The sequence below is a fragment of the Biomphalaria glabrata genome, chromosome 4, assembly GCF_947242115.1.
Source record: "Biomphalaria glabrata chromosome 4, xgBioGlab47.1, whole genome shotgun sequence".
In the NCBI taxonomy this organism is placed as follows: Eukaryota; Metazoa; Mollusca; class Gastropoda; family Planorbidae; genus Biomphalaria; species Biomphalaria glabrata.
Window position 1 is genome coordinate 15,426,575 of NC_074714.1, and position 69,943 is coordinate 15,496,517.

At 34.0% G+C, this 69,943-nt stretch overlaps 3 protein-coding genes and 1 long non-coding RNA gene across 7 annotated transcripts in view; 2 read left to right on the plus strand and 2 right to left on the minus strand.

Annotated features, from left to right (window-relative positions):
• Positions 1–13,110: 13,110 nt before the first annotated feature.
• Positions 13,111–23,168, plus strand: LOC106058857 (uncharacterized). 2 transcript variants are annotated; one of them, XM_013216368.2, is made up of 6 exons: positions 13,111–13,262; positions 15,875–15,969; positions 17,418–17,493; positions 19,307–19,425; positions 21,196–21,222; positions 22,745–23,168. In XM_013216368.2, the coding sequence occupies exons 2-6, from the start codon at positions 15,915–15,917 to the stop codon at positions 22,837–22,839; spliced, it is 372 nt and encodes a 123-aa protein (XP_013071822.2). In that variant the 5' UTR covers positions 13,111–13,262; positions 15,875–15,914; the 3' UTR covers positions 22,840–23,168. The 2 variants fall into 2 exon arrangements, with proteins under 2 accessions (XP_013071822.2, XP_055882798.1); XM_056026823.1 differs by lacking the exon at positions 13,111–13,262 and adding an exon at positions 15,509–15,649.
• Positions 23,169–36,854: 13,686 nt separating this feature from the next.
• Positions 36,855–45,865, minus strand: LOC106062394 (solute carrier family 35 member E3-like). The gene is made up of 6 exons (XM_056026812.1): positions 45,246–45,865; positions 41,518–41,628; positions 41,167–41,325; positions 40,971–41,053; positions 40,726–40,838; positions 36,855–38,660 (listed from the first exon to the last, which is right to left on the minus strand). Exons 1-6 carry the CDS (start codon positions 45,639–45,641, stop codon positions 38,572–38,574), a joined length of 951 nt encoding a protein of 316 aa, XP_055882787.1. The 5' UTR covers positions 45,642–45,865; the 3' UTR covers positions 36,855–38,571.
• A 907-nt stretch (positions 45,866–46,772) lies between these two features.
• LOC106075361 (solute carrier family 2, facilitated glucose transporter member 1-like) lies at positions 46,773–57,287 on the plus strand. 3 transcript variants are annotated; one of them, XM_056026820.1, is made up of 10 exons: positions 46,774–47,688; positions 48,588–48,748; positions 50,651–50,775; positions 51,840–52,010; positions 53,233–53,340; positions 53,534–53,627; positions 54,791–54,889; positions 55,562–55,752; positions 56,184–56,259; positions 57,071–57,287. In XM_056026820.1, exons 2-6 carry the CDS (start codon positions 48,591–48,593, stop codon positions 53,551–53,553), a joined length of 582 nt encoding a protein of 193 aa, XP_055882795.1. In that variant the 5' UTR covers positions 46,774–47,688; positions 48,588–48,590; the 3' UTR covers positions 53,554–53,627; positions 54,791–54,889; positions 55,562–55,752; positions 56,184–56,259; positions 57,071–57,287. The 3 variants fall into 3 exon arrangements, with proteins under 3 accessions (XP_055882797.1, XP_055882795.1, XP_055882796.1); XM_056026821.1 differs by lacking the exons at positions 54,791–54,889; positions 55,562–55,752; positions 56,184–56,259; positions 57,071–57,287 and adding an exon at positions 54,208–54,771; XM_056026822.1 differs by lacking the exons at positions 53,534–53,627; positions 54,791–54,889; positions 55,562–55,752; positions 56,184–56,259; positions 57,071–57,287 and adding an exon at positions 52,544–52,649 and having other exon boundaries at positions 46,773–47,688; positions 53,233–53,335.
• A 7,764-nt stretch (positions 57,288–65,051) lies between these two features.
• LOC129925841 (uncharacterized) overlaps positions 65,052–69,943 on the minus strand; it is a 7,989-nt gene continuing 3,097 nt past the window's right edge. The window contains exon 2 of the long non-coding RNA XR_008777560.1: positions 65,052–65,534. This is a non-coding gene — a long non-coding RNA (uncharacterized LOC129925841). The remainder of the gene's footprint in view (positions 65,535–69,943) is intronic.

Consider the following 69,943-nt stretch of genomic DNA (forward strand, 5'->3'; position numbering starts at 1 on the left):
TTGTTAAAATTATAATTTTTGTTTATAATAACATCTTTAAAACATGAATGACTTGGATGAGGTTGAAGAGATGAGTGTAGTTATGCCAGGCCATACAAGCACAAATGGACCTCATTCACCACAATGGTTCTCTAGATCTTCTATACAAATTACGCAATCCATAAACGCTGTCTCGTGATACGTAATTTTCATTGTTTTATCAATACGATCGGCTCAACTGGCTTTTAATTGAATATATTTTTTAGCAATCTGAGGAACCCGTCTGTAATCTCGAGGACCCGTAGGGGTCCTCAAACCACAGTTTGAGAACCACTTAACTAACGAGCTGTAGTGTGTACTAGTCCTGCCTCGCATTGTGGCCCGCTGTTTTACAACACAAAAGGTGACTAAAAAAGAGCAAACGTCAGGCTTGCCAGTGTAGTTATTGTGACATGTCGATGTGACATTTTGATACAGAGTTTGAACGAAAGAATCATTTAATCATTTTTTTTTACAAGCTCATATCAACTCACTCTACCTGTTTGTCTGGTGAAAAGTTCTTCTTGCATCCTATCTCGGATCAAGCTAAACTTTTGCACAATTATATCTTTTACCTGACAACACAAGAGTCAATAAACTGAATTGAATAGGTCGCCTCTCTAAATGTAAACAAACAGTATATAACTATACAATCTACCTAATCATAAATGTCTCACTAGCTGAGTTGTCAGCACATTGGCTTGAGAAGGTTTGAGCCACCACATCGAATTCAAGTCGTACCATTTTTATTTTTTTTAGTAAACGCTTTTAAAATTCCCCCAGATATCCCTTTCTCTCTCTCCCCCCGCCCCTCCAACTTCCATACTAGTTCAAATAAGTGATAGTATCATAGCGTATTGACAAATATAAAGGCATGAAATAGCGCTAAAGAAAAAACAATTTGTAAAAATATTATTAATCGCACAGATTTATTGTTGTTCGTCTAGATTCTAGATCTATTGTAAATGTCATTACATGGTTTATCCAGAATAATTAACCAAGGTAAACTTCGTATAAGCTTTTTTTTTCCCACTATTTTTTATGATTTTTTTTTTTTGTTTTTAAATCTATTTTGTATTAAGTTTTTTTTTCTTTAAAAGTTTCTTAATTTTAATGGGGCGTAAAGGAATGACAGTGAATACAAATCTTTTATATTGAGATTGTAGTTATACAAGTCTTTAAACAAAAGTATAACATTAAGGGACGTCGTTTCATCTTATTAGTTTCAATCTCCATCTGGTCTGCTATATTTATTAGTAGTTGTTCCATAAAATATTTTAGGAAAATTGTTAGAGCCATTTTTGAGATCCGTTTCCATGTTTTGCGTACCCAAAAGATTCCAGGTTAAGCTTCGACGAAGTTACAAGTTGAATAGAGGCATTGTAGTAATAATAACAGAACTTGAACTTTGAACAAATGTGAAGCGTACGTTGTCTAACTGAGCATTCAAATAAACAATCTCATTTACGTCCATGTCCCACGCAATTCTTTGGCTGCTATCTTAGTGGAATAGATTGACACGTCACGGTACAGTCTACTGATGCGGCTTTGAGGTTTTTGTTTTTTTTTATTTATCAAGTTTGAAGATAGAAAATAGGTTGCTTGTTTTAAAACAAAAATATATATCATAAGCCGTATTTCTTGAATAGAAGGTCGTGATTCTTGAAATCATAATAAATAGCTGCTACACTAGTTTTGGATAAAGGTTTGAATGATATCTATAAAGTGTTTTATAAACTTTGAGGCGTCGTTCATAAAAAGTAGGGAGATAGGCAACTTCTTGAGATCTTTATTTTCTATGTTGGCGCAATCTCTTGTTTTGGATGACTTGGTAAAAAAATACAATGTTTTAACTTGAAATGTTAAAGACTTGCACTCGTTCAGCTCTATTATTCTGTACACTAAAAAAAAGTGAAATAAAAAAAATAAAACAAAAGTTAAATCAAAGCGCAGAATACATAAATACCAAAATCAAGAAAAACATTAAAACATACATTTTACAAAAAGACAATACATCCATTATACAACTTATAATACAATTCTTTCAAAATAAATTTTAAATAATGATTGGTTCAAACCGGTTATGGATTATGGAAACCCTGAATTTAAACGAAGGATGCTAAAGTCAGTAAATGCATCTGATAAATTCAATACTAATCAACTCGCCCCTCACTACTGTTTAATTTGTATATTACTTACTATTCTGTGAGTCAGTGCCGCGACCTTTAAGAAAATGATGATTTTTAAACTATTTAAACTATACACAATGCATTTATGCAGCTTTTTCTTTTCAGAGTCTGTGGGCAAGTTTTGATTATATAAAGGATTCCGTAGGTCAGAAAAGTTTGAGAACCACTGACCAAGCCTATCTGTAACTGTTTGCGTTGTACGTTAGATCACGTAGAAGTGTCACTAACTGTTGGATATATATATAAAAACAACAACTTTTAATGACTGTGTTACATCCTGAAAGAAGTGCACAAACAAGTCATTGTTTTCCTGTCCGACTGTAGAACAGTGGTTGGTAAACTACGAAACGTTGGTCGTAAATATCGTGTAAGAGTTTATCATGCAGCCCGACGTATCATTAGATTAGATTCGATGTTAATTGTGTTTGATTTGTCCAAGTCCGAAGATTAATGGGGAATGCAGCGACCTACATATTTTGCCACAAGCAGCGCGAGAATAATCATTGTCCGCCGGGAGGTCGTTTTAGATTTTCCTTTCTTTGTAGACCTCTACAGGATTGGAGTCAGCTCCCGGGGTCAGCTCCTTGGGTCAGCTCCTAGGGTCAGCTCCTTGAGTCAGCTCCGGGGGCTTTTTCAATCTCTCATTTGTTTCAACAGAAACTAAGTAGTGCGACATAACATTGTCACACTACTTATATCTTTTTGCGTGCCTCTTGCAAGAGAAACACAGGTGTAAAGCAGCATTTAACACCAAGCCAGCTACTGTTCGTTTTATCAAAGCCCAAAGATAGGGAATTCAACTAATAACATGTTAGATCTTAAGACGTGGATAACAAAAATGATTCAACCACGCTCACCTTCTACAAGATGACATGGGATGGCAGCAGGTTTGCAGCGAAACCATCAATACATTAATCCAAAGAAAACATGTCCAGACAGAAAACAAAAGGTCCTAATTAAAAAAAAATGAAATGAACATGCTACAGCAGTGGTTCACAAATTGTTGTCCACGGACCCCAAAAATGTCCGCGAGACGATCGAAGGGGGTCAGAATAAAGATGAAAATTGGAGAAAATAAAACCTTTTCTCTAAACGTCATTTACCCGATTGGATAATTTTAATAAGTAATCAACTCGGCACAGTTTTCTTTATCTATTACGTACTTTTCTATGTTGACCCGAACCAAAGTTTTGAGACATTTTTTATTTGGATATTTCAGACTGTGTGCTGAACCCTTTAGATCGTAAAATAAATTAGATCCCAATCACACAGTGATACATAAATACATACTAATACAGGAGCAGCGTGTTGAAATATCCGCAAACCAATGATGAGCAAGGACACCATAAGTACTGGTTACAAAAACAGATTTCTATTTTTATATCCTACATTATGGGGCAATTTACACAAGTTGTTGACTGCTCTACTGTCTTGGTATTTGGTGCAACGTGGATTCATGAACTTCATTAAAAAAGCAGGCTAGAAATTTGTGCTCGTGAATTTAGCGGTAGCTACTTACAAACATTAATCCGGGCATAAATACTTTCATGACTTTTTACAAACATCATCCAAGTCGTTTAATTTGAAAAAGAAAATTACATTTAATATTAAACAAAATTATAAACTAAATAAACACTACTTAAATATATATATATATATATATATATATATATATATATATATATATATATATATTAAACATTTGTATCTTATATACTATTCCTTTATGTATCCATTTCACATAGTGGTCTGTGGGCAAGTTGTTTTCAAAAGAAAGGGTCCGCGGGTCAAAAACCTCTCTTCAATGATTCCAAGCTCCTTTGTGAAGCCGCATTAGTTTTATGGTAGTAGACCATGTTCTAGATGATGCGTGAGCCGATTTTGTTGGATACGTGCGAGGATTTTCCCAGCAATAGGAGGAAGAGATATTCCTCTGTGGTTGTCGCAGATTTGTCGGTTTCCTTTTCGCTTGTATAAATGGACGATTGTGGCATCTTTAAAGTTGTGTGGTATTGACTCTTGTTCCCACATATATAAGAACCGATCATGAAGTCTTTAAAACAGGGCTAATCCACCTTTTTGTAAACCTTTGCAGGAATGGAGTCAGCTCCTGGGGGATTTTCCACTTGCAAGCTGCTGAATACCATGATCGGTTTCCTTTATCTTTTCAGTAGACTGTCTATGGCCGAAACATTTATAATGGAAGGTGTATTAAGAACCTTTTTAAAGTGCTCGGTCCAGCGTTTCATGATTTCTTCCTTATCTGTTAATAGTTTTGACCCATCAGCATTTTGTAGAGAGTACGAGTCTTACTTTGTGGGTCCTTGACTTTGTTTATGGCTTAGAAGAAGTACTTCATGTCGTGCTTGTCAGCGATTTCCTGTATTGTTTGCACTTTCTTGGTCAGGCCCAGGTATCTTGCACTAGTAACTGTTTTTGTACATATTACGAGTGTTATTAATTGTATTTTTAAAAGAACGGGAGGTTTAGATTGTTCTAATACAATTTTACAATTTACAATACAATTCGTGCTATTCTTGAAATAGTTTTTTGATCTCAGTACTGTTATCATCAAACCAGTCCTTATGTTTTCTCTTCATATGTTCTAATAAGCATAATCAAGAATTATGATTTACTCTTTTATTAAATAAAAAATATAATAATAATAATAGTAACAGATTACAAAAGGAGTTTGTGTTTCATACAAACTCAAAGGCGACACCAATGTCAGCCCATGGATCCGGGCTTATGAGACAGTGATTCCAAAAAAAAACCAACAACAAAAAAATACTCTTGCTCGTTTTAAAGCATATAATAGCGAGTTCTCCTTGTATTGTAATAACACCACGACATGCCACATATCTTCTTTTGTTATTTCCTAATAAAAATGAAGTAGTTTTTTTCTTCTTTGGAGATCTAGCTTAGAATACAAAGAATATTCCTGAATGGTGGCTGTCTGTATATACATACATCTAGAATAAATATAATTTATATCTAGAAATATAACAAAATTGAGATCTAGAACTTCAAATTGCTCTGTAAGTGCCAATCTCCCTTCTAAGCCTCAATAAAGAAGCCTCTTCTATTGATTAAGTGTCTGAATGAACAATTTAATTATAAATATTTGTTACGTATCTGTCTTCTTCTGGCTAAATGTACTAGTAGACAAACACATAAAAAACGCTGCAAAGAACTTGACAACTCAACTTCCTGCTTCTTATAACTTTATTGACTATAACCTAACTTCCTGCTTCTTATAACTTTATTGACTATAACCTAACTTCCAGCTTCATATAACTTTATTGACTATAACCTAACTTCCAGATTCATATAACTTTATTGACTATAACCTAACTTCCAGATTCATATAACTTTATTGACTATAACCTAACTTCCAGATTCATATAACTTTATTGACTATACGCTCATCTTCCGCCGCTGACCGGTACTTGAACGCCCGTAAGGACTTAAAAGGTAAAGCAACCGCGACAGACCAGCAAACAGACAAACCCACTTCTCCTGCTCAATCCAACCTTGCTCCTAAAACCCCCCAGCACAACCAGGCACCAGGCCGGCAATCAACCCCTCATAACTACAATAACCGCCCCAACCATCAGTCTCGCTATAACCAGCCCAACTACTCTCAGCGTGACTTACGTCATAGCGCGCGTGACAGTAGACCCTCTCCACAACGGCAGCAGCAGGCCCCACGGACCCTATCTACGGTGACGCCAGTCTTTCAACCCTCCGCGATCGATCCTTCTGACCAACCGGAGGAGGACACATACTTCGTCTCCACGATGGCCGTGGTTCCTCAACCCACTGCCATTGATCTCGGCCAACCAGAACTCCCACCAATGCTACCTCACCCCATCTCTTCTCCTCCGGGAGTAGAGAACATTCTGGCCAACGGTGTCGAAGTTTTGGGCCTATACGACTCAGGCTGTTCGTTCGGCGCGGTTATCAATAAGACGCTGATTGACCCATCGGATCTCACTGGTGAAACAGTGACAATCCAGTCCATAGACCGTGGCACTCCCCCGCAGGTTCTACCTGTCGCGAGGGTGCACGTGGAGTGCAGATACGTACATGGCACCATTGACGCCGCCGTCATGGACACGCCAGTGTATGATTTCATTCTAGGCTCCAAATATGTCCCTCTTGGAGTAGTCCATAAGCCATACTTCTCTCTGCCCGTCGGTAGATCGACGAAGCAGAAACGTGGCAGCAACCAGCTGGTTGGAAGCCCTGGTCGCCACGCTAACACGCCTAGTCCCGACTCATCAGCGAAGCTCAAACCACTCCGCCCTGGCATTGATACTGCTAGGAAGTCACGGGTTAAGTCGTATACCCGCGCTCGTGAGGGTCTACGTGACCCAGGCTACTCAGCCAAAATAAGGCAACATTCCTCTGACATTGATAGTGTCAGAATGCCCCGAGATAAGATGAACCCTTGCTCTCGTGGACTCGATCCTCTCCATGGCTCCTCAGCCATCATTCAAAATCAACCTTCCCCTGGCATTGATAGTGTCAGGAAGTCACGAGGTAAGCCGAACCCTCGCGCTCGTGAAAACATTTCTCTTCGTGGCTCCTCAGCCACCATTCAATATCAATCTTCCCCTGGCATTGACCGTGTCAGGAAGCCACGATGTAAGCCAGATTATCGCACTCGTGGGGACGTTCTCCGGCAGAACTCCACATTCTTTATCAGGCCATTCTTCCCTGACATTGACCGTGTCAGACGATACCGAGGTAAGCTGACTACTTACTCTCGGGGAGAAGCGCCTCACAGCGGCTTCGGAGATAAGCTCCAACGAGCACACGTGCCTTGGGCACCCCGCCTAAGCCCCAATCACGCTCACCAATCCGCCCCAGGAAGAAGAAGCTACTCATCCAATCGCCCAATCTACTCTCCCAAGCAACCCCAAAGGTTTCACCCAGGTGACTCCGTACTCAGGGACGGGAAGTAAGAGCGCGGAAAAACTTGGACGGACTCTCCTCCTGGCATGGCTACCCCTTTATTTTTCCAGATTTTTTTTCTAATGCTGTGATAACAACTGATCTTAAAGTTAGAGTGACATCAGTCTGCTCGCACTTTATGGATCTTTCTGCGATAGATCCATCTTGGCGGCGGCGTATGTGACAAGTCAAAAACTCGCTGTCAGAGTCACTCAAATTTATCACAGCATTAATTATTATTTTTCACTATTTATTTATTTTATTTTAATTATTTCCCCATCCTACCCCTAAGTTCTCCACCCGCACCACCTTTTCTCCTCCAGGCTAGACTTAGTTGACCACATTGGAGATAGCGAAGGCGCGTCCTTTCATTTATCTGCCCTTGATCGGGGAAAGGTAAACACCCAATCTCTTTTGTCTTGCCCGCCGGATGTCTGAAGGACGGTCGCGGTTGAAACCACCTTGGTTTGAATGCAAGCTAATCCTTCTCCCCCCCCCCCTTCTCTCACGTCTCTCTTTGATCTAAGAGATTACCCTGGTCAACACACCGCGTGATATTCCAAGGTGCGGCTCCCACCTCGAGTCAAATCCACCCACGTGTAAGATAAAACTTAGCCTAGGGCATTTCCTGTGTCCGCCCGCACTTTCCAGGCATATATAAAGTAGACCCAAATGAAATCAGACCCTCTTTCATTTCTCATTCGAGCTGAGCTATCGAGTCTGGACTATATCACTTATTCTCTCTCCTAGAGGAATACCTGGTGGTAAGCCGAACTTAATCACAAGTTCCATCTTAATTACTCTGTGTATATTTCCATTGGATTTTATCATGTGTATTTTGCTTATTTCATTTATATTTAATTAGTGCATTGTGTATTTCTCACTGGCGTAAGTAGAGAACATAAACATGTCCTTTGTATGTATTTATGAATTGCATTAATCTATCAATGCTACGTTGCTCAATTGATCGTTGATGCAACCATGTATATATTTGTATATCTTATTTTATTTCCTTTATCTCGGTTGACCGCCTTGATAATTTTACTAGCGCACTAATACTGCGTCTAGAAAAGAGATATGAGTTATCTCCCCTGTATTGAATTATCTCCCCTTTACTCATTTTACTCTAATGAGAGTTGCGCCGCTTGAACGGACACACCATTCAAGCGCGCTCCATTGTTCTCGACCCACGGTCATATGTAAACAATCATCTGGGTCGCTGACCACCGCCCAATTCAACCCCCCCCTTTTCTTTCTCTATCCACCTGTGTTGTTCATTTGAGATTATTATTTCCCCTTCTATGTACATTTTATGTTATTATTTCCCCTTTTATGTACATTTTGATATTGCTACTATCATCCATCTATTTTCCAAATCCCATTTGTCATCACCTCCCCCTTGTGCTCTAAAGCAATTTTACCAATCTGACGAATGCACCTCAGTCGAGGGCATCGATAAGATGTATGAGAGACATGTCCTAACTTGTCTTTATTTATCCGCTGCCTCCCTCAGGTGTCTGCCTATTGCCTATTTATCGGACCACTCACCTGCCTATTTGCCTACTGGCCTATCTAGGTGCTTAGTGCTAATCAGCGCTGCACTTGCCTAGTTGCTACCAAGAATCACCTATTGCCTATTTAGTTGATATCAAGAATCACCTACTATCTTTGTGCTTAGTGCTATTCAGCACTGCCCTAGCTCACTGACCTGCCTATTTATTCATTGGATCAACGATCTATTTACCTGCATTTGTGCTTAGTGCTATTCAGCACTGCACTTGCCCACTGAGATCTACTCAACTCTACCACTTGGCGCTATCGGCATTGCCCGCCTATTTGACAGCCCACCTGTCATCTTATTAGGTGCGACGTCCCTATGGACTCAGGTCTGTGCGAGACGTCATAGCTACGCCAACCCTCTGCAACTCACTGGACATATCCTGTCAACTACGCTGCCCACGGCAGATCAGCTCTGCCCGCAGTAACCTTGTGCCCACGGTAGCCGGCCACCCGCCCTACTGTGCCCACTACAGATATTAGATTTTGGGGATTGAGACTCCACAAGAACTATATCACCGGCGTCCCTCTATCCGCTAGAGCGCCACCTCCAGCTGCAGAACCTCAAGCCAGGACACAGCCAGCTGCGACATCAACAGGACAACCAGCTAAGTCAGAGGACAAAGTGACATACTCTCTTATTAGGTGCAAGAGTGATGATTAAACATAGAATATACTAGAGATAGATGCAAACCCTCCCCCTTTTTATTCTTATATGTATATTTATGTAAATAAATATTCTTTATTTTAACTTTTGTATCTATCTTTCATTGCTTTGTCTCGTTGCGTGTCTGCTCCCGATTCATATGCTGATAAGTGGGGGTGTGATTGCTTTCAAAAATAATCATCCCCTAGACATAAAACGTGCCAAACACACGTCACATTTCCCCACCTGTCACAGTCTGAATGTACAGTTTAATTACTCATTTACACACCACTTGCATAATATAAAAAATCTGCTTCCGAATTAGTCTAATTAGTCTAGAATTTTCAAATTCTCCCCATCCCTCCCCCACCCTAGATACGCTTCTGAACATAACAACGAATACGAGAAAGAGGAAGAATATAGTCCAATAGCTTCAGAGTATTTAGTGACAAATCAGGCCCTAAGTAAACTTTGTGCCAACAGTATTAATGTACAAATAGGTTGATGTATTGGGTGTAACTATGACATGCAGAGAAAGCTAACGTAGCGGGAGGGGCAGTGGACGTGCAGGCCTCTAAGTACAAGAATGAAAGAGAGAAACTAATAACATTTGACAAGTGTGAAATGAAGCACATTTCTAAAGCAAATCGAATGCATCGACAATAGGCCATCTCGCACACGTGTTCCTAGTCAATGTGTTCTTTATAAACACTTTTTGAAGTTTCTTTCAAAGAAACTATTTCAAAGCAGAGCGCTGATTACTGAGCGTAGTCAAGTTTACTTCGGTACACAGCCGTCATGAGTCTAGCCGTCATGAACCTAGCCGTGTTAAATCTAGTCCAGACGAATTCAACATTTTAATGCAAACCTAATCATGTTTAAATGTCTAGAATTAGTCTATAAAGATTAACTAGCCTCAAAGGTTGCCAAGATACTGTACAAATGTATCACAAAGGATCACGTGATGTAAAACGCATGGATGGACAAGTAGGTTAATTTTTTTTTAAGTACCATTAAAAATATTTAAAAATTCGTTTCAATTTCGATGTTAGGGAGAAAAACCTCCTGGCTTTTAGTTTCGTTCTTTCCCTTCAGGTCTCTTTGTCTAAGCTGACCTTCTCTATTTTGTTAGACATAACTAATCCAACACTTGTTTGTTCACTTGAGAATATTGATGAAGAATAAATTAAACCATAATAGTTGCTGTCAACAACGAATTATCCAACGTTTCAATCTAAGTCTTTCTTTCAATTTAGCTAAGGGAAAGAAATAGAGTAATTTACAGTTACTAAATATAGCCCTTTGTATGAAAAGTAGGGTTGATATCTAAACGTAACTTTTACCCGCGACAGTTTAAATGTCTACAACTTATTCATCAACCAACAAACTAAGACGTGCCCAGTTGGTGTGTAGTAGGGCTTATTGATGATGATGTTCTCTTCTGTTAACTATTTATACCATTATACAGTGATGTGATGAATGATGTGATAGAACAATAATGTAATGGAATAAATTGAACAAAATGAGGCAGCAACTATTGTACGTCACTTATTAGTAACAACTTACGTGATTTGTATTTGTAACAGGGATGACAGTTCTGTATTACTAAATAAGTTCATTTAACCTTCTCTACTGATACTTTGCTTATCTGTTTGTACAAGTGGTTAGAAAGTACTAGTGAATGTTAAATACAGACTTGCTGAGAATTGAAACATTAGACTGAACAGAGAGGTGATGTCCAAAATACGGCCCGCGAGCCAGATCCGGCTCGCCGAAACGTCGGTACAAAGTGTAGAAAATCCTCACTCAAAAGAAAAATAAATTGAAAAATGTATTTTTTCCTTTGATAAGGGCTTCACTTTTTCTCTGATGGGTTTGCACGATGACCTTTAACATTTGTACTTTTATGACATTGGACATTGTAGAATCTACCAGGAAAATTGAACGGATCTTTATCTTTTTGTGGAACATGATGATACGCCAACATGTTCGTTTTATAAAGAAAGTGTAGCTGGTTAAAAAAACAAGGACATAAAAACGGCATTATAAAAAATTTGGCTGCATTCTTGGTTTGAGACTTGAATGAAAGATTGTTAAACTACGCCTATATATTGGAGGATAGATGGGATTATTTACAAAAAAGAGACAAGAAAAATGAGTCAGTTGTAAAGATAGCTACAATGTGGCTCACATTTTAAGTTGAGAAATGAAGCCATTTTCTGAGGCGTAAAAAAAGGGATAATCTTCAAATATTCAATTAATTAATGTAAGTACTAGATATTCACGGGTTTCTAATAAAATAGTTTGAAGTCAATTTTATTTCATTTTTGTACTCTGTTGTTGATGTGTACCGCGACTCGAGGGTTAGAAATTAAAATGTCCCGCAAGTCGAATTAGGTTCGGAAACTGTGGAATAGAGTATAGACTAACTCATGCATTCAACGCAGCATCATGCACACTACGACAGCATCCATTGCCTCTTTTATTTTTTTTTGTTTACACATTTTCCATAATAAGGTATATCCTCAGCTTGGGAGTTTCAATGACTTAAAAACACTAAGCAATAAGAAAGAAATAATTGAAAATGTTATTCGTAAGTCTTGAAGTATTTTTGTAAATGTGAACACAATAGAATGAAATGAAAACCATAATCAAAGTGTTCAAAGTTTGCGAGATAACGTGTCCAGTTATCCTTTGTTTATGTTTTCTGTTAACTTTGGAGAAGGAAGGAGGTATTTCCCTGTAATTTATCACATATCAACGCAATGATATTCAATAAATGACTAATATCGCCCTTTACTCTACTTTATCACTCTTATTTTAGTTATCTCCCTTGATTTTTTTTTTTTAAATTCGTGATCAATGCTTTAAATTTGTATGCTTGATGAGCTAAAATTTCTTATTTGGATTGATGCTAATGCCTGCATCTAATTGATTTAAGGCATATAAGAATCCCTTCTCAAGCTTTTAGGTGATTCCTAATTGTCTACCTTCTCATCATTCTGTGTGATAGTAATTCCTTATCAACGTACACTGTAGCACCAACCACTGCTTAACGGACAGCGGATGGAGTGACCGTCATAATAAGCAGCCGCCAGAAGAAGACACAACTTGCCACCAGACACCCAAATATTTCTGTTTTGTTAATTTTTAAGTGAACCTCTTGAAACTAGAAACAGTTCATGAAAAGAAAGAAGAGAAAAAGAATATAGATATATTTCTTCATTGGGTTTTAATCGTTTTATATTTTCCCAGCTAGCGATACTGTTTGTGCCATTTAATGTACATAAAGTGAAATAAACATTGTATTGAAATTACACTTATAATCATACAATCGTCAGAACAGTAAATGGCACCAAAAACTGTCATCGGCAAACCAAGTGTGTGAGTATCTTTACTCTGTTGTATTTCAACTTTCAATATTTTATTTACGTTAAAATTGTGCAAGTGATTTATATTTCTTTTTTTTTTTTATTTTATTGAACTGGATTGGAAAGAAGTCAACTTTAAGAAAGTATATTTAGCGCTGTGTTACCTCAGTGTATACATGGAGTGTATTAGAATAGATATATGGCCTTTCTCCAAATCCGCTTACGTTATGTTAGCATGCAGACAATGTATCTCCACGAGACCTCGTAAACATAATTTATAACTGGAACAATTTATAGAAAGCCATTTGTGGGTGCAGTCTATTTTGACACTCAAACTTCCCCTTGTAACAAAAGTACTTTGTATTTGCTTACAAATTGCAGATACGTCTCTATATAAGTCTTATGTGAACGTCTACTGATTCCTCATTTTTATTATTTTCTACTATAAACGAAAGAGGTTAAACAATTCGAGTCTTCAGTGTGTTAACACGTATCGTGTATGATCCAGACATAAAACATAAGGTAAATAACACTCACATTAGTTTTATACACCAGATACACCAAATAAAAAAAAAGCTATTTATAACTTTTCTGCCATCTATGAAAAACTTCAATGATTGGTGAAAGGTGGTACACACTGCAAAGTGTTTATGTAAACAATGTCTTGATGCGTAGAACATTACTCGTTTTGTTTTTTGTCACACCCAATGTTCTCATTTTTATAAGCATCAGGGAGAGACTATTCTAGAACGCGGGTAAACTGCTATAGAAATCAATCAAACCTGTAAATCAGATCAGGGGTTCTTAAACTGTGGGCCGCACCCCTTTGGAGATCAAATTACCATTTATCAAGAGTCGCATACGACAATCGGAAATTTGGGGATTTATCTATTTATTATCGGATTTCTGTCGTTTGTAACAAGCATCTTTGCACCATAGCTGGTATACATTTAAATTTGATATAAGAAAACAAAGGGACATCATTGTGTTCATAACCATTTGGATAAATTATGAAACGACCATCATACATAAATTGGATTAAAAAAAATGAAGGTGACATATTTAAGAAGACGGCTATTTGGCTAGAGGATAAAGGTAGCTATTTTAGTTTGTGAGTGTAACCTCACTTGTTGAAGGTAGTCGATAGCTACTTCTTTCTCCTGAGTTGGATGGATTCAACATGTTCTGCTATTTCACACTGATGTGACGTGCTTGTCGACAGGTAAGGTTCTATTTGTTGTTGTTTTTTATCTTATTGAAGATGTTTTTTGTTTTTTTAGTAGAAAGAAAAACACAGAAAATAGCCGACCTGATAGACATCTTTGTCACCTTGAATAATTGAATGTCTCAATGCAGGGATTCATTTACATTATGCCTTGATGTGTCTAAAAAGATCCGTTAGTTCAAATGAAACTTCAAATTTGTAAAACAAACTGGATGAAAATGAAACTTCTATAATGCCAACTTTATCTGCTTTCTATGAGGAAAAAATGCATTGAATCTGACTGACCGACTACAATGTCAAAGAACATTTGACAAGCGGGCGCATGAAATTTCACCAAACTACATGACATGCTGTTTACACTTTCTAGAAGTCAAAGTGGAAGATGTTCCGGAGACAGAAAGAGCTTATTGAGCTCATCAAAAGCGATGCAGCTAAAAAAATGATTGCTTTTCAATGTCAGTTACCCAATTCTGGATCACGTGCTTGCAGCCATATCCCATTTTGAGATTGTGTTTCGCCTTCTTCATCCATTTCTAACAAAATGTTTATATCTTAGCGGAGAAGGGTTTCCAGCCTGTTAGTTATCAAGTCTAAATAAAGAAATAGGTTGATGCTGAAGATGACATTCATTGTGCTCTTACAAACACTCCTACAGGAAAGCAACCTTCCCACAAACCTTGACGTATTTACAAATGTGTATCAATGTTGTTGGCCTTATTTAATAAATTAATATCTTCCTAAATGTTTCACCATACTTTTCAAAGTGTCACATAAATATGCACATGAACAAGGTGAATACGCAATAAAAACTGTAATAAATGCAAGTCATAAAGATAAACTTTTAATTATGATAAAATTCCTAGCTACGCCCCTATTCGGGTCCCTCTGCGGCTGCATAGGTTGCAGGGGCCTAAGAACGACCCTGCCTGTATGTTCTGTTTGATCATTGTAAAGATATACAGCAACATTATTCAAATTTAATATTCTACCATACAAACAAACAAACTCAATGTTTACCTTTCGGGATTGATATATCTGATTTAGCTTTGGATTTCGGATCCTCGTGACAACCCTCTATACATATAATTTAACCCAAAAAAAAATGTTCAATGTAATGGCAAGCTAAGTGTATCTTAAACATTTTATTAGATGTAGTTTGTACTTTGCTGAAATAAATATTAGTATAGGTCAAAGTTCACGGCTACTAAAATCTAAAATTCCAATGTGTCTAGAATATTCCGACACAAATACAAAATTGAACTCGTGAGAATAAGTATTTTTATCTTTAATAAATACAGAACACTTTCTCTTCTTACAAAAGCTTTCAAACCTTTAGCTTCATTGTTACATGAATCAGTCTTTTATATGTCAACTCTATAAATAGAGTGCGGTCGAAATATATTGTTAAAATTTCCATACAAACAAAATTAATATAAAAATAAACATCTTATTTCTTTTTGTTTATGCAAAGTAAATATTAAATCATTTTTGTGGGAAATAAAATGCGTTAACGAATGAAAAGTTTTAGAACCGCTTATTGATATATGAGTGTTAGTGTGGATTCCTCGAAATCAACGCGGTGCAGCCTCACTATAAAAACAAAAGTATTTTCAGTTTTGTTAACATTTGGCGCGCAGGCTGAGGCAAGGATGTTAACGACCAGTCTTTGATTTTAAAAAAAAAGGTATGAGAACAGATTGTTATAAATGTTCTGTTTAAGTTAAAACTTTTGTTTAATATAATAATTTGTACAGACTAATCTTATCAATCAGCAGCTTAAAATAGTAACCAAAAGAAGCAATATAACATTACAAGTTAATAGAAATGACTAAGCTGTAAACAGTAGAACTGCAAGCTAAAATAATAAGTCTAAAGAACCTACATTAAAACAAAAGTATTCTTCTAACAGATTACCAAAAAGAGAAATAACAGAAGCCATATTGTCAAACATGGATACTAAAACACTTTTTGTGATGGTGCTTTTTGTAGTCTCGGCCAACGCAGGTATTTGAAACAATATTATAACCTATGCCTATCAGATATTAAATTTTAAGTCGAGTCCATGCTTGGGCTATTGTTCTTTTTAAAAGACTCTACGTTTTATGCAACATAGTCACAATGATATAGGCAACACTTTCGATACGTACATTATGAAAACATCCTTTTGGCATTCCTAAGTGGGACACTTCAAAGGCCGATTCTGAGTTTGTGTTTCCACACACTTTCATTGTATTTTGTAGTTTTGTTTATTTCTAATTTAATTTGTGATATATTTTTAGCTCTTATATGATTCTTTACGACGATATTTTGTTATGGAAATGCAAACAAGTTGTTATTGTTTTATCTACCTTGATACATTTTATTATGTGGCATAAGTAGATCCTTTTAAACTTGAAAATATTAGTTTCAAGAATGACATCTAAATATAACTCTAGTCTAGTTCAGCTATGCTTGTTGCATTCACATGTCATTCGGTAAGCACATACATTTCATCAATGTGAACCTTGTTTTCACAATAACGCGGATGTTTTCTATACAATTTTCTTTTCGTTTAGAAATATAGCTACATGATTGATCTTTGTTCTTTCAGTAATGAAAAAAAAATATAATGAAAACCAACGATTCTAGAAGAATGAAATTCCACCTTGCTATATATATAACATACAACGGTTGGCTTTATTTGTACACGCGTGATAAATCTCTTAATTTAAAATAATGTTACTAGCCCAATATAATGTTTGTTCGTCTCCTTCGGTCGTAAGAACAGTTCTCGTAGAACAAATAAAACGAGAAGAAAGCGTTATGTTCGGAACGATGTCGCCCTCACGCAGTTGCTACCTCTCCACTAAGTCTATATGTGGAAAACAAGGGCGCAAACCAGATTCCGTTTTTGGTGTGTCAAGTCTGTCAGGATGTAGCACTATATACTGCAAGCTGCCTAAGGGTCATCATCTCCTGATTTTTCTTCAGGGTAAACTCCTGAAGCCTTTTCTATGTTTTAGCATAAACACAAGAGAGATTGCTTACGAGGCTATTTCCTGTCCGAACATTACTGGTAGAAGTGCCAGATGGGTAGCAAGGCTACCTCCTGTCCGAACCTTCCTGGTTGAAGCGCCAGTATCTGGCTATATGCCCCTTCCTTCTTTGTAAGTGATAATAGTTCCGCCAGGATTAGTGTCTTAACATACCGCCAGGAGTTGTCTGGAGCTATGCCATTGGAAGCTTTTTAAAAGATAATACATCAGTATACCTGAAAAAAATTCCACTTTTGCTCTAAATTACAATACACACGTTTACCTATGAAAATCAAATGTCAAATCTATTAATTATACCCTCATTTATTGAAATAGTGCATACCATTTTACCTTTCCGGTTAATCCTTTTTTAAAATAAATAAAAAAAATAGACAATTGTTTTGTTTACTAGAATTGACAATATTAACTTTATTTCAGACTGCTACACGTCTTGTTATAACACCTATGTTCAAAGTATCGCGTCACACATTACATCTCAGACACTCATCTGCAAGTATGTTACTCTCTTCTTTTTTTTAATTTTTGCTCGTTGTATCTTATAGTATTATAGTATATCTACTATTTATATTATCATAGCATCGACACAACAAAGCTGGTTGATACATTTCTTGCGTTGCGAGGAAGCGAGGGTGTCAGCCGGACCGGGTGACACTAATCCTGTTTTGAAGTGTTCAGTACTAACAGTTGGCAACTAACTTTGCGTTAATTTTGCTTAATCGAATGAAGAAAGAAGGTCCCAACGAATAGTCTGTTTGAAGTATCATGCATTGACAAATGTAAATGAAATTTGAGTTCGGATACATGAAGTTATTGACACACGGCGTATCATTTTTAAAAAAATGTTCGTTACTTTATTACTTCTTTTATTATTTTACCTCAAAGTAGGTCGAAAAACTCACTAGTATTTAGGCTATTCATTTAACATTCATAGTGAGTCTGGAGGATCATAGCAATGGAAATAAGATGCTACAAAAGGATCCTAGGTATCACATTAAAAAAAAAAAATCTCTCATCACAAACAAAGATATTAGAGACAGGATTACTACAGTGATTGGACTCCACGATGACCTGCTAACTATTGTAAAAAAGAACACCAACTAAAACTATATGAACATACTTACAAACTACAAGGTCTTCAGGGCTCGAAAAGACCAGGAAAAAGTAGAAAAAACGATGAGAGGACAACAAAAAGAATGGACGGGCCAGCCGTTGAGAGAGGTTCTATCCCCAAAAGGGGAAAAGACGCTATTAGTTTTGTGCGAAATGTCTGTCCGTCCGTCCCGTTTAGATCTCGTAAACTACAAAAGATAATGAAAATCCGACATCACAATATTTTAGATCATTCAAAGTTCTGATGCAACGGCTACTTTTTTTTCTGAAAGCGAAATATCTAATTTTTAAAATCAGTTATGCAAGCAGATTTTTAAAGAGAAAAAGCTAATTAGTATGCATTATAAGTAAGACCTAATTTAAAACGAATAGTAATCTAATAAACTTTATTCTCCTAAACTTTCTTAATTGCGGGATGTTTTATATTTTTTTTTTAAAATGATTCGAATAAGAGATTGAGTTTTTTCAAAACAATTAGATCAATTATAAGACATCAGTTAGGCCAGGGAAGGCGCGGTGGCTGAGCGGTAAAGCGCTTGGCTTCCGAAACGGGGGTCCCGGGTTCGAATCCTGGTGAAGACTGGGATTTTCAACTTTGGAATCTTTGAGTCCGCTCTGCTCTAATGGGTACCTGACATTAGTTCTGGAAAAGTAAAGACGGTTGGTTGTTGTGCTGGCTACATGACACCCTCGTTAACCGTAGGCCACAAAAACAGATGAACTTTACATCATCTGCCCTATAGACCACAAGGTCTGAAAGGGGAACTATGTAGGCCAGGTTCACATCTAACTTAACATTCAATTTCACCTATCCTTTGATCTGCGGGACCGTTGGGGCACTACACAAGATCTGTTAACCTTCTTTCTCCATTCTTATCTCTCATTTGTCTTTGATATAATTTCATTCGGATGTTCTTCCTGAAAATATTGAAGTCTGCCTGGGTGGACCTTTTCGGGGGCCGATTTTGAGTTTGTGTTTCCACACAAACTGTTTTTTGTAACCTTGTTTAGTAAAAATCTTAATAAATCTTATTAAGTGATGTTCTTTTATTTATTTTTTTTTACATCATTTTTTTAAAATATTATTAGATTTATATTTTTTTATTTATTTTACCTATTTGACATTTCTCTTAATATTTCATAAATACAACTAACTTTACCCTAATACTTCATATGTAATACTTCTCCGCTATCAGCGATATAGAGACGTTTGTGCATTGTCTGTTTGGCTCTGGCTGTAATGGTGGATCCGTGTCTGAAAAGCAAATACTTGATCTGATGAACCAGTACTTAAATTTGTATGGTTTCTCTTGTTGTAAGTATCTTTTCTATATATGTTAGAATGTTTTTAATTTTAATTATATATATCTATGCTATAAAGTAGAAAGTAAGGCGTACGTACGTATGAATGTATTTATGTGCAGAATAGAAATCAAAACCGTTTGACCAATCTTGATAAAACTTGGCATATATGTTCTTTGGGTACTAACGTAGACCGTAGACCGTAGTGTATGTATTGTAGCCCTAAAACAAACTTAAGACTCTCAAAAAAAAAAGTCGCCCAACTGTATTAAACTATTAGCTGTCACTGGCAATGTCTGAAGTCTCTTTTCATCTGATGTCCACTGCTCCGAGGTCCTCCATGAAAATGTAGCACCAAGTTATATGAGGGCGTCCCTGTTTGCGCTTTTCCCGTATTGGCCTCCATGTGATTGCAACTCTTGGTGTGCGTTATTCATTCTGTCGTACGGCATCACCCGCAAACCTGATACGACTCTCGGTCAGAGCCTCATTAAGTGGTCGAGTCCAAGTTTGGCATAGGATTTCTTTGTTTGAGACCCGATTAGCTACAGTCTTTGAAAAATGCTCCTTGCCTTTCCTGTTCGGCATACTGCTTCATGGAAGATATTCCCATCTTTTGCTTTGATGCTTCCAAGGTATGTAAACGTGTTCTACTGTTCAAGCTTTGACTTGACGGGGTCACCCTTTGCCTTATATCCCACTCGTACTATTTTAAATTGATCCAAGTCTTTACAGATGCCCATTTTAGTTGTCTCTCTGTCTAGGCCAGTGTTTCTCAAACTGTGTGCCGCTACATGCAGCGTTACACAGATCTGCCTACGATTAGGTTTTTATTCTACCTTGCAATAACGTCCTCACGTGCAACAACCAGTAATTGTATCCCCCATCTCCCTTCGGTGCGCTACGTTTTGACGGAAAGGGGTGTTTGCTATTCAGGTGAATGTTCCACTTTAAATATATTATTATAATGACGCTCAGCAGTTTTTGAATTGGTAGCGATAATAATAAATGATGTGTTTCATTTAAACTTATTAGGTGTATGCTAATAATAACAAACTAATAAGCGTTATTCATTGTTATCCATGGAGAAATACATTAGCAAGAATGAAACTGCGAAAATGTTAAATGAAAAGCAAGGAGCCAAACGAAGGTACAAAGAAGATTGCATCGGATATGGTTTCATATCTTCGGGACCTGAAGATACTCTATTGCCATTCTTTCTGATCTGCAATTCATCTCTGTCGAATGAGGCGCTGTTCCAAGCAAATTGAAGAGACACTTGGAAACAAAACATCCAGCTGTAACCGAAGGAATACCTTGAAAACATCAGGGCTAAACGAAATAACCAAGCAAAGAAACTTACGAACTTCCTAAAGCTGCCAGAAAAGGGATTGATTTTTATAAGGTTGCTTAGTCATTAGCTAAATACAAGGAAGCGCACACCGAGGCTGAATCAGTCATTGCACCAGCCGTCTCAACAGAAAAATGCTGATAACTTTACCCTGGGGAAGAGAGAGTAATTCTCTTTTTGAAAACTTTACAGTCTCTTCTTTTTGCCAGTTCTCTGGGACTTTAGAATGTCTATTGTTTGACACTAAAACACACACACACACACCACATACACACACACACACATATATATATATATATATATATATATATATATATATATATATATATATAATTGTTTCGCCATTAAGCAAATTACTTTATTATTCAGTTTTTAGACTTGGATCTGTTTTATTTCATTTGTTCACTTAACTATTGTTTATATTATCTACAGCTTTTTCAACAACGGATCTGTACTATAGTAAGTATTATGGTTGGACATAATTATAGACTATTACTGACGACAGGAAATATAACATCCAATCACATATAAATGGCAGATGTAGGTGGATGACTGATCTTGTAGTAAGCACCTATGACTGTCGCCTGATAGGGAAAAAAAAATCATACTCTCTTCAATCTTCTGGCATTTGATGCAAGCTTTGTTTTTATATATATATGCTAGTGAGAGCAAACTTTAAGAAAGAGTTGGTACACTATTATTTAGCACTTACTAACAAAAGATCACATTTATCATTCGACCTTCCCCTTAAAAAATATAAAAAAAATCAAACAAACTTATAGAAAACATGCATAGAAGAAGACAATAGAACCTAGAAAGACACATAGTGTGTATTTAGCTACAACTATCAACAAGTGAACATTGAAAATTAGTACTAAGATTTGTTTTCATTACTATTCCCAGTATAGCGGCATAAGTATCCGATTATGACTGACCTAAAATCACATTCCACCTTCTTGTTTGTAAAAGATAATCCATTGAATAGTGTGCTTTAGATGAAATAATAAATATATTTATTTATTTCGATCGAAACTAATTAAATAACAATCTTTGTCTTTGAGTCCGAAGATTAATGAGCACTGCAGTATTTTCCTTTGCTACGCAGCTCCAGCTGCTACCTACATATTTTACCATATACAGCGCATGCATAATTATTGTCCACCGGTAGTCGATGTTGATTTTATTTTCGCCGTCTATATCTATCCTTGACAGCGTATTTTCTTTTGTTCTCTAATGCGTATCACGCATCACGCGGCCTTTCTCATGGATTCTTAGCGGTCTCGTTCTAAAGCCGCCGGCTGCCAGGCGTTCTCGTCCATGACAGTTAAAGCAAGTTGACGCCTAAGCTGGTCTTTAAAGCGATTCCGTAGGGCACCTCTGTTACGTCCACCACCTTTCAGCTCGACGAAAAAGTTTGCATTCGGCATACGTTCATCCCCATACAGGATAAATTTAATATAACGAGACGTCAAACATTCCATTTCACAAAATAAATTTTTAGAGCAGCTGCTCCTTTACCTCCCTTGAAAGCTACCTATTTATTGCAAGGTGCTAAATCAAGTAGGACATATTAATCCGAGAAATTCATTTATTTAATGAATAACCTTTATTCGACACCCCACACTTTGCCTAAAGTTGAATCACTCTATGCAAAAGATATTTCCCACTTACATAAAAGAGTCATTCCTCGTTCCATATGCTAGGACAAATTTGTACAAATACTCCTTCTTCCCTAGTGCTATTAGAGCATGGAATGGGTTGCCTGAGCTAGCCAGGAAAACCAGTGACTTGGCAGAATTTAAGTCATTGGTTAACATGAATGACTAGATGCATGACGCGTAGGACGTAATCATCTTCTTTTTTGAAGTAACGTCTCTATTTTATAAGATAATATTAGTAATGTATTCTCCAAGCATTCTCAATATCTCTTATTTGGTATTAGCGATCTATTATAATAGCGTTTTTTTTTGTTGTTGTGCAGAATACAGGAACAGCAGCTCAACTGTCTCAACGATCTGTGTACCAATTCTGCTGTTGATATCTGCCTGCCTGATTAAACTTAAACAATTGTTTTAGAATAGAAACAATTCATCTGGAGGATAAGAAATATTGTAACATTCCATCACTTTTTTTTCTTCATCGTACTACATTTACATACATAAATGAATTCTACGCTTAAAAGTGATAAAGCTGTAAATTTAAATGACTTTTTCAAGTTGTAATTAATTTTAATTTATTAAATTAAATAAATAGATAACAAAAAAACAATTATATTGTTGTATCTAATTTTCTATTATTCACTGTTCTTGTATATATTTTTTACACGAAAAAAATACACATGCGACATATTTGTCTATTTTTGTTTGTGTAAAAAATGAAATAAACGTAATTATACCTTTAAGATATTCAACTTTTATTTATTTAATGTTTTGATTGAATGCGAATAGGTTTAAATGAAAGCATCAAGAGTGAACTATATAGCAACTACATGGTTGCCAAAGCTGAGCACAATCTCATTTCCAATAAACTAGACAATAGTTATTAAGTACTAACATCGCTTTGAAAAGCAGGCCACATACAAAGCACAAGATGGAAGAGTCTATTGCAGAATTACCATTTTACAAAGCTTATATAAAGTCACTCCGTCTGTTTGTCTGTCTGGTAAAAGGTTATTACACGTTTATACACACATCCAAACTCGGATAAAGCTGACATTGTGCACAATTATTTCTTTAACCTAACAAAGAAAGAATAAGTTGAAATAATCACCATACAATTTGCTGCAGAAAGAAGGAGAAGTGGACAGAAAGTGCTAAATGTATGCACTATCATCTCCCTTTCAAATAAATGTGTTTATTAATATTTCAATTTTAGAGACGGATCGACATATTAGAAGAAAGTGTTTAATTAAATATTACCAACTTAGATAATTAACTAAGTATTTTAATCGGCCTCCGAAAAGGGTAAAGATCGGGTTTTTGTGAAATAAGCCGATTAAGTTTTAAAATGAAATATGCAAGCAATTTGTTTTCACAAAATGTACCAGTTTGATGATAAAATCTCATGATATCATTCTTCTTCTTCTTCTTCGTTCTCATTGTTATGTTGGAGTGTTCAGATGACTAGACCAATACATTAGATGAACTGCGCAGTGGTTTCCAAATCAGTTTTCTTTCTATGATATCAAATTTTCAATATTTTTGACAGTTTTTGGAATGTCAATATGATGGACGGGTTCACAGACCACAAAAAAACTAATAGCGGCTTTTGCCCTTTTGGGGGATGCTAAAAAAATACAATACTCTAAACATGTTTTCTTTTAGTTTTGCAGCGTGTGGAGAACTATAAGTTTAGTTATTAAAACGAGATTCGCGCAGCCTGCATCGTGTTATTACTATAGTAGGAGGACACACACGCGTTGGTTTTACCGCTACATTTAGACATACTTCGGTAATTTATCTTTCTTGTAGGCTATACGAAGTTATAATTATTAGAAACCTATTTACCACTTCAAAAATAAGGTTGCCAATGTGCAAATCAAAATTAATTTTAATCACTTTTTGTTTTATTACGTTGTTTATACTTATAGTCCGTGATATCTGTTATTGTTTGTTACATAAAGTGCAAAAAATACTGTACAATATAGTGCAAGCCTTTTAACAGGTATTTAAATTCTCAATATTAATAAAATTTAGATCAATATATTATATTATATTATATTATATTATATTATATTAATAATAATAATAGTAATAATAATAAAAATAATAATAATAATAATCTTTATTGTCCGAATGGAAATTAGTCTTACAATTTATGCATTACAAAAAACATTATAGCTATAAGAAACCAAAGTGTACATTCACACTAGACTCACTCATAATTTACATGTGACAAAGTTTATATTGTAATAACTTAAGTGAGGCAACTCAACGAGACATAGACGTTTATTTACACGAAATCACAGGTACACAAGACTACATTTTCTCTTAGCACGGTTTCTCCATATTGGCTCTCTCCTTGGGCGGAAATCGTTCTCCTTTCTAATGTTGGCATACTTTTAGGTCTAGTCTATCATAGTGCGCACCTTCTAACACTAGCCTGGATGGCGGTGCTCATTTCAGAGTTATAACAATATTATACAAAATCAGAAGAAGCATGATGTTCACTTAGACTTGATCGCCTTCTTCAAACAGCTTTGAACAAAGCTTGTATCAACTTACTCTGTCTGTCTGTCTGTCTGGTTAAAAGAACATGTTTTTCTCCACTTTCCCGTTCTCGTATCAAGTTAAAACTGTGTGCAATTATTTATTGAGCCTGACAAAATACGATCCGGCCCATAACGTTTTTCCATTCTGCCCGCCGACTCGTCTGCACAAACCCCTTTAACTCCATATCTCCGTAGTTTTTGTCCACTTTCTGACAGAATTGTTTAATATAACATTCTATCGCTTCTTTTAAGCAATATCACATTTAACACACAAAAGTGAATTCTACTCTTCACATCTTCAAAAACAATTTTGTTTGTAATCAGAAAACGCTTCTTTTGGTATAGAATTTTAGGTGAATACATGCTTTCTATATGACATAAAAATAAAAAAAAAATTAAATCAAATATTACTTTAATTAAATAAGGTCGAATTAACATTAGCATCGTTAATAAGGAGAGAAAGAGTTTTAACAAAAAAGTCTGAAATATGTATCTCTACCTACGTCAGGGCCGACAAACTGTTTCTCTTATAAACTTGTATCATGACCTTTAACCTTTGTACATGAAAAGGGAGAGCTGAAGAAACTACAAGTAGACTGTGAATTCAGAATCTACCAGGAAGAGAGAACGGATCTTTACTTTTGTGGAGCATGATAATAAGCCGACAAGTTTAATTCTTAAAGAAAGTGGGATTGTTTAAAAAAAAAAACGTATAAAAGGCCTTCAAAAAGAAATAAAGAAAGGACTGTTCAACTCGGCCTAGAGATTGATCGATCAAAAACGAGATTAAATTGAGTCGTTGGTCAACTAGCTACAATGTCACTCACATATGAAGAGAAATTAAACCGTGATCAGAGGAGTAAAAAAATGACAAAGAGAGAGGCAGAGAGAGAGAGAGAGGCAGGGAGACAGAGAGAGAATTAGATAGATAGATAGATAGATAGATAGATAGATAGATAGATAGATAGATAGGTGCCTGTGTGTAGTCGCTGAATGAATTCTTTTTGTTGTGTCTGTTCTATTTATGTGTATGTTTCTGTTGTGTTGTCTGTATATGAGAAAAGAGTACTCAATGGCGTCACTAGGGAGGTGCGGGTGACACCCAATAGGGACGCGTTTCAAAACTGAAGACAACAAGCCCATTTACAAACTCGCATGAACTACTGCAGCTCTCTTCAATCTGTGGTGGGGCCGGGCACCACATAAAGGGGGGGGGGGCAATGCTAAGGGGGTGAAACAAGGCAAATAATTTTACACGGGTAAAATTTTAAAAGGTGTCTGTTTATTGTAATTATCAATCAAATTTTGACTGTTAACCCAAGAAAATGTCGCTATCAATATTTTAAAATCGTGTAAAATAAAGACTTCGTATTATCTACTAATAAGGATCTTTAAAGTGTATACCAATTTTGTGGCTTCTGCAAAAATATCGATTAAAAACTTTTTGAAGAAGACATTTCAATACGTCTCTGCTGAAGTGATTCTTTTTGAATGGTCAATAATCTCTCAAGTGTTTAACATCGTTGTGTTGACTACTTTTTGTGACAAAAACTAAAAAGTTGTCGGTAAGGCTTCTTACTGAACACAAAGATGATCTCAAATACGTGAGCTAAATGAACCTCAAACATTCCTTGCATAATTGTATTGGACATAGCTGTCTCCTTCTTTATTAGACTTAATTTGAGCAACTTTTTCTTAACTAGTATAAATAGTGCACTCAGATTCCAAGAAAATATTTAATTATCGGAATATCCAATTCCATAACACTGACATGGACTCTTCTTACTACGAGAAGAAAAATACGTTGAAGACGACACAAGCTGAGAACGAAGGAAAACACTTGGAGGAGCTCACGGCGCTTCAACAGACCACCTTGCTGGATGAATTGGGAACCTGATGCCTCTCTAACACTATCTCTAGAACAAAAAAATTCAGTTATACAAAACAGTTTAAATTATCTAAATAATACTTGTCACCGTGTTATTTTATATGTTATGAATGTGGCTGTGGTTATCAATGTAGGCGTGGTGGTGACATTGGGTTCTTGTTACAAATCACAGAATAATGAAATGACGCTGGGTGTAGCAGACACAATAAGTTTAATATAACACCACATAGTGAATACACCATACAATTCGACCCAGGAATGGTCAGTATTAATCCAACAGTAATATACGAATATCACAACTTAGTACTTATTCTATAACCAACTACTTTAAACATCTAACTCTACTGCTTATATCTTAAGTGACTCAATACAAGTGCTTGCTACAAGATCTCTATGTGGACTGCCTGCCTTTAACTCTCTGGTTCACCTAAAGTCAAAAGTGTTCACCTTAGTGCAACATGGGTTGTGAATAAGATTCACAATATGGAATTAACATACACAATATAGAATTAGGGTTTCTACTCTATGGCACCAACTTTGAGGTGGTGACATTACCTATCACCCCCCTTTTGAAAAAAATTTTGAAGAAATTTTTTTCAGCTTGACGACATAATTATCATAAGTAGGATCAATTGGAATTCTTGGGGTCTATAAAATGTACAATTGCAGAGTTCAAATAGAACTACAAACTTCAAATAAAATATATAATAGGACAGTGTTACACAAGATATTTGTTGAATCAAAAAAATTCATACAAGGGCAAAATTCTCTAATCCATCATATTCTTGTAAGGCAATTCAAATAATTCTCTGAGTCAAATACTTTACATCTCAAATAATTCTTTACATGTAGTTCTAATATATACATCAATGTTCAAATGTGTTCAATATTTACAAGTCTTTTTCATAATAATATGTGCAAAGTGTGACGAAATTTCAATGACAATCTCCTATGTCACAATGTGAAAAATTAATACAAGTTTTTATTCACAATATCTATTTATAAAAAATCTTTGACACTATAGAAATGTTAGAAGTCTGTTGTTTTTTTTTAACACCAATAGTACAATATGTACAAATCATGTAGAAAATGTTACAAGTAAGTCTCAATATGTAAGTGATAAGTATAGAAAAATTCAAAATATGTGTCAAAATTCAACATCAAATTGTTTAATGATCATTGTTACAAATTCAATGTATCTGTTTACTTCAATATGAGGTTTGACATCTCCATAAAAAATTGTTGTGCATTAATATTACACAAGTAAATATGTATAATTCAAGTATCAAAATATTTGCTCAAAAGTATGAACATCAAATCAAAGTAATAAGTATCCTTCATAGTTCTTGTTACATGCACCTTATGTTTCAATTAAGTATTTCTCCATATGACAGTTCAAATAATTTGTAGCTAGTAATGGCAAAAGTTTAATGTTACATTGTTTATCAAATAATTATTGAGTACAAAGTTAAAAAAAACTCTTTTGTCAAAAAAGATTCAACTGAGAAAATGTGTCAGTTGTGATACAATCTTTGAGTTTACACTAATTTTTTCAAGCATATACATACAAGCATAACATCATAATGGTTTAGTTGTATTTATTTTAATCTGTTGTGAAAAAAAATGCAAGTCCAATTTAAAAAATAATATCAAGTGTCTCTTTCCGTACTTGAAATATCAAAAAGTTTGTACAACAATCTTCTTGTTTACATCAATGATTGTTACAAAAAATATAGTCCATAAGAATAGTTTGACAAAAATGTTTTCAAAAAAATACAAGTGTATGTCAATATTTAATTACACTAATTGACATTGAATAAATAAGTTACATTATGAATCAATCTCCTTTTTCAATAGTATTGAAAAATGTGACTAAGTTATATAATTGTGATAAATGACATAGTAAAAAAATTGCAATCTTGTTTACAATAGCTGTAGAAAAAAAATTTGTCAAAGTTGTTCTCAATACAATGAGAAAAAATAATGTTTACATTGCATGGAAAAAATTAAGCTAGGTACTGAATAAGTTTGGAAAAAATTCAATGTTTGTTTACATTGTTGAGTACAAAAATGTTATTCTTGTTGACAAAAGAATGTGAAAAAAATTGTTGGTTACAATGTAGTAATCAAATTCCAAAGTTTGTTTACAAATAGAGTTTAAAAAAAATGAAGTCTTAGTTCTAGTTCAATGTTTACAAATAGTACTCAATGTTTACAAAATAATGCTCAATGTTTACAGAATAATGCTCAATGTTTACCAGATGCGATGTATTAAATCAACAACACTGATGTTAATTGTGAGTCCCTTAATTGGTGTTCCGTATATTTTATGTAATAACTCTTTGTAATGGCCAAAGTTTTTTATTTGTACCCACATTGACTCTCCAAGTTCTGGATGTTTCCAAACTTTTTTATATCCAAAATCACAAGTTATATCTTGTACTATTTGAAAAATTTCTTTCTGAAAATCAGAATCAGACAGGTCATAAAACCATATTGTTTTATGTATTACTGGCTTTTGATGCACTTTAACTTTTGGATAAGATCCAATAATTACTGGACTGATAGTATTTTCAAGTACTACAACTTTTATTTTCCCTTTTATAAATGGTGATTTGATTTCAGCTATGGCAGTTTTACATTCTATCTTTCTAGAGTTTGGTAAGGTTACAATGGCTATATCATTCAAATAATCTTCTTTTTCTACTAAATTGGGCTCTACAAAAGTGATTGTGGATTCTTCATCAACTATGCATACAACATCCTGATAATTGACTTCTAGATCATATACTTCTATCTGTTTGCTATTTTTAAATGTCAAGGCTAATATTTCTTCTGTTATTATTATTTTAGGTGAGCTAGTGTTAATGTCATTTTGTATTTCTTGTTTTTTAGCTTTATCTTTATCATCTATTTGTATTTCATCTGTTTGTATTTCACTATCATTTGTTTGTGTGTTAATTGTTTGGCAATCTTTATTTAGTTTAGATGCTTCTGTTAGCAAATGAGTTTGACATTCTACATCTATTTTATTTGTATTTGTAATTGACAGATTATGTTTAGTTGCTTCATGTATACTGACATTGTTGAAATCATGTGAATTAGTAGTTGATGCTAACTCAATGTTTTCTTGATTCACACTATTAGCCCATTTTACTAAGGCTTCTTCTGACAGTTCAACTATATTCTCTATGTTCCCTATAATTAGTTCTTCAGCTGGGTTGTTCATTACTATGGCTTTGTATTGACCAGTGAACCATGGTGATTCAATGAAAACTAATGCTGTTTCACATACTTCCCATAGATCTTTATTTGCATAGGTCAGTGTGACCTTGTCTTCTAGTATCTGTTCAGGTTTTACTAGTGATTTCTTCACAATGATTGAGGTGCAGCCGCTGTCACGTAATGCATATACCTTAATGCCATCCACATAGGCAGGATACACTTTTAATTTGGCTACCTTTGTCTGTATATATGCTACTGTTTCATATTCTATTGGTCTTTCAGTTGCTACAGCTGCTATGTTTTGTCTGGTATGATTGTTATTGTGGTAAGTATGTTGTCTATCTTGAAATTGGTCTCTTCTAGACATTCTGTTGTTTTGTCATCTTCTGTTTGTTTGATGTGATCTACTGTTAGTTGGGCTGTAGCTTTGCCATGTTCTTCTGTTATATTGTTGTTGATAGGATCTATTATAGTTAGGACTGAAGCTCTGGAAAGTTCTGTTATCTCTTCCATATCTATGGTTTCTATTTACATGTTGCTGTTTTTCTGATGCCATTCTCTTTCTGCACTCTGCTTTGGTGTGACCCAATATGCCACAGAAAAAACATTGTATGCTCTTGGCATATTTAAATTTATTTGTAGTTCTTGGATGGTTTTCTGTCACTGTTGCAGCTACATTGTACAATTCCCTTTTGTCAATGGTGATGTTTGGGTGTGAGTCTTTGTATGTTGTTAAGTTTGATATCAATTCAGCTTCATTTTTTATTTTTCTCTCCTTCAGGAATGAGAATGCTGCATCTGTAACATTTATTAACACATTCTCAATGAGAAAGAAATCTAAGATCTGTTTGGGGTCATCTAAGTTACAGTTTGCGAGTTGTAGCCACTTTGTCATGTTCTGGCGCATGTCATGCACTGTTCTTTTTAAATCTGTATTCTTTGCTAGTTTTATTTCCCTAAAAAGTTTTCGATAGTGCTCCTCTGTCTTGCCAAAATGTTCAATAAGTCTTTGTTTTACTGTGTTGTAGTCTTTTCTTTGTTCCTTAGTTAGTGTGTCGATGATGTTTAGTGGTTCACCTCTTAGGTTAGCTAGAAGTTGTTGAGCCATTTGTGCACTATTCATATTTGCTGTTTGACAGATGTATTCAAATTGAATAATGAAATTTTCTAATGTGTCTTCTTTTGGATCAAAGTTCCTAAATTTGCTATGATACTGATGATGAGATGAAGTTTGACTTGCTGAATTGTCTTTATTTTCTTTTGCTAGCTTGGCCATTTTTTCTTCATGTTCTTTTAATTTTATTTCATGTTGGCGTTCTTTTTCTTTCTCTAAGTTTTCTTGTTCTTTCTCTCTCAGTCTTCTTTCATGTAGCCTTTCTTCCCGTTGCTTGTCTTTTTCTACTCTAATTCTATCTATTTCAATTTTAATGAATGCAGCTCTATCATCTTCTTTTAACTTTAGTTTATCCACTATCTCTATTAGTTTTTCATACTCAGCCATTTTCAAAGATTCAAATTAGTAATATAGTTAATTAATAGATATGTGTACACTAGGTAGTTGTAAATGAATATTGTACGATAAATAATTATTATAGCTCAAATAGTAATTGCAGGTAATAGTAGATATATATTTTGTGCGAAACAATTGAGGTTATGAGGTATCTTAAGTTATTCTTGGTACTTTGTCTAGTTCGTAATGTAATACTTTACTGATCAATTATGTGATTATGTATTTTTAGTATCTCCACTTGCAATGTAAAAGTTTATTGCAACAAGTAATTCACAATTATGTGAGCCTTATTAGTCTGATAAATAGTGATCAATGTATCAATAGTATCAAAATAGTTGAATGTGTTTGAAGAGTATCTCAGTATATACAATATAAATCTTGTCAATCTCAAATCAAAATATATCCCATAGTGTATCAAGTGTGTAGTGTAGTGTTGATAATAATAAAAAATAGGTTGAAATAAGAAGTAAAATAAATATATATATTAATAAGTAATTAGACAAACATAAATACACTATAGATACTAAACAGTCTGCTTTAAAGAGACATTACAAGATAGTAGAAATAGTAGACAAAAGAATTACAATGAGAAATAACAATGACGCAAAAGAAAATTCAACAGATGTAAACAAGACAATATCAATACAAGAGTTTAACAATATGATAGATACTTGACGAAATACAAACTTGACTAATACAGCTATACGATCAAGTATTTACTTTATCTAAAGAGTCCCTACCAATACCTGGATGCTTACTTGAAAAAAAATATATAAATGCTTAGACTCAATAGATAATTAAATTTAGTCCCTAAAGTCAAATGTATATATAAATACAAATGTAAACAATGAAAAAAATTGTGGTGTAGTTCAAAGAGAACTAATCAATATTCATTAATACTAAAGGGTAATTAAAGTTACTTCCCTTAAATATTCACTTGATGCTTGACTTGTACATAAAGTTCCGGTGATGCTCCACCTAAAATATGTCCACGGTACAATTCATACGTAATCCACTTGCTAAATCCACAGCACAACGGTACAGTTCATAAGTAATCCACTTGTTAAATCCACAGCACAAAGGTACAGTTCATAAGTAATCCACTTGTTAAATCCACAGTACAATGTTACAGTTCATAAGTAATCCACTTGTTAAATCCACAGTACAATGTTACATGATACGGTACTCAAGTTCTTGAACAATAGTAATCCAATAAATACTTCATATGTTTGACAGATAATCCATTAAACAATTCATATAGTTGACAAGTAATCCAATAAATAATTCATGTGCTTGATAGGTAATCCACTGTTTCGTACAGTTGCTGAAACAAATATAAATAACTAAAAATGACCTTAGGTAGTGACGACAAGAGAGGTCTAAGAGTGAGAGCGCTCTCTTATTAAATGTGCTGTTAGACAGCGACAATAGGAGTGTGTCATTAGAATTATGACGAGCACTCGATGTAGATGATTCTTGAATATGTCAGCTACTTCGACTGACCATATATCAGCTGTCTTCAAACGATGACTTGAATGACTTGTAGTACTAGATTTTCACCCACACCGGTTGTAGTATCACGGTTGTCTAGTTTCACCCACACAGGCTGTAGTATCCAGGTTGTCTCAGCATATCATGTTTGATCTCTTTCGCTTAGGATGTTAAAGTAACTTTGAACAATGCTGTGCTCCTAAAGCTATCTCAACTGGTGTAAAAGTACAACCACATAAATCAGGCTTCCAGATAAATGACACTTAGGACAGTAGTCAACTGGAAAAGTTGAAAATACAGCTCACACAGGAACAGTTCAAATTGTTCAGTTCATCACAGATGAAAAAAATAGCTCGCTAACGGTAACTGTGTCATGGCAGGTCAACATGACATGTAGTAGTAGATCTAGATACCAAGTGTGTAGTCAAAAAATTTAATAAATTCTGGATTAGTTGCAATTCATGTAAAGTTCAATCTTGAAGTACAAGTTAAAATAGTAGGCACAGTTAACTTTCAATTTCAGCTCTGTTTTCTGTTAGTAGTGTTAGACTAGCTGAAGATAATAATTATAATGTCACTCTTGGATCACGTGAATCTCACTTGAAAAATTGTGTGCTGGTCTCAATAAATGTAGATCTAGGTCATCTCTATAATGTTGAATGTGTCGCTGAACGACCAAATGAGAAAAATAGTAGAGTCTATAATAATCAGGTCTTAGCTTTCTTGCTCATTGAGTGGCGCCATGATTTGTGTAAAAAATTATTCTAGAGTTACTTTTTCCTGTGTTTATTAAATAGTTCACTTGCCAACTTCAAAAATATCCGTATAAATGTTACTGTAAGTAACTGTAGTATTAAAATACTTCTGACAGCAATAGAAAAAAATTCTTGACTTGTTCCTCTGGTGCTCATAAATCCTTTAAGTTAGTAGATCTGACACTTCTGATATCATAAAATATCGTTTGCTGACACTTCTGACACTATTCTGACACCAAAGATGTCATTTTCTGACACTTCTGACACCATTAATGTCAATAAATGACTTGCACTTTGGACACTTCTGACACCATAAATGTCACCTTGTTATTTTATATGTTATGAATGTGGCTGTGGTTATCAATGTAGGCGTGGTGGTGACATTGGGTTCTTGTTACAAATCACAGAATAATGAAATGACGCTGGGTGTAGCAGACACAATAAGTTTAATATAACACCACATAGTGAATACACCATACAATTCGACCCAGGAATGGTCAGTATTAATCCAACAGTAATATACGAATATCACAACTTAGTACTTATTCTATAACCAACTACTTTAAACATCTAACTCTACTGCTTATATCTTAAGTGACTCAATACAAGTGCTTGCTACAAGATCTCTATGTGGACTGCCTGCCTTTAACTCTCTGGTTCACCTAAGGTCAAAAGTGTTCACCTTAGTGCAACATGGGTTGTGAATAAGATTCACAATATGGAATTAACATACACAATATAGAATTAGGGTTTCTACTCTATGGCACCAACTTTGAGGTGGTGACAATACTATTATTGAAAAAAAAAAAGATTTAACCTTTACTGAGCGGGGGCACCAACGATAAAAGTTTGAGAAACGCTGCTTATTTCCTCGAAGGTCTAACACTTCAGATACCTCATCTTAATTTCATTTTATTTGACCTGCAATCTTCTTACTAGTAGAAATTTTACAAGATAGACATAAAGAGAATGAGTTTCTGAAGCTAAAAAATGCTGAAAAATGTTTCGCCCTGGACCTCGCTTAGGAATCTTGAAGCACTCCTAGAGATTAATAGATTATTACGGTAGTGACTAATGTATACTTTCTCCTTTAGGTGGTAGTGAAAGTTTGGATAACACATCAAAGTTTGCGTCTAATAATCTAACAAAGTAAACATGTTTAGATGATGTTTTACATTGTAAAATATGCAAAACTATTTAACTAATCCCTTAAGCAATGGAATTTTAAAATATAATTGACTAATTTTACATTTTGTGCAAAAATCGATGAAATTAGGTAACCAGCTTATTATATTGGTTCAACAAAAAGAATAAGCGATAGTTTCTAGTAAGAAAAGTTTGGATAAAGTTGATGGTTGGGGGGGGGGACACCCTCAGGTAACCGCACCGCGTGACACCGACCCTAGTGACGCCGCTTCTTGTAATCACAACCAATTTCCATAAGGATCAAGAAAGCAGTCTTAGTCTTAGATAGATAGAATTGATAGATAGATAAATAGATAATAAGGCGAGAAAAAGAGAGAGAGACATTTATTATTTATTTCCTGGTTTAGTGTTTAAAAAAAAAAAACTGTTTCTCTTCTGAAATAGCCTTTTGTTCATCTCTTGTTATGACGTGTGCTAGAAAAATATCATATAGCGTAGGTCAGGGTGACATATTTAGAAAACAAAAAAAAAAAACGTGTTGCAACGCAGAGCCATTATTTCTCGTGTCCGCTTGCTCCATCGTCTGAGTCATACTGTTGTCTAAGGTATGAGGTTGAGTCCAAATTGTGTACCCGGGTAAGGAGATGGCAATGTCAAGGCCAAAGTTAGAAATGGATTCTAGATCTAGCGAAGGAGATATGACTGAACATTATTATTTGATAATTGGAGCACTATTTGGTGTAGAATGTGCAAACATTTAGAATTACACGATTGTTCGTCATGTGTACTTCTATGCTGATCAGGCTCGAGCCTTTCTTAAAAATGGTGCCTATAAGTTCAGAGTGAAGCACCATCTCATATACACGTTTTGTTTTTTTCACGTCATGTGTTAGTGTGTTAGGGCAGGGAGAAATAGTAAAATAAGATTATTTACATAGTTTTCAATAAATAAATGGAATTCACATCGAAACAAAAATCTTTACAAAAAGATAAAGTTGGCAAATGCTTACTGACTGTGTACAGGCCATATAGTGCCGAGGCCCTCTTGCAACAAGCTCTACAGAATGTGTATTCAGTACATGTGAGTCAGAACGTGTCCTTCATCGACAGACAGACGAGAAGGGTACAAACTAAGGGGCGAAAAAACAGGATTTTTTTTAAAATTAAAATTTAAAAAATTACGATTTGAAAACTTTAAATTCAGTAATAAAATGGTGAGCAACTAGTAGATCTTGGATCAGAGTATAATAGCTTAAGAATCTGGGAACCCCAAAAATCCGTTTATGGTATGACTTGTCACGAGTAGTTTGGACGGTGTATTTTTCTTTCTCTCTACTCTGTAGTTTTTTTTCCTCTGTTCTTGGACCTTATGCATTGTTTTCTTTTGATTTGTTCGCTGTTTCCTGCGATGTATATTGATTAATGGAAACACTGTGCTACTTTTCACTTACATGAAGATAAGCATGAAAAGTACATACATTATTTTTCCCCAGTGAGTTATGATACTAAACTATCTGGTAAGGAGTGAAACCAATAACTTCACATACAAATGATATATAAATGTATTAATTAACCTATGAACAAATAGTCACAGCCGAACTCCTAGCCCCCAACTGTCAGAGTGTTTGTTTTTAAGCCTTAGCTCGTTTTTTTTTTAATGTAAATGTAACAATGAGAACGAAGAAGAAGAAAGTTTAGAATACTGGAAAAAAAGTTATGTACCGGGTATTTGCAACTTTCTTTCAGAAAAATATAAGAGAACATGAGAACATTAGATTTCAATTAAATACAATAAGTTTTGAAGGTGTTCGTAAGATACTAAATAATGCACTGTTAAAAAACAAACAAGTTTAAAAGGAAGATAAGTTGTACTATTTTATATCTATTTTATTTTAGGATGTTTTATCAAGGAACTTCATATTTCGTGTAAAACAAAATGTTGGTATTGTTGAAGTAAAATGTAGTATTAAAAAAAAATATTTAAAAATAATAATGTATGGGAAAGGAAAAAAACAACAACAGCCATACATTTTAAATAATGTTATATCTTTGATGGATTGTAAATTGCTAAGCCAAAATAAATGGCTATATATAAATACATTTATATTAAAATAGAATTCAACATACTTGATTCAATAAAAAAAAAAACTATAAATACATGTGAAAAGAAAAAAAAAAGCATTACATTTTAAATATTGCTTTATCTTTGATGGATAGTAAATTGCAAAATCAAAATAAATGGCTCTATAGGAGCCTAAACATACATTCTTTTTAAAATTGTTTGATTTAATACCAAGTACATAAACATAATTGTGCAATAATTCATGAACAATCTTCTAAATTTAAATCAATGACTATTATTATTTATTGATACACAACATTTTGGCATCACACTTATTCCTCCTAGAATTTTATCATTGGAAGACAGACAATATTTTAGTAGCCACAACATTTTTTTTATAAAAGCAAAAGGTCTGAAAATTTAAACATAACAAAATGTCTCCAGTTTAAAACAAGAAAAACAATTTTGAAAATATATTTTTTAAAATACATAACCTCCATTTTACAACTTAAAATAAAATGTAATAAAATAAATTATAAATAGATCTTTTTAGGACAAGCCTGGTATCAAACTTGTATGTACTTTGGCACAGTCAGCTCGATGTACATATCTCTATCCATTAAGCCAGCAAGCTAATTTGTATTCTTGTAATTGTTTTATTATTTATTAGCACTTTCATTATATAAACATCTAGAACTAGATTCAGATATAGACTGCTGATTTAGAACAATAAAGATCTAGATGCATGTAATCTATGATATATTTATGTAAAAATGTAAGCAAAGCTTTGATAGGCCTTTAGGTCTAAACTTTGAAGACTTGCACACAATTTTCCTGTAATAATTTTATTAAACTCTTAAATCAATAAAGCCTTACATTTGCTAATTTGGAAATTTCCAAAAAAGAAACAGACCTTTTAAGAATAAGATAGTCCTCTCAAAACAGATGCTTGATATAGAAAATAATCTAAATCTAGTTCTATAGCAAAATTTACATTTATTTATTTTTTTATTTTGAAACATTATTACAGTTGTTCCCATGTGGCCAATGAGCCAGGACTTCTTATCTCAGTGATATGCATCACTGACATACCAGATAGACAGTGAGTTAATATAAGCTTTGTAAAAATTAACACAAACTCACACCCTTAAAGAACATGACTAAACCAACAGATAATAATCATGATGAAATGAAGTGGGAAAAAAAAATCCATAACAATCTGTAATTCTGTGGAAAAAAAAACGCTTGACACAGAAAATTTTATGACATTAAAAATACATTAAAAATGTCGTGTATCAATTTTTGAAAGACAAATAGATATCTGAAAACTATAAATATATCTGAAAACTAAGTTAAAAATGCTAGTATATCATTAGAATTGTTTTTAATACTGGTAGTTTAAAAAAATATATCAACATAAAATAAATGTGTAAACATGAGCCCTGAATGTCTCAACATAAAATCATGCCCAAATTATCTATTTATATCATATATTAAATATAAACAATACTCTAATAAATATTAGCTTTTAGTTTGGATATCAATGGTTGTAGGCAAACTGTTTTTCTTTATAATTTCTTCACGTTGGATGTGAGTATAAGCCAAGACACCTGAAGAATAGAAGACACAACAAATGTACCATAATGTTAATGTTTTGAAAAGGGTAAAACAATGTCTCTCAAACTTTTACAAGTGGCATCTCCCCATCCCCAAAACCAACAAAGAAAATATGTCAACTAGGGTGCCTGGGGCGCTAAGCATTTTTCTACAGAGAGTTCAGAAATAATTAGTTCTAGTGTTATCTTCAAGGCACTAAGTAAGAAGAGGGCAGATCAAATGATTAAGAGATGGACATTCCTGTGGGGGACTGTCGCAGTTATCAATGTAGTTGTATAGTAGAATTATTTCTCTATTAAAAGCACAGCGTTATCACTATTTTGATGACGTCATCGGAGTGACTTTTTGGTTTCCTGTGTGCTTTCGGGGACTGATCTCCCCATGTTGCTTGTCACAGCTTCTAGTGACATAAAGTTAGTGTGTGTGTGGTTTTCGTCATTTATCGGCTGCTACACTCTCTCCATTTTTGTACGTTGGTACAGTAAGACGTGTCTTGAGAGCTCTTGAATTTCTCCTTGGCTTATGTTACTGGATAGCCTTAGCATTTGCCTTGGACATTTTCTTGTTGGATTATCTTGACCCCTGTTTAGGGTGAGTTTTATTTTTCATGTATAGTTATTTCTATTTGGATTTGATCATATTTTTAAGTCTATAATTAGACTAGATATAGATGATTAGAAGAATCTTTTCTTTTATCTTTCTATACTATATAGGGTTTTACCATTAAGTCTAAGTTTTGGTCTTAGTCTTGGTTTCAAGTCTAGGTGTTAGACTCAGTATCAAGTATCTGTTTCCAGTCTCAGTTTCTGTATTGAGAGTATTGCATTAGTCTACAGGACTAAGGTCTTCATCTCACTAATCTCAGTTGGTCGTCTGGTGTTCAAGTTTGTTTCACGAGTCTGAGGTTCCAGATTCCAGACTGCGGGTTGCTGTATCCAGACCTGGTGTACAGTGTAAACTATGAATTTCGGAATTGTAGTCTGTGAACAGTATCTGATCTAGAGGATAGATCTATATGTATTAACAGTTGTTGTTTTGAGATTGAAGGTCTATGTGATCCATTGAACTACCTATTATAGCTAAGGTAATATATTATGTGCTTCATAATTATTTGAATGTTTTAAAAAACTAAATGCATCATATTAGAGTACATATTATATATATATATATATATATATATATATATATATATATATATATATATATTGATATTCAAACCATTATTATTATTCATATATCAGTTCATTTGTAAATATATCATTAGATTAAATTCATTATTTTATTAAATCATCATACACTCGTCTATTAATTTATGTATAAGAGTGTGTATAGTGTGGCTGTCGGGCTGAACTTGGGCCTAAAATATTACAAGTTATAAAATAATACAAAGTACACAATTGTAATTCACAAAATTACTGTAATACATCTACACATTAATATTTAATAAAAATGCAGTAATATTATTCTAAAAAGACCTGACAGGGACATTCAAGGCAGTTGAACATTTGTTGAACAATCTCTTAGTTGGACAGGAAAATCATCTTTCTGAAAGTCTTTACCATAGGATGTGGAATATAGGGCTAATGGAAAAATTACACTTGGCTACCTCTTATTGTGAGTTGAATTGTGTTTGCTTAGTGCCTCAAGGCAGCACAAAAATTCTCCCAAATACCTCCCAAGTTTCTCATGTCCACACAAAAGCAAACATAACAGATGAGGATTTTTTTTTAACTCAGTGTAAGCAAAAACTGATATAAATTTATTAAGACACAAGAGAAAAAAAAATCCAAGAAGCCTCTAAGACTAATCAGGTCTGAGGGAGAAAAAATATTTGCTTACATCTAAAAATTATTTCTAAATGGAAGTTCATAAATTTGGCTCACACAATTCTAAAGAGACTAGACTGTTAAAATGTACACAGAGAACATGAATACTTAGTGTCCTTCTCATGCAATTGTAGTAGTCGACAAAAGAAGTGATGGAAGTAATTTAGAAGATTGCTGAAACACTAAATGAATGTACAATAGAAAATGTAAATTAAAAAAAAGGACAGTTTACCTGCAACTGTTGTAAGTGTACCCAATAACTGTAAGATATGAACCTTATCATGAAACAAGGTAAAGAATGCTAGCAAAGTCAAACGAAACTTGAGGTAACGAATCATGTTATATATAAATCAAAGTTAAAGAATAAACAATAAGTATCTTTCAACCAATAAACTTTCAACTTTAAAAAATATATAAATTATTTTGTTGTTGTTTTGTCTTAAATTAACATTTTTCAATAATATTATTTAAGGATACATGAGTGGCGTTGTATTGGTAATAAGCCAGAAAAGGGAAAGGTTGACAACAAAAGCAACACAGGCTGACAAAAATACAGCAGCCTGAAAAAGAATATTAATTTTAGAACATTTACTTCGTTGGATAAGTATAATAAGTATAATTACTTCACTTAAATCAAACAAGATTTTTTCATAGAAAAACATAAACTACTTACTAGAACCTCTAAAGACCAATTAAAATAAAATCCATCCAAAGAGTATGAAGGTTCAAAAAATGGAATGACAAACAGCAGAAGGAGTGCAGACCGTGGAGCTTGGTAATACAAGAGTTGCACGGTATTTACCTGAAAGTAATGTTGTCTTTCTGCAACTAGCTGTGAACAAAAGAAAAATCTGGACAATTAAATCAATAGCATAATTTCTCACTGTATGTATGAAAACAAAATGGCATTAATGGTTCTTCACAGTATCATTTTAAAAAAAAAGTGCTTATTTGTTTTTAAAAAGTAATATGACTTTAAATCCTGATAATTGAACTTTCATTATCAACTAACTGCTTTACTTACCACCTGGTATAATGAATTGATGAGGACTGCAAGAGAAGCAAATATGATTCCTGTAATATTGAACTTTACATCATAAACAGAGCTTAAAACAACTCCAATTGTGACAGGAATCTTAAAAAAAAATATACCAATAATAATATTAAAATGTATTGTATTGCAAAGTTGTATAAACCAAAAAAAAAAGTATAGAAATGTTAAAAGTAATTTCTAAAGTTCACAAATCTATCCCTCTACTTTAAAGTCTCTTCTCCCTACCTATTTTGCAATTAAATTTATTATTGGATATCCAAATACGCCTTTTTAATCCCTAAGAAGAATAAAAATTTCCCTTTCAGACCTTGCAACCTATGGGGCAGATATTGTAAAGGTCATCTGTTTCTGTTGCCTATGGTTAATGAGGGTGTCATGTGGCCAGAACAACAACCAACCACCTTTACTTTTCTTTAAATAATGACAGGTACCCTTTAGAGCTGGGCAGACTCAGAGGCATCCTAAAAATTCCAAAATTTAAAATCCCAGTCTTCACCATGAATCCAACACAGAACTCTCAGTTCGGAAGCCAAGTGCTTTACCACTCAGCCACTTCCCCTCCCCCTACCTAATAAGAGACTGAGTAAAAATTCTAAGATATAATGAAAGACTAAATAAAAAAAAAAATCAACTTAGGGTGAGAGCCAAACTAAGAGTTTTAAACTTTGATCTAGATAAAACAGGATTTTCTTCTGAAATTTATAAATCTTTAATTGCTGTGATTGACACATGATATGTTTGTTGCATTGGCCGCAAAAAAAAAGAAGAAATCTGATCACACAACCAAGGCTCTACGGGAGGACTGATCCTTCCAGCCTTGCCATCAATTGGAGTTCATCTCAGATCACATAACCTAGGGTTGTGTTATGGAACGTAGGCTAAAGCAACACTTACAGCACGGTCTTTAAATATATATAATGTATAATCACAATCACTAATGAACACTCTATATATTTGTCAAATAAAACAGGATTTAAGCATTTTATTTGATCTAAATTAGGATAAAATAAATCTATAATCAATATTGGTTTAAGGTGGATTTTTATAGCAACAATTGATTTTAATTGAAGCAATATTCCCAGATCTTCAGATTTTAGGTAATACCTAACATGGCATTGAAAATTTAGTTTAGAGAATATAAGACCATGATATTGTAGATGGCCAACCAGCCATATAGGTTGAAAAGAGACTAAATGTGATTCAGCAGCAATGGCTGATAAATATCCTAGGAATAATAGAAAGGCCCTTTCTTCCATAAGCATTCATCCATTTAGTAAAATGCTGATTGAGCATCATAATATTCATTGACATATCCTTAGACAAGACAAAAAAGGTTGGGGGTTAGGATATGTGACCAAAGTCAGCCATAACATGGACGCCCAAAAGAGAAAAGCGAAAACAAGGATGTGGCACCTTCTAAGAAGACCTAAAATCTGTGTGTTTCAACTGGGAAGATACAACAAAAAGTACCCAATATAATCTTTGTAGAGAAAGCTTGCCACCCTGTGAAACAAACAGCACAGAAGGACCTAAGTCTAAATAAGTAAGTCAATGTAGACTATAGGTTATAGTTAATTTTTAATCCATTTTTTAGAAATACATTATGCAATAGTTGTTGGATTTTAAACAATGAATAATAACCGAATTCGCAATTAGAGGTTTGGGGGCAGATTGAGGATATATCATTTATGAACTCAACAGTTATATATCAATTACATTTTTTTTATTAAAAATATTAAAATAATCACATATCAAAATTTCCTTTTTTAAAATTCCTCTATTAATCATGCAAACTCTTTATGGAAACTGAAATCTGGGTGGACACAGATCTTAAAAACATCTCTAAACTAGTTAGCTAGAAATTTGACAGTTTATGTATATCTTTGAGAAAAAAATTACTAGCTGATTGGTCCCACTTAGAAATCTCTTGTTTAATGGTTATGATTTTTTGGGCAAATAATAATTTTAGAAATTTCATTAACATCTGCTGAAGCTCAAGTAAAAATTGTTCCATTTTTTTTTTAAATCTATCATTTATTAGTTTATAAGAGCAAAACAATGGGAGCCATAATAGCTCTTACAAAGGTTGATCAGTTTGTAAAGGAGGATTGTCTTTAAAAAAAAACAACTTTTTTATGTTACTTCTTATGTTTCAATTGCAATACTAGAGTTTTGATGAGTATATTATGTCTTGCGCTGTAGTAATTAACAAACATTATTTTAAAATAAGTTTGCTGAAATATAATTTGGCCAATACATGTAAAGACAAGCAAGCAATTAAGAAACGACTGCCAAGCTGGAACTACAGAGAAAGCTGATTTCAAGCTGTTTAGTACAATAATGAATTAGTAGAGCTCACCTACCACTTTTAGCAAGCACTAAAAATCATGCAATTAAAAAAGGTATGTATGAAAGTTTATATGCACCAAATGAAAGAATAATGCCATTACCCCTTTAAACCAGTGTTGAAATTATGGGTTTCAAAAATATTCCAGAAAAAATGCATAGAAATTACATCAATGTATCAATGTGAAATGCAACAACATTTACACTCTTTATATTTGCAGTCTCTGGCCAGGCTACCTTGATTTGAGTTGCCTGGTTGTGTGGTATGCACTCCAGACTTGTAAACTTGCCAAGGTCTTGATTTCAACCCTGCCTATTGTTATCTCCTGAGGTCCTGCAGGAAGTTTGGGCTAGGAAATAATGATTTTCATTTCTGAAGGCAATTTTACAAATAAATTACTTACACTACACAAGAGGAAAGTATATAAGAAAGGGAATCATTAATATTATTATTTTATCAAATACAGACATTACTTCAAAAAGAAGATGATTATCTTATTCCTAGGTCAATCTACTCATATATATGTTAATCAATGTCTTAAATTCTGCAAAGTCATTGGTTTTCCTGGCTGACTCAGGCAACCCATTCCATGTTCTAATAGCACTACAAATGCGTCCTAGCATATGGAAGAAGGAATGTGCCTTTATCTTTGTGTCTTAGTGAGCATTTCATTAGGCTTGTTTTTGTAATTGAAGATTATGATTTAAAAAGTGTTTTTATGTATAGTTGCTACTTTACTTTTAAATGTTCAATCCTGAAGGATTTCCAAATTTAGTGATTTTACTAAAGGTGTTACTCCAATCAAATGTGAATATTTGTTTGTTATGAATCTCACAATACTGCTCTATTTTGAATATGTTCTACTTTCTTAATGTTTTCTTGAGATTGGGGTCCCAAACATATTCTATTATTGGCCTAACCAAGGTTAAATAACATTTTAGTTTTATGTTCTTGTTTGATTTATCATATAATTTTTTTTCTAATTCTATTTCTACACACTATATTGTGACTATATATATATATATAGCCTAAAAGGCTATGCTAAAAAAGACTAGACTAATATTAATACTACAGTTACAGAGAAGAATCAACCCTTTCTATGGTCACATATATAAAATGGGAACAAACAAATCTCAACATTTTAAATAGTCCTATTCCTATTTAATTGTATAAATTGTGTATATTTTCACACATTTAAATACTTTCTGGTAAATAAACTTTACTGGTTTTGTTAATATTGCAATTAAGTATATAAACATATAATATAATATTATTTTAAATTTTCTATAATTTAACAATAGAACTTTATCAAAAGAACATTTATATAATTATCCTTTTAGACTCAACATACCCATGTAAGCTTTACTTTAGTTGAAACATGCTTGCCATAAAAATAATTCTCAACAAATAAAATGCAGGGTATAGTCATGGTGTTGATGATTTGATAAGTTACAACAGTGTTTGATTGTAAGGAAAAATAATTCAATACCATTAATGCACAAAATAAAAGGACAAATGGGATCATATGGAAAAAGGGAAGCCTTAAAGGCTGAATTATATCAAAACCTCTGCAGATCAACAGGCACAGAGAAATCACTACAAAATGTATACAGCTGAGAGTTATGTTTGGGAAATCATACTTGATGTATATCCACTTGTTCAACAAAACTAGAGCAATGGTGCTGCAGATATTGACAGATGAACACAAAAACACAAGTCTGTTGTTATTATGATTCTGAGAAACCATTTTTGTCTTCAGATTACAAGGATGAAATTAACGACAACCTGCTCATACGACATAGATAGATCTAGTATACGTGACAAGTGTGCTACTAGATCTAACAACAAAGCCCTATATACTAGGCTATACTTAATTAACTTAATACTATAGATCTAGACTCATCTAGATCTACGAAAATTAAAAAAAAAATGTTTAATACAATTAATAAATGTAAATAGACTGATAAGTCTCAGTCTGATAAGAACAAAAATCTCTTTTTAAAAAGTTATTGAAAGTTTAATATAGATAAGGGAGATAACTATGCTTAAAAACAACATGGTCAGAAAAGGTTTCTGGGCTTCTAAACTATTACTAATTTTTAAAAGATTTGCTTGTAAAAAAGAGAACTTTTGTATTTTTTACTGAAGTATTTGAGTACCCTTTTATGCAGCAGTAGCAAGGAATTTTGTTTAAATTAATGCACTAAAAAGGTAGAGATTGTATTTTGGAAACTTAAACCCGATTATATTACTTTATTAGATCTACTCTAGTCTAGAGTCTAGATTTACTCGTCTATATTCAGAGTAAGGTAACTAGTGTAAACTTACAGACAAGATGGCGGATCAGCTATAACTATTAATTATAAAATTATAATGTAGTTAAGTAATGTAGACTCCCGAACTAGAAAATTCTCTACTTGACTAGAAATTAGAATGACTAGTCTAGATTCTAATTCAAAATTAGATTCTTAATGTTTCTACATAATATACTAGGCCATCTAGATTCTAGCTAGATCTATATCTAGATTTAGATCTAGTTCTAGTTACTAGTAGGTAAGTAGGCCTACTAGTAGTACGGTAGTACTAGTAATAGTATCAATCAATGAATCATATTATCTTCTTATCTTATATAATACAGACGTTACTTCAATATTATTAATTATTATCAATTATCTGGACCTAGAGAAGTCACTATTATTAAGTATTATAATTATAGTATTATACTTATAGCAAACTAGATCTATACTGAACTGAGTACTCAGTACTAGACTAGTGTCAGTGTCAGTTTGAACTTTGAGTGCCAGTACTGACTGTCTACTATAAATACTCTATAATATATAGATTTACATCTAGAATCTAGACTAGATGATCTACTACTACTTTATAATAGTGTCTTTTTAGTAGGCCTACTTAAATAGGTACTCACTAGGCAAGGGTGGACTGGCCATACAGTAGTGGCATTCTTCAGGCAAATGCTTGGTGGGCCGGTACCCAATTAGGCTGGTAGGGTCAACGAAAGGGCCATGGGCCATATGAATGTCAGAAAATTGTTGTAAGATTTTATAATATTCTCTTTAAAATAAAAGCAACACTTTGAGCATAGTAATTTAAAAAAACAAGAAACGTAAGCCTTTTATTTTTATAGAGATCAACGTTAGTGTGAATATTTTTGGATGAATCTATAAAGGGACCAACAACAACAACAATATTCCAAATCCTATAGATGACATGTCCAGTCAAATAAGAATTTTTATTGGTTTGGTGGAGTTGTCACATGATCTCGAATTGGTCCCGCAACAAAGTCCTTCATAAATCACAACTATTATTTTTATTAGTCAATGCTACCAAATCCCTATTTCCGTTTATTGTTTATTTAGAAGAATTACAAGTAAATGATTAATTTCTTGCATTCTTTACACACACAAAAATGAAATTAAACCAACTATGCATTTAAACTAGAAAAGAAAACTTTATGACTATCCTGCAATCAGTTTCATTCTTCTAAAATAATTTTTAGCATATTATTGTAACGTTTCTCACTATCCAGGTTTTCTGCAAACTGCACCACACGACACAACCCATTCAAAGATTATGACAACTCAGGGCTCAAAAGTAATGTAACAGTTTAATGTCAAATAAATGACAGCCCATACTGTACCATTGGCAACAACGTAACACTGACTGTACTAAAACTTCGCCTCTTCCTTGCCTTGTACTCAATTCTCTCTTCCGGATCGACTTCACTCCATGCTGGTTATGTCTCTGACTTTGCCTTGTACTTGTGAAATAGCAAGGTAATGTTAAATGACTTTTTGACTCTGACACATTCGCTCTTATATAGGCCTCTTTATAAGCCTTCTAGAACTGGATGGAACATCATTTGACTATTCTGGTTGATTATATGACTACAATCGACGTGACTTGTCTGATTCCTATTCATAACACAGGTCCTTCCCAAACTGGCATGTACTGTAACTCATCTCGGTTAACCGTTTGTCCAGCGATGGCCTGGGGCAATTTGCGTCAACTAAAAACACACACAGCACTACCCCCATCTATGTCACCACCAGGTTTGTAATATTATTGTGCACTGGGTTTTGAAAGCCTACTCTTCTTCAACTTTTTGTTGCTGAGCTGTAAGCTCTTATGCTGTCTATGCCAAGGAAAAAAAAGCATGTTGAAAAAAACAGACAGCGAGTTGGCTATACTGATTTGTTGCGTTGCAATAATAGCGTCTGTCTAAGTGAAATAAATTAGGAAATTCAAAGAGGATATGATTGACAGTTTTATAAGGGTGGTTGCAATATCCACAGACTGGTGAGAGTGTGGGACTTATTCTGTTGAGGTGAAAATTTAAAGATATGTCTCCAGTTTTTAGTTGAATTGTCATAGATTTGCTCTTTGCAGGGGAGAAATGGATAGTTTGGAGTTTGCTTGACATGGTCGTTTCTCTGTACATAGCTCAACTTACTATGCGGAAACAAGTATCTTCTACATTTTCTAACAAAAATGTGTTTATTCTTAGCTACTGATTGTGTGATAGGCCTTTCTGGGCCACGTTTAAACACTGCCAGCTTCCATCCCTTGCTTTCCTAGATTTGAGCCAGGAGATAGTAATCTTTGTTTTTGAAGTAATGTCTGAAACTATACTCTGTTTCTGCATGTTTCTATATAATTTATTTTTCAACTACAGGTGATGAAAGATTTTTTCATTGAAACCTACTTTGATAGGTATGATGAAGTCATGTCGGACTCATTGCTTACAATGCTCTGGGCAATGACTGTGGCCCTTTTTTGTGTTGGGGGCATGATGGGAGGAGTTTCTGCTGCATATTTTGCAGGGAAATTTGGAAGGTGAGGATAAGTGATTGTTTGAATAAGGAAAGAAAGAACAATTTGAAACAGAACTATTTTCTTTTCGCCCTTTAACTTACAGGGGACTGTCTCCAGCTGTTTTCATCTTCACCTATCCCTAAGTCTGTTGAATCCTTGGCCACCAAACAAGATCTTTATTCCTCTCTGTCTTTTGTCTTGAATTTATTTCAATAATGGGCCTGTCCATTATTTTATGTTGTCTTCTCTCTTCTTCTTTTTCCTTGTACTGCTTACTGAAGAAAGGTCTTTGCGTGCCCTGGGGACCTTGTGATATGTTGATAGAATTTTAAGCTTGTGCTTTTATAATAGTCTGGTAGGCCACCCACGCTTTCATCTTGCCTTCCACAAGATGAGCCGTCATGATATTGCCAATGATGGAGGCAAATGAGTCTGTAAGGTCACTGTTGCATCAAAGTTTGGCCAGTTCCTTCCATTTTTTGTTTTCAACTTTCCATTTACTCTGCCATCCCAAAGTTTCTGTCTGTATGAAAACCATCTATTAGGAAAGCCATATTTTTAAACTAAGTTTTTAAAAAATTGTTTGGAACACTGTTGATATCAAACAAACAGTTTAATTATTAGGTGATTATGTACCCAAATTTAATACATAATAATGTGGAAAAGTAAATTAGCTAAATGTTTCAGGATAAGAGAATTGAAGTTATTTTCATTATTCAAAAGTTCATTTTTTAACTACAAAGTGTAATAGCTAATTAATTTGATAGCACCACCTTATATATATTTATTTTTTAGTTATTTTTTTTTTATTTTAAAATTATGCTATTTGAGGACTCTAAATGGATTATACTTTTTTTTTATAGAAGAAACTAAATAGACATGTTTTTGCGCAGTAGTTAGGTTTTGTTTTATTGGAATGATAGACAGAAATTAGAACTGTGGTTAATCATCATCATCATTAAACATCATTAGACTGTAGGCTTAAAAGAGTCAAATCCTGTCTTGCAAAAGCCATGGAAGAAATCCATCTGTTGTGTGTAATGTGCTTATGTCATCATACAGGTCAAGAGCTTGTAGTTTCCCAGACCTTTGGAGGTAAAGATCAGCAAGTCTAGGGAAGTTCAAAAGAATATTAGACAGTTTCTTATTCTTCCCTGCAGCAGGGGCACAGTAAGTCAAAGCTTAGCCTGAACTTTGCAAAATATGAGCCAATGGAATAGTGGCCCATACTGCACTATGCTGTAATAGCTTTTTCAGGCCTTGGCAACCTCCACCGTGGGGGGAGGCGTGATCAAGGTGCCTGGTGTGCTTCCAGACTTTATGGACATTTTGGTACTCTTGTCAATACTGAAACCATTTTTCCATTTCTATTTTTTTGATTTGTGCCAGGACATGATGGAAACTTACAGCCTGCTAGGTAGGTGGTGTTAACTCTCCAGGGTGGGCTAAGGAGTCTGCAACAGTGTTGCCAGTCACAGACTGTGATTAATAGCTTTTAGTTTTAGAACATTACATCTTATCAATTGCAAACCTTCCTTCAGATAATTAATTCATAAAGATTATGATTTATTTTTTTTAGTTGTTGTTTTGCTTACACCGAGGCATGGTGACTGAGTGGTAAAGTGCTTGGCTTCAGAACCGGGGGTCCTAGGTTTGAATCCTGGTGAAGACTGGAATTTTTTATTTTGGGATCTTTGGGCATCTCCAATTCCACTCAGCTCTAATGGGTACCTGACATTAGGTGCGGTAAAGTAAAGTCGGTTGATCATTGTGCTGGCCACGACATCCTTGTTAACCATAGGCCACAGAAATAGATGACATTTACATCATTAGCCCTATAGATCTTAAGGTATGAAAGGAGACCTTTTATTATTTTTTTTAACACCATTGTGGTTTACAAAAATTTTGTCTTCTTTCATTTAGGAAAGGTACTCTACTCTTGAATAATGCTGTTGCCTTTACCTGTGCTGCTCTACAAGGCTGCAGCAAAGTCTCCAAGTCTTTTGAGGTGTTGATTGCTGGACATGTTGTGGCTGGCATTTGTTGTGGTGAGAACTACATTTAACTATTTGTTTCTGGTGATATTGTTGATACTTTTTTCTGTTTGTGTAACATTGTTAGAATGTGTTCATAGCAATGATGAAGTGAGTAGCTGTAATAGTGATAATCATCTTATATTATCCATGAGGAAATTGGTCTTACAAATTGTGCATAAATAAAAATACATTAAAGCACATTAGTAACAGAGTTGAAAAGGATTATAAAAATGAAATCTAAATCTATTTACAAAATGTTATTATTGAGGAAACAGTTAAAAAGGCTTTTTATTTTTTAAAGTGATACTAAAAAAAGGAATAGTAAGAAATAGCAAGAAATTGTTGTACATGTTTCAGATGTTTCTTCAGAGTTGAAGATAATTTACTTTCTAGTCCAAACTTCCTCCAGAACGACGGGGGGATGGTAGTGGGTAGGGTATAACGACCGAATGACTGTCTAGCGCGCATACTGCAACACCATACAGCCATGCCCTTTAAATTAATTAGTTCTTTAAATTAATATCCTTTTTTTTTTATTTTGTACAAGGTAAGGCTTGCAAATTAAAAAAAAGATAGTTTTGTTCTTGTTTGTTTACTAAAAGTGTTTAGTTTTATCAATTTCCACCTGTCCCATGTCTATGCTATTCAAACATCTTTTATACTTACACTGTGTATAAGTAGCAGTCAGCAGAATCTATTCTATACACTTAGTAAAAGCAATTAATCCCATATCCTGTGGTTTATATATATATATATATATATACACGGTAGGCATTGTCTTTATTTGCAAACATTATGGTTCAGGAAGATGTTATATGTCAAACTCAATTAGAATGTGTTTTCCAAAATGATGTCCAGTGTGCTTGAGGACTGGGGAGCTTTCCATGAAATCTGAATGAACTTAAAATAATAATCCTAAGAATTCAATTTAGGGGTGCTAGCATGGCCGTCTATTTGTCCCTAATTGATGCAAGTGTCAGAGTCTAAAAATGTTTACTTATTGTTACCTTTTGTAAAAAAAATGCTTAAAAATATAAAATTTTATAACTATGGTTTGTATTTTGCTCCAATGAAAGGTTTAAAATCTGCCGTTGCACCATTGTATCTTGCCAAAATAGCACCAATTTCTCTTCGAGGATTTTGTGTGACTTGCAACCAGTTGTCAATCACATTTGGAGTTCTCATCGGGGGAATTCTGGGAATGAAACTTGTACTGGACACTGAAACCCTTTGGCCAATACTAGTTGGTAAGTTTTGCTGTTATGGAATAAACTTTAATAATTGCCCTGAATACAATTAACTGTAACTTTGTTTTGTATAAACTGAATAGGGGGAAGATTTTTATTCCTATTTGTAGCTGACAATAAAAGCTAAGGCTTATACAAATGAAATCCAACTCGAGAGAAAAAGGAAGTTAAAGCTATTTCATTAATGTTTAAGGTTCTGAAGAAAAGTTTACTGTGAAAGCCAAGATGTGCACTAAATGGTAAAAGTAAGGGAGAGTATGCATCACACCACAATGTTTATCATTGTTATAGTTCCTGATTTAGTGCAAGGTCGATATTGAGATCAATTTATATTTTATACTGGATAGAACCATGGTGCACAAAACATATTGAGCATTAAATATTGCAGCCTTTGTGATGTGCTATTAATTTGTATCTGTATTTGTGCTTGGGCACCAAACGTATGTGTATCACTTGTCTAGCAAGTTTCTTTGCATGACTGACTTGAAGATTGTAGAAGTCATTAGTGCCAAGCGTTTTTCTTGTGTTGCAAGTTTCTTGTACAGATTTATTTAGAGGGCTGTGACGTCATTACATTGATGACCTGTTTGATACCTCTCTGTTGTATTTCAAGCCGAATAGGCCAGTGGACCCATAACAGTAAAACAAATTAATAGCCTTGAAATTTTTTTATTTAACCACAATCTTGGTATCAATTCATCATTTTGTAATGTAATCTGATCCTAGGTATACTAGGCCATTTAATAACTGACCTTATGTACTGAAAGTTACTCACCTAAAAAGTATTTAAATTAGTTTATAGCCAGTTGCCAGCTTGGCTGGTAACTTTTCAAATTCATTTTCTCAAAGTTCATTTCACTATCCTATCATGGCATCACTGGTTTAGTTGTATGAACTATATATTTTTGGTCCTTTTAAGAAATAAGAGAAAAAAAAATTGAATTCATCATCTTTAAAACTATAGTATGAAACCAAGTCTATAAACCAAAAAAAAAGATATTAAAAAGAACTTGTGAACTAACAGTTTTGCGATAACCATATCTTATACCATTCAAACAAAATATACTCAACATGTTGTTTTACATATTCCTTAGCAAATCAAAATTTCAATACATTTTCATAATTTCAAAACATTTTCATTGGCATGCACATTAATACTAGGCAAACAGATTGTTTAAAATTTACATAGTTTATGTACTAATATTTTTAACCTCCATTACAGCTAGTCCAACTATTCCTGCAATATACAGTCTTGTAACCTTGACCTTTTGCCCAGAGTCACCAAAATATCTGCTGGTGAATAAAAGAGATGATGATGCGGCTGAAGCAGGTGAGGTTTTTACAATTTTACTTTGTCATTGAGTTGAATATGGACATATTGTTATTTCTATCAACTTTTTTTTTCTAGTGATCTAATAGTACTCAGGTATTTTTTTATCAAGTTGGGGTTTGATGCACACTTCTGAGCACTTGAAACCTGTAAATCATGATAAATTCTGTTGTCTTATCCTTTGTTTATGCAGCTGTGATTTGGTTAAGATAAACAAGCAATGTGTCTGAAGAGATGGCGGCCATGAAAAAAGAAGGACAGGACAGGACCTCAGGAACTCACCAAAGGTAATTTTTTTATATTGCATTAACTCTAGTACAATGCCTAAGTGTCAGTTTAATAATTACTACTATTTATGTTGTGAAAGTAGTGTTTTCACTGTGCTTTATTTTGTTCACCCACTTGCAAGACAGCAACTTAAATGAAGCAGTGCTACGTATTGTTAAGCAACTTACAGCTACTAATGTTATTAATAAAACTAAAGCCTTTATCCAACAATGCTATCAACAACTAATTAGTGCAGCCATACTGTATCATAAATGATCTCTCCATTACAGGTCACTAAGGTCAGAAGTGTATACACACTTGTATGTCATCAAGTGCACAAAGGCCAGCAACTCCTTGTGTATCTCATATTAAAACTTATTTTGTTTATCTTTCAACATTTACATCATCTGCCTTATACATTGCAAGGTCTGAAATGGGTACTTTACTTTTTATTTTTTTTAGGGTTAGGGTAGCACTGTTGTTGGTATCTTTTCTAAGGCTGTGACCAATCCATCTCCATTGTTTCTCTAAAACCTGCACCCCTTATTTTTCTGTCCACCCATCTCTTGCAATGTGGTGTTTTCTATTTTTTCATACCAGTGTTCAAGTGTTGGGACATGGGTAGAAATTAAAGATTTAATAAATGAGAAATGGACAAGCTCTCATCTGAATCACAAGAAAGATGATGCCTATTACAAGCTATCCCAACAAGATCAACATCAAATCTTTTGACTCAGGACCGGACACAACAGAATGAGACAACATGTGTACCTTAAGCTTAAAATTGGAACCAGTGAAATCTGCCCATGTGGAGTGTCATCAGAGTGCTGACCATGTCCTTCAAAACTGTTCTCTTTACCAACTGGCCCATACAAGACACTGGCCCCAAAACACCACAATAGAAAGAAAACTATATGGAGAGCTCCCTGATTTGGAAACCACTGCACAGTTCATATCATATGTTGGTCTAGTCATCTGAACACTCCAACATAACAATGAGAATGAGGAAGAAGAAGAAAGATTTTTTTTAAAGCATTGTACGTAGATATTAAAAAAAAAAAACACACTATTATAGATATTTAATCATGGAATGGATTCACTCCCTACTTGAAGTGTTTTAGTTTTCACTTAGAAAATATAAAAAACAATAAATCTGCTTATAACTTTTTTTTTCATCTCCTAGTTTAGTGTGCTTGATTTGATGAGGACCAGTGAGTTGCGATGGCCACTAATTATATGCATAGTACTACAAATGTCTCAACAGTTTTCTGGCATCAATGCTGTGAGTTTAATATAGTTATAGTCAATACAGTCAATAACCTATTTATTTAGAATTGATACTGATACACTGCTATGATAGCTTTGCTTCTTTTAATAAACCTAGATGGGACTTGGGTTGCTGGTTTGAGTTCATGTCCTTGATCATTGGTTTTTATGTGATGCAATGAGAGATTTCAGTTCAAGATGTTCTCTCATAGGTAAAATACCTAGATATACCTAGATGTTATTAAATGGTAGGTTTCCATTTGAAGATATTGAGTTGTAATCCTTTTGGGTTGGTAGATTTTTCATTCGAGATTCGATTTGAGCAGACATGTGTTCCTGAAGTGCTTAGCAGTAAAACTTTAAAAAAATATCCCTCCATATAAAATATTTACAATTCGGATCAGCAATCCCACCGATAAACACTTTTCCCATTACAGATATTATAAACTAATCATTAAAAAAAATGCACCTTAATATTGAAATATTTTTTTTTAAATACTTTTTTGTTCTTATAAATTAAGCTATATCACTGTAGGGCCAGTTTTTATCCAAACCAGAAGTCCACAGGTTAAGGTTTAAAATTCAGAGTGAAACACATCACTATTTTGGTTAAAAAGAAAACACTTTTAAAAAAAAAGTTTAGCCTGTAAATAATTAATGCAAATAATTCTATACTATTCAACTTTAGGTGGTCTACTACTCTACAAGTATTTTTATCTCAGCTGGTCTGAGCAAGGAGACTTCTCAGTATGCTACAGTGGCCTTAGGTGTTGTAAAAGTCATGATGACCTTCATATCTGCAGAAGAACTCTGCACATGATTGGCCTTGTGGCCATGTGTATCTCCTCAGTAGTACTAGTTGTTTGCCTTTCACTACAGGTATGTAAAGATTACTTACTTAGAACCTCCCACATCATTCGTTGCATTGGGCAGCAAGCTATTTCCTTAAAAATCAATCTTTATGTATAGATGGCATTCTTTTTTTTTTTAAACTAATTTTTGTTTATAAAAAACTACAGGGCTACTATTCCTTCATCTATCCTTTAGTCTGTTGGACAGTTGGGGCACCATGCAAAATCTGTCAACCATCTTTCTCCATTCCTCTCTGTCTCTTTCAGTGTCCATTCTTTAATGTTGTCTTCCCATCGTTTTCTCTGTCTGCCTCTTCTTCTTTTTCCTGGTACTGTTCCCTGAAGGATGTTTTTTGCAAGTCCTAAAGACCTTGTAATATGGCCATAGAGTTTTAGTTTGCTACTATTACAATTTCTTAAAATCCTTTAAACTTTAGCTGATAATTTTTTTTTTTTCAGAAAACATTGCCCTGGCTATCATACATAAGCATTGTGGCTGTCATCATCTACACCTGTCTCTTTGCTACTGGACCAGGTGGGTTTAGTTTGAAGGCAATTAATTAAAAGCAGTTCATAACAAAAGATTTTAATGTCTACCTGATCATATGGTATGCATTTTAGACTGTCATCTCCATGGTCCCAAGTTTGAACCCTGGACCTCTGCATACCTGCTGTCTATTGGGAGGTTTGGGCTAGGACATAATAATCTTCATTTCTGAATGCATCTTATTTACGAATATATAAAATTGTTTGTCATATGACGCCATTCTAGCTGGTTCCAGTTGTGATGGAGTTTCTTACCCTGGACTGTCTTGCGATTGCTTTTGGTGTCTTCTTCATGACCCTAATTATTGACTGATTCATTATTTTAAGTAGATAATTTATAATGAAATACATATGCTTATAAAAAACTTAAATGAATGCAGTTCAGTATCACACTCACAATTGTTCATTATCATATATATTGTTTCCCAAACTGACTAATTTTTCATTGATTCATGATTAGTTAGGTGCACTAAATAATTATTTAAAGTTTCAACTTGATCTGAGAGTGGGTGTGTGAGAAGAAATGTGTAAAATTATCTAAGGGGACCACACTCTACATATTCATCCATATCTGTGAATACTGAGGGATTACTTTCCCTTGTTGATATCGAAAAGATAAACTAATTGGTTACATTTTTTTCATTGATTCATGTCTTTGTCTATGCCAATGAATAATTGTGCAGTTTCAACTTGATTCGAGAAAGGGTGTGGGAGAAATAACCTGTACAAACTTTTTTACTGATGATTTTTCTTGATTAAAAATTGAATTATTACTAAACTACTTTTTTTTTTCCTTACAGAAGTCACTAGAAACATATTCCTTTCTGCCATTCTCCATCATGCTGTTGTTGTTCTTCATCTTCACCTACATGTTTGTCCCAGAGACCAAAGGCAAAAGTATTTCTGAGATTACCCAGCTGTTTAAATCTCCCACTATGGATAGATCAGAATCCAGAAATTCCTACAAAAGCTCAAAGAACTGATACAGCACCCAAGTCTTGATAATTGATCCACCTCTCTCAGAAAATGGGACAGAATATTATATCGACTCCAGCTACTTATAGAATTTAGGTGGCGGAACAATTTTGGCTGCTGTTTTATTTTTTGAAATTTTGATTTAGTTTCATGTTGTTAGATAAATTTGTTATTTATAACATTATATTATAATATATACAGGGCTTTCATTATTATATCAATGCAAATACAATTAATGTTTAAAAAAATATATTCATCATTTTAAATGACAACTTTTGTTATATTGTTCTAAATATGTATGAATATGTATCAACATACCTCAATAGAATTGTGATAACACACCACAACAGTTGTTTATGAGGTACCATTTAATACATTTTTTGTTTATCAATAGTAGCTTACCTTTACCGTTTTTACCTTTACCTATCCCTTAGTCTGTTGGACCGTTGGGGCACCAAGCAAGATTTTTCGACCGACTTTCTCCATTAATGTATGTCTTTTGCCTAAGTTAGAACCTCTTTTAATGGCAGGCCCGTCAATTCTTTTAGTAGCTTACACGCACTTAAAAACGTGCATATGAATAGTTGGCTCATTGGGCTAGTTAGTATTTTCTTAACTATGTCAATAAGAATTCCTAAGGCCTTAGTCTCCATAGAAGAGTATCAGAAAGTTGACGTATACAAATAACTAAATTAAATAATTTTAGAATTTCGACAGAACTATTATTATGTTAGAAAAGAATGAGTATTCATTCTCTGGCGAAGCCAGGGTCGAGTTTCTTTGAAGGGAAACAATATTCATCGTCGTCCCTTTATCAATTTTTCTGGTGATGTGGCCGGTTTGCAGAATTACCGCCCTCTGACAGGCAACGAGAATGTTCCCAGGAATGCCAAGGGCCTTGAAGGTATCTGTGAGGTCAGTTGTTATTATCCCCTCGGTTGATATAACAATGGGGTATATTGTTGTTTTAGATAATTTCCATAAACGCTTAATCTCCAAACCAAGGTTTCCATATTTTCGTTGTTTTTCCAGCTCAGTTTTTTTTTTAATTATGAGACAGTGGTACGGCGATATTAATAAAGGTAGCGGCCTTTTCTTTTTTTATCAATGAGCAGCAAATCAGGGCGATTAAAATCTACCGTTTTGTCTGTCAAAATAGGCCTATCCCAGTACAGTAGATGATCCGTAGACTCGAGAACCTCTTGTGTTGAGTATTTGTAATGAGGAGGAATATCCTTAACGATCAAATTGTGTGTCATAGCCAAGTGCTGGTGTATTAGCTTTGCAACTTGGTTATGGCGACCTAGGTAAGCAGTTTCCGATAGGGCTGAACATCCTGCCATAATGTGTTCAAATGACTCACCCACATTTCCACATTTTCGGCATATGTTAACAATATTGAGTTTTAGGATATGTTTCTCGTAATTTTTTGTCCTAATTACCCTGTCCTGTATTGCTGTGACAAAGACTTCAGCTTCAGGGTAGAGATGACCTGCTTTTAGCCATGCTAAGGAAGCAGCCTTGTCAATGTTGTCCTCATCTAATAAAGCCGGGAATTTTCCGTGGAGTGTTATCTCTTCCCATTGGCAAATCTCATACCCTAGGTCGCCCAAACCGACATTAACATTATTATTATTATTATTATTAATGTATAAAAGAACTAATTTTATAATAATAAAATAACTAAAGTTATTGTAATTCACAAACCAGTAACAATGTACATACTTATCTTTTTTTTCTGAAATTATATATGCACACATCAGAAATTTAGCATACAAAGGAAAATAAAAACTAAAGTTTTATAGCATGAAGTGTGTTCATTGTTTAATTTTAAGTCTAATAAAATCCTTTTAAGACCTTTCATGCATTTTTTTATATGTATCCCAATTGTACGACATAAGATTTACGTTGTTAAAGTTAATTAGACAAATAAAATCCTTGACAATGAATTGTCTATATAAAAAACAATTCTGAAGTGTAGGAGGCATCTTACTTACTTAGACTTAGGTTCTCCCGCGACGTTCGGCGCATTGGGCAGCAAGCTGTCTCCATAAAGATCTGTCATTGGCAATGTCTGAAGCCTCCTCCCACCTGGTGTCCACTGTTCTGAGGTCCACCATGAAGGTGTGGCGCCAAGTAATACGAGGACGTCCCTGTTTGCGCTTTCCTCGTTTTGGCTTCCATGTTATCGCAACTCTTGGTGTGCGTAGTTCGTTTTGTCGTAGAACGCGTCCCGCAAACCTCATGCGACGCTCAGTCACAACCTCACTAAGTGTTCGACTCCCAGTTCGGCATAGGATTTCCTTGTTTGAGACCCGATCTGTGTAACTGACTCCCAAAATCCGTCTCAGCCATTTTTGTTGAGCCACATTTAGCCTTTTCTCAATTTTGACAGATGACTTCCATGCCTCACATGCATATGTTGCAGTTGAAATGACAATTGTGTTGAGAAGGTGTATTTTTGTCTCGAGCCCAATGGCTTGGCTTATCCAAATAGGCTGCCTAGCAGTGTCTTCTAGAAATGTGTGCTCGCACCTACTTTGTTTAGCATATTATTGTCCTACCTACTGCATTATGCTTATAACAACATCAGTAGTGGTGTATTTTTCATACCAGATCTATATGATACATATATATGTGTTGCAGAATCTCCTCAGTAGTCAAGATGATTCTGAAGCGGCAGAGTTTGCCAAAGTTCGCGCATGTATATACGTCAATTTTAGGGATAGCTGATATGGCAGCGTTCTTTCTCTTTTCTTTCTCTCTCTCTCTCTCTCTCTCTCTCTCTATCTATCTATCTATATACACATTTTATTTCAAAAACGGCTATATTGATTTTCTTTAAAAATGTAAAACATATGTGTATATAAATGAGAAAAAAAAATCTCACTTCATTGGCCACTTCGCGACAACTCAAGATCGACCGATATATTGGTTTGAACAAGTTATATTATCGTTAAATCAATTTAGGCTTCACAAATTTTATGAATGAATGGGTTTCGTATGAAGTCAAAAGAAACAAACTTAACACCACCTCTGTTACTAGCGCTACAGCAAGAAATGGGAACAAATTGACACCACTGACTTCACTAGGTTTACAGGATTACATTAAAACATTTCTTTGCAAACATGAAAAAAATTTAAGAAATCAATTGGTCGAATTAAACATTTGCGTACCATCTTATTGTAGGCTCTATTTGCCTTTTCACCAAAGTGTAAGGACTTTATAAATCAGGCAAAACACAATAACTTTGTTGTTAAAGGTCATTGACTTGTAGCTCCAAACTGCTGGTAGGCAACTAAAAAGCTGTAGGCGTAATATATTATTATTAACTAGTAAAATTTTAAATAATATTGTTGTGAACAATACTAAATATAACTTTATTAGAGTATAGACTGAAATTATTAATACATGTATGAGGCAATAAATATACTACACTAATAACTTATTACAATAACTCAGCCTTTCCATTTCACGTTCTGGGGTCTTATGTCCTAACTAAGATGTATGACGACAATGCCACCTATCTTGCATCATTCACAGGCAATCGATAACATCTTCCTGCCGTCACCATAGAAACACAAACACACACACTCCATAACAAACAATAAAGAGACCTCAGCACATTTTATTTCATTTTTTTTCCTTTCATAACAAAATCAATCCACGTAAGTGTTTGTACGAGTAGTAATTCTTTAGTAGAAAAAAACCCCAAAGAGTTGTGTTATTACACAAACTCAGAGGCGGCTCCCGGCGAATTTATCCATGGATTAGAAATATTCAAGCTTGTTTTGATCGCTTATCTAATCTTATAAAATACAGACGTTATTTCAAAATAGAAGGTGATTACGTCCTACGCGTGTTGCTAGTTCAATCCAGTCATGCATGTTAACCAATGACTTAAATTCTGCTAAGTCACTGGTTTTCCAGGCTAGCTCAGGCAACATCGTTCCATGCTCTAATAGCACTAGGGAAGAAGGTGCATTTGTACAAATTTGTCCTAGTAAATGGAACGCAAGGATGCATTTGATGTAATATATCTAACTAGATCTACATTTCTAGCCATGTGAAAGGGGAAAATGAGATGGTGTTAACAAAAGTGTTTCATTATTTTTTATTTTAACATTCATCAATTAGTAATAGGAAAAACAATCTCTCTATAAGTTGCATAAAAAAGGTTTGTCTTTTCTATAAAAAAAACTATTTTAAATATTTTTCTTGATTTTTTGTTATAAGGGATGATGTTTAGATCATTTCCCTAACTTGAATAGTTACTTCTGTTTTTATGTTTTGAACCTTTTTTTTCTCTGAATTTCTTAAATCCAATTCGCACTTAAAAATACTCTGTCAATAGTCCAGAGTCAGCACTTGATCTGAATAGCATAGTCTTCATTTATATTTGTTTGAGAGTTACGCGCTCTTAGCAAGATGGCTGCTCCCTGTTTACTGTAATCAGAGATGAGTTAAATTTTTCGTTTTGTTGTATTAAAATCAAACCAAATTCATTAAAAAAGCTATTTAACGGTTAGTATATTTTTAACTTAATTCAGCATTTTTCCACTAATTAATTCAAATTAACAACTCTTAGCTTAGGACTATTTTGTCTCACTAATCCTTATAATTTAATTTAATATTATTTAGATTAGATTTTAGATCTAGTAGACTAGATTGTCACTAGATGATAGATCTAGTCTATATTTATTATTATATCCTTAGATTTTAGATCTAGTCAGTCTAGTGTTAGACTTAGACTTTAATTAAGGCTTTAGATCTACTAATCGTCTACTAATACTACTAGTTGGTATGATCATGTTTTAGCTGGCGGCCGCCATATTAAAATGATGATAGCAACAGCTCCCAGGCAACCAATTGTTGCCAGATGGATTTTGTTAGTTAAAATAAATAAAATGAGTTATAGTGTGCTGCCAACTATTACATAAATAAAATCTGAATACATTTAGATAAGAGGGAATGTAGACCTATTTATTTAAACAGGAAATAGATGTACATTTTACTAGTGTGAATCTATATTATTTCTCAATATTTTATTTTGTATGTGTTGGTGTAGATTGAGTTTGTTAAGGATACATGTTTTTGTGTTCTATTGAATCTGAAAAAAAAAAAAAAAAATCGGTATTTTTTTTGTTTTTCACATAGATGTTCTTTTTTTTTTAATTTGATGATGCTTTATTTCATTATGTGTGTGTATGTACATATGTGTGTGTATATGTGTATGTGTGTGCGTACGTACTTGCGCGTGTATTTTATATGAAATTATTGAGAGTTAAAAAATACTTAGCTTATCAAGTATCTTATTAATGGTAAAACAATTAATGAGACATATTAATTCCACCATCCCCTCCTTTCTCATTCTAGGCAGGGGACTAGACTAAGGTAGATTTATCAGTACCATCATTTTAGTACATTTTAGTTTAGAAAACGATTTTAAGGCGGTAGAGGAGACAAGTGCACGCTGACACAGTACCGCTAAAGCTTAAAATCCGTCAATCTGCACATTACTTAGCTAGTCTTTTGTTTGAGTTGGACATTAGAGTTGCATTAAAGAATAATCCATTTGGTTTATTGGCTTGACCACATAACAGACGTTGTTACGGATAAACAGTATCCATGCCACAGCAACAATTGCGTGGGAGGGTCAACACAAACGTTACAAAGACACCCTTAAGAGTTCTCTCAAGGAGTGTGAGGGAAACGCTATAGCTCTGGGTCCTTTCTTATTGACTGCGGCCGTGAGTGTCGTGTTTCATGATATAACGCAAGGATCTTGGTAATCAACAAAGAACGTAGATCTAAGATTAAAAGAAAAGGAAGGTGAGAAATGAAGCAGGCATATCTGCAGCAACCCATGCCATCTATGTGGTCGGCTTTTTAAAAGAAAAAATGGACTCCAAAGCCATCTTCAAATTCATAGAAAATGGGAAATAATCTCATCTTCAGCTATGAAGGAGGAGCCATATATTTAAGCTAGCTAATCTGCTCATTAACTGATTAGCTACAGGTTACGTTAATGTGCAAAAATCGACATTTTTCCTCTAGATATAGGCCTACTGTTTAGGTACCGTTAATGTTAGGGTTAGGATAGAGTTAGGTTTATCTAGGTATGCAAGCTCCTGCAAATAACTACAAAGTAATAATTTAATTTATTAAGCGCTGTTAACAAAGCACTATAAACCTTTGCAGAGCTGATTATTTTGTGTGTCAAAAGAGTTGAGTCAAAGATAATTACAACATAACGTATTACCCGGACAAGTGGATCCTGGTAGTTGGTGATAAATACGAAATTAGTCGTATTCTAATTCTGTTCTAAAGTTGCTGCTCGGCGGTCTGGAAGTTCAAAAGAAAACAGCCCCACTTTCACTGCGCCAAATACCTATATTGTTGATATCTCACAACCATCAAAGACATACCTCACTTACTAGACGTCCCATATTTGACCACTGGAGCAATACACCACAGGTGCGTTATATAAGTCACACTCATACAATACGCCTCACACGCACACCAATTACCATTCACACAAGGGGAGGGGAGTCATATATGGAAAATGAAAGAATGTCAAGAAGAGGGGAGGGAAGAGAAAGTGGCGAAAGAAAACTAAGTCTTACTGGAGGGGGGGGGGAACAGAAGTTAGCAAGACATCCAGGATGACATAACATCCAGACGATGACGTTTTCGGCTAGCGGCTCATGGGTGTCCCTCTTTGCTTTAACAGTGATAAGGGGAGGGAAGCTAAACGACCTCTGTGACCCGAAGCTGAGTCTGCCTTGGTCCAATGAATGGAAAACGGTGTGTGTGTATGTACAGTAGATGGACTGGGTGACAAACTCAGCTCTGCTATTAACATATGATTTTTTTTCTTTCTGACTCACAATCGACTGGTGTCTGGAAATATTTAAGCTCCCAGTAATTTAAGCACCCGGGACCGGGAAATCGGGCACTTTTTGACAAGGCAGAAAATTAGGCACTCTTCAATAGAGACTTAATTTAGAAGATAATTGATTTTTTTTAGCGCATGTTTTATTCCGAAAATACCAACAATAACTAATTTTCAACAGAATGTTCATGAATCAAAAGAAAAGCTGACAAACGGAAAAAAGTAGGCCTACAATCACAAGAATGCGGGGGAAAATCACATTATATAATTTAGGCCTGCATATCAAAGGATTCTGTGGAGGGGAGGTAGAGATGATTCCCCGCTTAATGCTTCACATCCACCACCAACCCTTTAGATTAATTGTTCATATTATTTTTTTAAAATATATATTATGTCGCTACCTCTCTCTAATGTAAAATTAAGCCACTCATAAGTCAGTAGTAAATGCAAAGTCAAGTTTGAGGGTGGAGTATTGAATTTTACCATTTCAGCCCCCCCCCCCCTTTTTTTAAACGATAAAGCAAAAGATTCCGATGATAGATACAGAGTCGGATCGGATGTGATGACGATAAATATAATCGCCTTATCCCCAACTACCTTAACCTTTAAGATGTGCTTGTGGAAGGGAAGGCAGAACAGAATGATAAATTTGTCAAATTCAGATAAATCTAACAAAAAATTACTAAACCTAACCCTAACCCTGAAGACATTAAACGTCGTATAAATCTAGCGCGTCAGACATTTACTGATTTTGTGATGTTGCTAGTTCAGGCTGTCTTGAAGTCAACCAATTACTCTGCAATCGTTTGGGTGTAATTGTTCGGGTGTATTACGTGTAGTTGACCAACAACACAAACAAGAACTGGCACATCGATTGTAACAGGTGAAGAGATGTAGTCAAACGATGATGAACAATTGTACATATATTTATTATGATAAAAGGCCACAGTAGAAGTCTCTGTCACTAAACACGTCGTTACCCTGGAGTGTTCTAACGCTAACTGATTTTCCGGTCTCTAACCCAACATATCCCAAACGTCACTAGTCCCGTTCAATATGCGTCTACTATGGTGCGTCGCTAAATAATTAAAATAACTAACCTATATAAATAAGGTGTCTAACAGATTCCTCCCCCCCTTGAAAAAAAAATATGTCAATATTTTTTCACTACTGTCAAGTCTTACAAGGGCATTTTCAATCTAAGGGGAAGACCACAAACATAACATCTTGCTCTCTTCATCTTGACATCTTCATCTTGACAGTTCCTCATATTCATGTCAATGTTCATAACAGTTCATAACATTCCAGAATCATCTTCAGTTCATCATGGAGGAAAATGTGGCATTTTATGGGCACGTCCTACACATCTCAAATGTTCTTCACTGGCAGTAATCTGATAAAATACAATATTTCAAAAAACCAATTATAAACTTTATTTACACATTCAATAAATTTTTTTTCTTCTTACCACCCTTTTATGTGCTTTTGTCCATTTTTCTTTTATACTCACCCTTTTCCATAGAACTAACTTTCGTCAATGATATATGAAATGATTCACACAAAAAAAAATATCCATACTTACTTTCAAATGCTTAACATCAAATTTACTTATCTCCCTTTTTTATAACATATAAATGGTGTCAATATATTAATATATATTACATAATCAATATAATCATAGTTTATTTACAAAATTATTTCACTTCAATGTCATTCTAGACAATAGATCAGCTACAATATTCACAGATCCACTAATAGCTTTCACTTCAAATTTATATTCCTGTAGTGCTAAGAACCATCTATAAACACGACTGTTTTTCATGCTCTTTTGCTGTATATACTGAATAGGTTTATGATCAGTTAATAATATGAATTTCCTTTCTATTAAATAGCTCTCTAGCTTAGTAATTACCCATATTACAGCTAAGGCTTCTCTTTCAATGACACTATATTTTTTTTCTGCCTCTGACAATTTTCTACTTACATATAATATAGGATGTAAGTTATCATAGTTCTGCATTAAACAACCACCAATAGCATTACCAGATGCATCAGTTGTGACATAAAATATTTTGTCTTTATCAGGTAGTCTTAATATTAGTTCATGACTAAAAACATCTTTAATTCTGTCAATAGCTTTCACACATTCCTCATTACAAACTACTTTTTGAGGTTTTCCTTTTTTAAGTAAGTCATTTAATGGATTCACTATTTCTGCTAAGTTCTTTATAAACTTTCTGTAATAATTTACTATTCCCAATATGCTTTTAATTTGTCTTTTTGTTGTAGGTATTTCAATATTAAGTACTTTCTTTATGTTATCTTCAATAGGGCTAATCATGTTGTTATTTACTTTATGTCCTAAGAAAATTATTTCCTCCAATCCTATTTCTACTTTTTCTGCTTGAATTGTAAGTCCACTTTCTTTTATTATTTTGAACACTTCTTTTACATCTACCAAATGTTCCTCCCAACTATTATTAAAAATACATATGTCATCCAAATAGCAAATAACATTTTCTTTGTTTCCAATTATCATGTTCATCATTCTATTAAATGTGGCAGGTGCATTTACTAATCCAAAACTCATATAATTCCATTGAAAAATACCATATGGTGTTACAAATGCTGTGTAAGGTTTTGCATTTTCTGTTAAAGGTATTTGCCAATAACCTTTAGTTAAATCTAATTTAGTAAAAAATTTTGCTCCATTTAATTTATGTAAAATATCCTCTATATTTGGCATTGGATATGGGTCAAATTCTGTGATGTTATTAAGTTTTCTATAATCAATACATAACCTTATATCTCCATTCTTCTTTTTGGCTATCACAATTGGTGAAGCATAAGGAGATGTTGATGGCTCAATTATACCTGATTCTAGTAAATTGTCTATTTCTTTCTTTACTTTGTCTTGTAAATGTAGCGGTATTCTATATGGCTTAAGCTTGATAGGTTTTGGGTCTGTTACTTTAATGTCATGTTTAATAATATTAGTTTTTCCTGGTATGCTGGAAAAAATTTCTTTGTATTCCTGTATTATTTTAGTTATATCTTTTGACTTTTCCTTAGTTAGATTATTAAGATTAATCTTTTGCCAAGTTTGATTCTCTTTTGTTTCTATTACAGGTATTTCCTTAATATCATTTTCATTATGATTTTCATTTGTTATTATCATCAAGCATTCTTCTCTTTCTGAAAATGTATTTTCTATTTCCTCCTGAATGTTTTGTATTAATTCATCTTCTCTATCATGATACAGTTTCAAATTATTTATGTGATATGTTTTAGTTTTCCCATTTATTTCAATTTGATAATTCACATCACTAATTTGTTTTATCACTTTAAATGGACCTTTCCATTGTTTACCAATTTTATTTTTCAGGTCATTTATCAATATTAATACATTGTTTCCTACTTCTAGTGTTTTCAATTGTCTTTTCTTATTTAGATTCTCATGAGCACTTTGTTTATACTTCTTATTGTTGTTATATGCTTGAGTCCATATTTCTTTCAATTCTGTTGTGATTGTTGTTTCACTGTCATTATTTAATTTATTCTCATTATCTATTAGATTTTCTTTAAAAACATCTAATTCATCTCTGGGTTTTCTTCCATGTATTATTTCATATGGTGAGAATTGTGTTGCTTCATGGATGTTGTTTCTATGAGCAAATAGTACATAGTTAATGTAATGATCCCACTTGTTCTGATTATTCTGAATTATCTTTGTTAGTGATCTTTTTAATGAACCACCATATCGTTCACATAAACCGTTACTCTCTGAAGAGTATATGTGTTGTATATTGTATTGTTTAGTCCATTTCTTAAATTGTTCTGACTTAAACTGAGATCCCTGATCACTCAATATAATTTTAGGTATACCATGTCTTGTAATTACTTTTTGAGTTATGGCATTAATGATATTTTCTGCACTTGTATTTGATAATGGGATTGCCTCTGGGTATCTACTAAACATGTCTATTACTGTTAGAATGTATTTGTTATTATTTTCAGTTTGAATTAAAGGACCTATTAAATCAATAGATACTTTCTGAAATGGTGCTGTAGGTTCATCCATTTCTTGAATAGGTGCTTTATTCACTAGGCTTTTGTTAGATCTCTTTTGACATATGTCACATGAGTTTATGTATTTGTTGATTGTTGCTTTCATTTTGGGCCAAAATACTTGTTTTGACAAATTCCTATAACATTTCTTTACTCCCCTATGTGCTGCTAAATTATTATCATGTGTCATGATTAAAACATCTTTCCAATATTTCTGTGGTAAGACAAGTTGTTTTATTTTCTTGTTATCATTACTTGTTTGTCTAAATAATATTTTATTCTCTATGCAAAATTTCTCCATTGGATTATTATTGTTTTTATCTAGTATTCTTGAATATATTTTCCCAATAATATTGTCATTCATTTGTTCTAATGCAAATGTGGGTGTTGTTTCTTTTTCACTTTGAGATATTTGTGTTTCAAGACTATTTTGTGTTTCATTTTCTATCTCTTTTTCCTTAACATCTGTATTTTCTATTTGTATTACATTACTGGTTTCTTTTTCTTTATCATTACTTATTACATTTATTGTATTTTCCTGTTTCTCATCTTGTTTATTCATTGATCTTGTTATTACCATACTTGTTATATTTTGTGTTTCTATGTTTTCATGATTTTGTCTTATGTTTTTGTATTTGTTTTGCCAGTCTTCTAATTCTTTTCTTGAACATTCTTTAACTCCTTTTATGTTTCCTACTAACATATCATATCTCATTTCTGGTATTGTAATGCCATCACAATAACCAGTGAAAAATGGAGTTTCAATGTACACCCTTATAGCTTTAAATTCCCTTACAGTGCCATCTGCTAATTCTACTTTCTTAGTAAACCCTTTATACCAATGAGGTTTGACAAATTTAGTTTTTATTGCCAAAGTGTTACAACCTGAATCCCTGATTAATTCCACCGGAATTCTATCTACAAACCCTGGGTACACTGCAAAATTGTTCCTATTTCCTTCCATGAAATATACCCTATCTGTCCCTTTATTTTTGTATTCCCTACTGTAACTCCTATTTCTATAATTTCCCCTGTCATTCCTATCTCTACTCCTATATCTACTGTTATTTTGTTCATTGTATCTATTTCTACTTCCAGACCTACTATTCCCTCTTCTACAGTTAGCTGCTATATGACCTTTTCCTTGACATTTAAAACAGGTTATTTCACTATATTTTCTAGTTCCACTATTTGATCTGTTTCTATTTCTACTTCTATCAACATTTTCTTTGGTGTATCCTATTAAATCTACTTTGCTTTTATCCCTATCAGAAAATGGTTTATTTGGATAGGCATTTTTGTATACTCTCATTATCTCTGTTATTTCATCTATAGTTTTTGGATTTCTTTCTCTAATAAAAGATTGTAATTGAGGATCACATTTATTTACAAAGTTGTCCACTAGAATAAAATTTTTTAATCCTTCATAAGAGTTATTCACTTTTTCTAATTTTACCCACTTATTGAAGAAATCCTTTTCCATATTAATGGTAGTTTGGGGTTCTATTTCTAATGATGGTATATTGTCAAAGTATTTCTTTCTAAAAGTTGTAGCATTATGACCATAGGCATTCAATAACTCTCTTTTTAAAACCTGATAGCTATCATCAATATGATGGTCATGATTTTGACATATTGTTAGAGCTTGACCATGAACAAAGTCTATCAGTATTTCAGACCACTCTTCTTCAGGCATATTAAATGTAGACATTTTTGCCTCATATCTTTTTAGAA

Excerpts from the sequence above, each read along its gene's own strand:
- LOC106058857 (XM_013216368.2), top strand. The coding sequence starts at position 15,915 with ATGGATACTAAAACACTTTTTGTGATGGTGCTTTTTGTAGTCTCGGCC. Across the intron at positions 15,970-17,417 it reads TGTAGTCTCGGCCAACGCAG|ACTGCTACACGTCTTGTTAT; the intron begins GTATTTGAAACA and ends ACTTTATTTCAG. Across the intron at positions 21,223-22,744 it reads AACAACGGATCTGTACTATA|AATACAGGAACAGCAGCTCA; the intron begins GTAAGTATTATG and ends GTTGTTGTGCAG.
- LOC106075361 (XM_056026820.1), top strand. The coding sequence starts at position 48,591 with ATGAAAGATTTTTTCATTGAAACCTACTTTGATAGGTATGATGAAGTC. Across the intron at positions 48,749-50,650 it reads TTTGCAGGGAAATTTGGAAG|GAAAGGTACTCTACTCTTGA; the intron begins GTGAGGATAAGT and ends TCTTTCATTTAG. Across the intron at positions 53,341-53,533 it reads TGATGATGCGGCTGAAGCAG|CTGTGATTTGGTTAAGATAA; the intron begins GTGAGGTTTTTA and ends TTGTTTATGCAG.
- LOC106062394 (XM_056026812.1), bottom strand. The coding sequence starts at position 45,641 with ATGGTTTCTCAGAATCATAATAACAACAGACTTGTGTTTTTGTGTTCA. Across the intron at positions 41,326-41,517 it reads TCAATTCATTATACCAGGTG|CTAGTTGCAGAAAGACAACA; the intron begins GTAAGTAAAGCA and ends TTTTGTTCACAG. Across the intron at positions 41,054-41,166 it reads ATTGGTCTTTAGAGGTTCTA|GCTGCTGTATTTTTGTCAGC; the intron begins GTAAGTAGTTTA and ends ATTCTTTTTCAG.